Below are 72,089 nucleotides of genomic sequence, written 5' to 3' on the forward strand. Positions count from 1 at the left end.
TAGTTCGATCTGAACAATTATGATTGGAGATGGGGAGAGGCAGATAACATTTTCCTGTAATTTTCAGTGGTACAATAGTCACCGAAATAAGAATTATAGCACTTTGACATAATTTATGACTCCATCCTATTGAACCCTGTGATTAAGATCATCTGGAGAGGGTCTGCTCTCGGTCCCTCCGCCTTCACAGGTACGATTGGTGGGAAGGAGAGACAGGGCCTTTTCAGTGGTAGCCCCTTGGCTGTGGAACTTCTTCCCCAGCAATATTAGATCAGCCCCTTCTCTCCTGACCTTCAGAAAGAGGGTGAAATGTGGCTTTGGGTTCAAGCCTTTGACAAATAACACAGTGCAATAGATGGACTTGGATTTATGTGTAATAATTACCAGAATGGCCTGACTATGATTGCAGATAATGTGGTTTTGTAGTTGTAATTGCAATGATTTATATGTTTTAATCTCATTTAAATTTTCAATTGAAATGTTTATTTAATTGTATATTGGATATATATTGTTTTTAAGGCATTAAATTATTGCCTAAGCTGCCTTGAATCCCCCTCAGGGTCGAGAAAGGTGGAATATCAATATAGTAAATAAATAAATGTAGTTTGTTGTGCACCAGAGTTCTCTGGCTGAGATGGGAAAATATCTCACAAAATCACAAATTCCAGAATTCTGCAGCATTGAAATATGACAATAAATCTAGTGTTCAAACTGCTATAACCCTGCAGTGTGGTTACAGGCACAGTAATAATAACGTATTTGTAAATAGTAATTTATTGAGTTATTTTCTTTGCTGTGATAACCCTAATCAGAAATTACCTGTAATGCCTGTCATGACTAAAATAACTGGTTCCTTCTAAAAGTAACATTTCTGCTCTGCTTTCTCTCCATCTGCCTCCTACTCTCTGACCCCACAGAGTGGAATTACCTTATGATGTGGGAAGCTGAGGAAACTTTACCAACAGAGGAAACATCATATCAATGTAAACCTCAAACCTCCAATGGCACCCATGAGAATTTGTCTCAGATTTTCTTCTAGTTTGAAAATTTTAAAAACAATTCCTTTAAAAAATCACATTAAATCACAATAGATGGGACAAATATGGAATATATATGGTATTTGATCTAGTCCTTGCAGAAATGGACTTTTGGGCCATTCTCCAGATTTGTATTTATTTTCAAATCAGAACACCCAAGACTGTGACTTTTCATAATGATTAGTTAATGAAGATCTCCTTTTATTTTTCAACCAGGCACTACATCCCAAGAGAAAGAGAGAGATTTTTATTTCTATATCCAGAATAGCTTACAATTACTTTCCATCATTGTGAGCTTTCTATAAAAACGTAACAAGAGTCTACTGGGAATATTTTGGCAGAAATCAACCTTGACATCTAGATTTTACAAACAGGTACCATTCTTGACTCTGAGGTTTGCAATTCTCTTGTTTATATACTAGAATTACACATTTTATATTGTTCTTCCCAAAGTGGCCACATGATTCTGTTCAAGTTACTACGTATATATTCCAAACAGTCTCCAGGCCAATTACAGTTCAGTAACAAGCGCCCACCCAAAATCCCTGTCTCATATGAGCCAACTGGCTTTCTTTGGTAGTCTGGCCAAGTGTCAGACCACCAAGAAAGTTAATGGTTGTCCTGAACTTAGGTGGTCATTTTTCATCTGAGTCAGCAATCGGTCACCAAACCTAGAATTGTGTTGGAAGGACATGGCTTCAGCCAACAATCCACAGTCTTCATTGCTGGCTTCCAAATGCAATTCTTCAAAGATCAGAGTTATTAACTCCAATGTCTTGACCAGAAACCCAATTTAGTATCTCTCATCTGATTTGCTAATTTAGTTTGGTGCTGTTGCTTCATCCATGTGCATAAAATATTTAGCATCCTTTGTTCTCAGAGGTTCTTTGACCATGCATTGCTGCATGGAATTAAATTATATTTTGCTGACTCTGGATTGTGCAATGGCCAATATGCTCATTTGAATAAGGAATGCCACACTGACCTCCAAAGTCTGTAGTGCTTCCAAATGATATCTGTTTTCTTTGTTTTTAATGTGTAAGATTGTATCAGAATTTTGTTAACATTTTGACATCACCTTTTAGCCCTATTATATTAGACAAAATGAGGCAATCACCTCTGCTATCAAATGATGGAGTGGATGGTGGTCATAGATGCTGTCCTCACCAGTGCTGAATTAAGAACAGTATGTCTAGTTAGACAAGGCATGAGCAAACTTCGGCCCTCCAGTTGTTTGGACTTCAACCCCTACAATTCCTAACAGCCAATCAGCTGTTAGGAATTGTGGGAGTTGGAAGTACAAAACACCTGGAGGTCTGAAGTTTGACCGTGCCTGATCTAGACATAAATTTGGTACCATTCTTAACTCTGTAGTTTGTAGTTTGGTGAGGCATGAACACTCTTTGCTAAAGAAAATTAAGTTAAAACTACAACTCCTGTGATTTCATAGCATTGAGGCATGGCAGCTAAAACTGGTGTCAAGCTGCATTAATTATACTGTACAGTGTAAGCAAGCTGAAAGCAAGCATTTGGAATGTGGTGCTAGAGAAGAATTCTATGGATCTCACAGGCCACTAAATGCAGGAACAATGAATGGGTCTTAGGGCAAATCAAGGCTGAACTCTCAGTAGAAGTGAAAATTACTAAACTGAAGTTGTACTTTAAACATGCATGAAACAGCGTCACTCTTTAGAAAAGATAGCCATGACAATAGGAATAATAGGACAATATGTGGATTGATTTGATCAAGGAAATTATGGCACAGAGTTTGCAAGAGCTGCACAGGACAGTTGATGACCAGAGAATGTGCAAGTCTCTCATAAACGGTTTGGGTCCAGGCTATTTGTCCAATCGCATCTCCCTATATAGGACATCTCATGCACTGCAGTCAGCAAATGCTCTGCTCTCGGTTCCACCCCTGTCTCAAGCTTGGCTGGTGAGAATGAGAGAGGGAGCCTTCTCTGTGATCGCTCCCTGTCTCTGGAGTTTATTGCTACCTAGTCTCCTTTTCAATGTTTAATTCTTTCATGATAAGTTTACTGTTATTATTGTGCATTATTTTGTATTATTCCTGATGTTGTTTGTTACTTTGTAAGGCATTGAATGTTTGCCTGTTTTTGTGTTGTAAACTGCCCTGAGTCCCTTTTGGGAGAGAGGTGTAGTCTAGAAAAAAAGATTATTATTATTATTATTATTATTATTATTATTATTATTATTATTAAATTGATGAAGTTGACATGGCTGCAAAGAGAAAGAAATACAAGGTACTGAACCAGTTTGGGGGGTGGGGGGTAGATTTGAAATACTCTTTGAAAGTTCAGATTAAAAATCAGAGTGGCTTTACTACCCAACTGAAACTGAAACCTCTGTCCCCTTCCACACTCCCCCTATACCCCACAATCTGATCCCAAATTATCTGTTATCCCAGATTATCTGGTAATTGAGACTCATATAATTCAGATCCTGGGATGTAGGACTGTGTGGAAGGGACCTCTGTTTCATGTACCCCAGGTTGGGTGAGGAAACAGACAACATAGAATCATAGAATCAAAGAGTTGGAAGAGACCTCATGGGCCATCCAGTCCAACCCCCTGCCAAGAAGCAGGAATATTGCATTCAAATCACCCCTGACATATGGCCATTCAGCCTCTGTTTAAAAGCTTCCAAAGAAGGAGCCTCCACCACACTCCGGGGCAGAGAGTTCCACTGCTGAATGGCTCTCACAGTCAGGAAGTTCTTCCAAATGTTCAGATGGAATCTTCTTTCTTGTAGTTTGAAGCCATTGTTCCGTGTCCTAGTTTCCAGGGAAGCAGAAAACAAGCTTGCTCCCTCCTCCCTGTGACTTCCTCTCACATATTTATACATGGCTATCATGTCTTCTCTCAGCCGTCTCTTCTTCAGGCTAAACATGCCCAGCTCTTTAAGCCGCTCCTCATAGGGCTTGTTCTCCAGACCCTTGATCATTTTAGTCACCCTCCTCTGGACACATTCCAGCTTGTCAATATCTCTCTTCAATTGTGGTGCCCAGAATTGGACACAGTATTCCAGGTGTGGTCTAACCAAGGCAGAATAGAGGGTAGCATGATTTCCCTAGATCTAGACACTATGCTCCTATACTTAGTGCTTTGCATAAGTCACTGAAATGGGCTACGTGATAACTGTTAAATTTTTATATGTATATATATATATATATATATATATATATATATATAATGCTTCCCACATTTAAAACAAAGTCAGCAGTGTAAATGCTAAATATCCTATTAACTACCATGTTAGAAAATCACATCTGAAGCAACTCCATGTAGGAAAACAAATATGAAGTGAGAAGTGACCCTTTCAACACCGGAGTCTGCTCCAGTTCACCTTTATATGAGTTACACCTCAGACATCTCATTTGTTTGCACACTGTTTTACAGGAGAGAAAAGTGAGAAAGTCATTCTTTCCCCTGTCACAATTCTACCTTCCTTCCACAAAAGAGAACATTTTTTAATATCTTCCAATATTTAGTTCAGTTTAAATCGAGATCATTATTATATAGCTCAGCATCCAAACCTATTCATCTCTGACTCAACCCTTCAATTAAGTGGAACGATCCCAAACTCTGGGCACTAAAATGGCACTTTATGTTTATAAACAAAAAAAATCTGGGACTAGAAAAATGTTGAAGTTTGGAGATTTTCTGGGAAGAGTCCATATGCTGACATCATGCTTGGGAAGCTGTGATTGGCTGGTGAGGAGTAAAAATAGTGCTTATATCCCGGTAGGATGACCAAGAACAAACAGATGAACTGTTAAATCTCTGTCCCCTGAGTCCTTTGAGACCAGCCTGAACACTTCAGGACGACAAGGACTGCAAGCTGGTAAGTCCCTACCAACTGCATTTGGCTCTATGCAAAAAATAACATTTTCACTTTGCTTTTAGCCCTTGGATTTCTGATATTCCAATTTCGCTTTGGTGTAATATATGTTTCAATTCATAAATTTGAACTTTTCATGACTTCTATTACTTCAATCAGAGTGCTTTGCATGGTTGCTTTTATCTCCCTTTAACTAAAAATAATAAAATGGGACTTGTACAAACTTGAAGAAAGTAGATCTTGCTTCAACCATTCTTGACTGGGTTTTACATTATGGTATTATCTGTAGCGTTGGGCAATGGGCAATCCACAATTATTGTGTTTGTTTCCTAATTGTATATGATAAAAATAGCATTAATAAAACCAGTAACAACTTTTAGCATTCATTTAGTATTTTCTGTATGTTTTGAGCATTCCATGTGTGTTATCTTAGGGTGCATCTACACTGCAGAATCAATGCAATTTGGTATAATTTTAATTGCTATGGTTCAATGCTATGGAATCATGGGAATTGTAGTTTTATAAGGTCTTTGGCCTTCTTTACCAAAGTAGGCTGGAGCCTCACCAAGCTATAATTCCTAGGGTTCCATAACCTTGGGTCAAACTGCAATGTGGCTGCACACTTAGGGCCCTTCCACACATAATATCAAGACAGAAAATCCCACAATATCTGCTTTGAACTTGGTTATCTGAGTCCACACTGACATATATTCCAGTTCAAAGCAGAAAATGTGGGCTTTTATTCAGCTGTGTGGAAGGGGCCCTAGTAATCTTTGCAACAACCCCGTCAGGTAAGTGATTGTTATTGTCTGTAGTGTTGGAGACAGAGCTCAGGTTGGTAAACACTATCTCTTCAAAAGCAAGATTGGTCAATATGTGCCCTTTTGGGTTTTGTTAATCAGCACCTCTCATTAGCTCTAGTAAATATGGCCAACAGTGAGATATTCTAGATTTGGTCTAGGTATTACCCATACTTTTCCTAAAGGTTCCTTAAAATGTTCAGATGTTGGCCATGAATATATTTAATTGCCTTAGGCAAGGCTGTGGCCTAAATACTATTGCTAACCCTGACCCAATGAATCAAGTGGATTCATCAATGACAGTGGTTCTCAACCTGTGGGTCCCCAGGTGTTTTGGTCCACAAGTCCCAGAAATCCCAGCCAGTTTACCAGCTGTTAGGATTTCTGGGAGTTGAAGGCCAAAACATCTGGAGACCCACAGGTTGAGAACCACTGAACTATGTGTTGACTCGTCATTCAACAACTGTTTTAATACATCTACTCTAGTAGAGACAGGTTGCTGGTCATTAATTACATCAGGATGAATCTGCACTGTAGGATCAACACAGTTTGACACCACTTTAACTGCCATGGTTCAATGCTATGGAATCATGGGAGTCGTGAGTCTCAAAGTCTTTAGTCTTCCTTGTGAAAGAGTGCTGGTGCTTCAACAAACTACATATCCCATGATTCACAGCATTGAGCCTTGGCAGTTAAAGTGGTGTCAAACTGCATTCATTCTACAGTGTAGATGCATCCTTAGTCTGAAGGTCAGGACATACCTCATAATTATTAACACCTGTGGTTGAGGAATGGCTTGCCGGTTTGTTAAATGGGCTCATTCTACCTGCTGATGAGATCAAGTTGTCATCTCCTGTCAGCCTTCCTAATGTTTGGATGTGGGCTCACTTCAGCTACTGTTCTGAGGTTTGAGGCTTGCAGACCTAGGTCACTGACCACACTGAATTAACTTTGAATTATACCCTGTCCAGATAAAATCAGTACAGCTGCTTCGGGGCAGCCTCACTGTTATGCTTGCTGCCAAATTCAAGAAACCCCAAAACTCCCACACCAAATAGTTTGGTGTGATGTGGTGCTCAAAGAAGAAGTGCTTATTATGTTCCACATGGTCGTGAATGTTCAAGAACAAGGATTTGTTTATGAGTTTAAGGGAAAGTTTGGCAGCCATCCTGCAACTAAAATAAAATAAAAGTAAGCCTCATTGATTTCACTTTGATAACCACTACCATTTTTTTACATTTTGTTTAGGTTTCTTCTGACTCAGAGAAAAATGGAACTTCACTTTGGCATTATTAGATGTATAAAAGCAGACAATGTGCTGGTCTTGCTGAAACCTGACCAAGGGTACATCTACACTGCAAAATGAATGATCTTAGCCAAAAGGCCCAGGGCGATTGTGCTCCACTCTGTGCTGGTCATGAATGGTAGTAAAGTCTTGAATGCAGTAAAGTCTTGAATGCAGCTTGACACCACTTTAGCTGCCATGATTCCAATGTAAAGGAATCATGGGAGTTGTAGTTTTACAAGGTCTTTAGTCTCCTCGACCAAAAAGTGCTGGAGCATCACCAAACTACAATTCCCGTGGTTCTACACTATTGAGCCATTACAGTTAAGATATTAAACTCCCTTCATTCTACAGTGTAGATCAGGTATGGGCAAACTTCAGCCCTCCAGGTGTTTTGGACTCCAACTCCCACAATTCCTAACAGCCTACTGGCTGTTAGGAATTGTGGGAGTTGAAGTCCAAACCACCTGGAGGGCTGAAGTTTGTCTATGCGTGGTGTAGGTGCATCCCAAGAGAGGAGGGCCTGTAATGACAGAAATAGGCCTGTATCCTCCTTATATATCAATAGGATGACTGCAGCATCACATTACAAGTTTATACCCTCCAACTGTCCAGATTTGTCAGGGGCAGTCCTAGTTAATTCTCTACTATCTCACCTTTTCAGCTGTTTATTTTCCAGTTTTTTTCCTTCTCCCATTTCTCCTTTCCTCTTCAGCTCAGTTCTATTGATGCATCATAAGCGCACAAGAACTTGCACTCTATCAACTCAGCAGAGCAAAGCAAAAAGAAGGGGGTGGACCCAAGTTCTCCCCACTCCATCAAAAGTAAAAGTGATGCAGCATCTCCAAGCTTGTGCGCTCTTTTATTATAATAATTTTTGCAATTTTTACCACACGTCTCCTGGCATCTATCTGTGAAATGGTGAGGAATATGCATGCCTGGCTTTGGCAGCCAATATGCCTTAGCAGTGGCTGAAGGATGCCACATAACCTTGCCCAATAGATGCTATTGGTTGTCCACAGTGCCCTGGAGCATTACAACATCACTGTTATAGGGAATTTCAGTACCCATTCATCAGAGGAGTACCATCAACTTTCATGCCCTACTCTTCTAGGAAAAGAAAACAGCAATAAATAAGAAGAAAGCTCATTCTCAAGCATGGGAGCTAGGACAGCAATTGTGGAAGTGCTCATGCCAATGGATCCTAAAACCATCAGTGGCATTCTCAAATCAGCCCTGGTCCTGACCAGAGAGGTCTACCTCCCATCTGAAATGTATTTTTCCCCTCTCCCAACTTTACTGCTGTCAGCTGTCATTCAGGCATGATAGCCAATCCTAAAAGAATATTGTAAAAGCAATCACAATTTAAGCCATTCAAAGATATAACTCTGTTAGTCTTGAATATCAGTATGCAAAGAGATCTTGTCGTACCTTTAAGACGGAAAGAAAGAAACTGTGGCATAAACTTTCATAGACTTGAGTCTACTTCAAAGCAAGTAAGGATGCAGATTTAATACTGTTTACAGCTTAAGCTATAACTTCTTTTTCTCAGTTTCAAAGGTGCCACCAGACCCCCTTGCACACTATTTTAAGTCATCTTTCGATGTGCATTAAATCAAAATCATACCCAGTGTCCCAGAAGTTCCATACATCCAATAAAGTGCCAGCACAAGATCTGATTGTAGAATTTTTCTGTATATTCTCTAAGCAACTTTGGAGATAAATCTTAAAGCCCTAAATAAAAGACATACACAATAAAAAAAATCCACTGCTGACCACTGCCAACTACATCTCCTTGCCTCTCCAGCTCTTTGTCTGAACTCAGTATGACCAGTAGCTCTTTTAGGGTTTCCCCATGAATTGGACCCAACCAGTAGGATCTTTCCCTATTCAACTTTTAGTCTATCCCAGATGCTTCCCCTCTTCTCTCAAATGCTAATCCTATAAGAAAGGCTTCTTTTTAAGAAAAGCACCAGAGGATAGGAAGGCTAACTGGGTCACTCTATGGCTTTGCCCACTTTGAAAGCATCCCCTGTTCCTTTCAAACTAGTGATCATTCTTAAGCACATGGGTGTTGTATTGTAACTGGGGGAAGGAAAGAGAGATTTAGAGCACTTATTCTCATCCTACATACCCATGCTCCTTTATCCATATTCAATGTGGACAAAAAAAGGGCTAGTGATGAAGCCTAAATTGGGAACAATGGAAGGAATTGTCTTTCCTTCCATTTCTATTGGTTTCTTGACCTTCTGCTCAACTTCTGTACACTTCCAACATATAGTTCTGTGGCCAAATGAAACTGCTGATAACCCCCTACTTTTTGCTGGGAAAGGAACTTGGTTGGCTTTCTGAAAGACCAAAATGTTTGTCTGCTTATAGTTATGTGGTATTTGACCACAGAGACCTGGAGACTTTGAACAAGGAAATGAAACAAGCTGTGTTTATATATGCACAAGGTTGTGAAAAGGCCTGTCATTGTATGAATACCTGCCTTCCTGTCTGGATCATGTCCCAAGTGAATATTCTGTTTGTTTGTTTGTTTGTTTTTCTTTTCCAGAAATCAGAAAAATGAGGACAGCTCTTATTTTCCTCTGTCTTCTGGGGATAGCATGTGCTTTCTCAGTGAGTAAAAGCAGCAATTCTCTACATAGGGTGCACTGTGAGCATTTACGTATGTTAGTAGACAGCCTTGCTGTTTAGATGCATAGTACAGTCAATTTGGGGGATTTGTTATTGTTGTTTTTGTATATTGTAATAATTAACTATTGGATCACTATTAATTGAGGTTTACTTTGTTTTTATAGCTGCATGTCACCTCTTTAAAGTAGGACAGTAGACACTCTAGGGGTGGTTGTTACCCAGAACTAAAATAGCTCCATCTTATACCCAAAGGAAAAGCAGCTGTTTGTAAGTGTTCCCAACCTTTTATTCTGTTTTCTATCCAGCAGTTGAATTTTGCTGCCAGTTGACTCTGCCAGGTTGTGGGAAGTTGAGATGCTAAAAGAGGACACTATACATATTGGCAGCACATCTCTGTCTGGCATAGGTCACGTAGGGTGCATCTACATTGTAGAAGTGATGCAATTTGACACCAGTTTCACTGCCATGACTCCATGCTATGGAATCATAGGAGTTGTTTTGTAAGGTCTTTAGCCTTCTCTGCCAAAAGGTGCTCGTGCCTTACCAAACTAATACTCCCATGATTCAACAGCATTGAGTCATGGCAGTAAAAGAGGCATCAAATTGCATTAATTCTTCAATGTAAATGCACCCATGCTCAAGATGATACACAAGTGGTACTGTTAGGGGTGAGCAGGAGGGCTCCAGTTATTCCCTCCTGAGAGATATGAGGTTTCAGCTCCCCATACCACCCCCATCCAGAACCATAACTGTTCTGGATGGAGTGAAAATATAATAATAATGATAATTATTATTATTGATAGGTTATCCTATCTTCCTGAGATATGACATTCTTTTAAGTAGGATCCTACTGGAGATGCCTGGTGATATTTACTTAATATTCAAGCAAGAAGACCATGACAGCTATTTCTTGTGGGTGGGAAAACTCAAGATAGAAAAATGCCTTTGACTTTTTTAGCCTTCTCTTATGCCAGAATACAGGAACTCTCAGAGTCCTCCAGTCAACATGAACACTGATTAATTGTAATCAGTGTGAATTTTCCTGTTCTACCAACAACTCAGCGCCATCCAGATTAAGCCACTGAAATTAGTCAGCACATTGACGGCTTTGGGAAAAAACTATCTTTCCAGCCCTACGATCCTTTTGAATTGAGACATGTGTCATTATGCATCCAAAGTACGTGCAGTTCTCCCACCAAGATGTTCTCCTTCTCCTTTTTATCATATTTATGACACACATTTAGCATGGGTTTATATAATAATACACTTTATTTATATTGCGCTTTATCTCCCCTGAGGGAGCAGATAGATATAATGCTTTTACACAGTGAACAACAATGACATACAAGACAAAGGTAAACGCCTTCCCCTTTCATCTCTGGCGTCTGGAGGTGATGTTCAACTTCTGCCATGGGGAAGTGCCATTGTCTAGACATCTCCGATTGTGTTTGCCAGCATGTCTGCATGGGCTTCCTTTTTACCTTTCTGCTGATATCAATCTTGGTATAAAAGGTCTCCATTGTAATCCAACTTTATTTCTCTTTATTTGTCATGAAGTTCTTAGGTTTTGTTGGCAAAATATAAGCCTTGTTTTGACCTGGTCATGCTGTAGAGGACATTGGAGTCTGTTGGCAAAAAAAAAAAGTAGAACCATTGAGCAGCAAGATGCATAGTCACTCTTTATATGATTAGATAAACATTGTTTTGAAAAATGGTTGCTAGCTGTATAACTTATGGTTGTTTTCCACTAATAAAAGAAGTATTGAGGGTCTACAGAAACCATTATTATTTGCAAGTTGTTCAGACTGTGTTACAGGCCTATAGTGCTTCTTTCTCTTAGCCTGTGTCTGGAAGTGTTTTCTTGCTGTAAGAAAGCCGTGATTTTTCCACAATTTCATCAGGTGTGTTTTTGTGCATTCCTCATAACCTGTTCCATTTCCTTGTTCTCTCTGCTCTTTTTTATAGACACATCTATTCATCTACTCGCATTGTTTGCTTTTGAACTGTTAGGTTGGCAGAAGCCACTTCAGATATCACTTCTGTGTGAAGGTAACAATGCTCCATTCAGTCATGCTGGCCACATGACCTTGGAGAAGTCTACGGACAGTGCCAGCTCTTCAGCCTAGAAATGAAGATGAGCACCACCCCCCAGAGTCGGATTCAACTAGACTTAATGTCAGAGGAAACCTTTACCTTTACTATTGGTCAAATTGACTGCCCACCTTCCTTGAGCCCCTTCTCTTCCCTAGTTTGAAATGTACACTCATAGAATTGGAAGAGACCACAAGAACCATTCAGTCTAACCCCATGGCATGCAGGAAAACACAATCAAAGCACTCATGATAGTTGGCCATCCAGCCTCTGCTTAAAAACCTGTAGAGAAAGAAACTCCACCACACTCCCAGGCAGCATATTCCATTGCTGAACAGCTTTTACCATTTTTAAACTGCATTATATGGCACTGCAGATGGGGACACTGTTGACTGGAGAGGCTCCATGTGGACCCAAGAGTCCCAAATAAACAAGTCTTTCTATTATAAACTCTCTCATTTCTTTGCAGTAGTTTATTTTCTCTCTTCATACGACCTTGCTGCTCTATAAAGGCAATATTCTATTATGTCACTAGATGTCACTCTGATGCTTTTTACATGGTTTTGTTGCAGTTGTTGGGAGGTTAAATATAACATTAGGGACATTTTCGGATTATTCATTTATTGTGTCAGAAGCAATTTGAGGTTACATTTAAAATGCATAAAAAACACATTATGCTAAACATCCTTTGACCAGAAGATGGCCACTTGGAGCGGCCAGCTTCTTTGCTGTGAGAAGGTCATCCGTTGTGCATGTTGCATTGTAGTAAATGGTCTGTGATCTGTTCTTCTCTGCACTCGCATGTCGTGGACTCCACTTCATAGCCCTATTTCTCAAGGTTATCTCTGCATCTGGTGGTGCCAGAGCACAGCCTGTTTAGCGCCTTCAAGGTGGTCCACTCTTCTGTGTGCCCAGGAGGAAGTTTCTCATCTGGTCTCAGCCACTGATTGAGGTGCTGGGTTTTAGCCTGCCACTTTTGGACTCTTGCTTGCTGAGGTGTTCCTGCAAGTATCTCTGTAGATCTTAGAAATCCGTTTCTTGATTTAAGGTATTGGCATGCTGGCTGATATCTAAACAGAGGATGGGACAGAAATGTCACTACCCTGGTCCTTTCATTACTGGTTGCTACTTCCTGGTGGATGCCAGATAGTACAATGCCAGCTAAACAGTGGAATTTCTCCAATGGTGTAGGGCGTAGACATCCTGTGATAATGCGGCATGTCTCATTAAGAGCAACATCCGCTGTTTTCATGTGGTGAACATGCGTATTCAGCAGCAAAGTAGCAAAGCACAAGGGCAGATGTCTTCAGTGTATCTGGTTGTGATCCCCAAGTTGTGCCAGTAAAGTCAAGATAAAAAGTCAAGTAATATATCATAGTAATATTCAGAATTAAAAAAGAGTTTCGGAAATATGCATGTGCTCCTATTCAGGAATGATACATACTTCAGCTATCATTCCTTGAAGTCTGCAAACTAAAGTAAGCATTTGCAGAAAGAAGATTGCATGCACCTTAATTAGCTCTCTCTTTCCTTGTAGGTAAAAAACTTCCGAAGAAGATTTAAGGCAGATGATTCAGAAGAAAATGCAGTATGTTTGACTGATTTTTAAAGAAAACCTTTACATGTTGGTATTTTGTTAAATTCCGCAGCTAAAAATGTTTCCCCCTGTTTTTCCGACAGGTGTTGAAGAACAGATATAGGCATTTTCTTTACAGATATCCTTACTACTACTACCCACAAATGAAAAGACAGCAGGTAATTGCAAATTCTTTCTAAAAGCTTAATGAATTGGAAACATGATTCTTTTAAAACGTGGTTAGTTATTTCAGAAACAAAATGAAACGAGCATCAAGGACTTTTTAGCCCCAAGGAATGATTCTACAATAGTACTGAAGGAATTCCAAATGTTTTACCTATGAGTGCATCTGCACTATCAATATAGTGTAGTTTGATACCACTTTACCTTCAATGGCTCAATGATATGGATTCATGGGATCTATAGTTTGATGAGGCACTAGCATTCCTCGGCCGAGAAGGCTAAAGGGATTATAAATGTATAACTCCTATGAGCCAAAGCAGTTAAAGTGGTGTCAAACTACATTAATTTTACTATGTAGATGCACCCAACATCCTCTGCATATGTAAGTTATAGCAGCACAGCCTTTCTACATTATTTTATACATGTTGCACTTGCTTATAGATGAATTTTGATTACTATCTCTTGACTGTGAGAGACCAATATAGGAGGCTGCTAATTATATGTTTTCAAGGCTGGCTCATGTAAGGAACTAAAAATGGTTTTGCTTCTGGGAAGGATGCCGAGGCAGCATGGTGGTTTGGCATGTCTGTTGGTTAGATATTTTTGTACTGATCCATGACTTCGCACTGTTGGAAAATAACTTTATAAACTTGCTTCTCTCTTAACTACAAAAAACCACAACAATATGGATGCATAGACTGAGTTTACCGTAGTCTTCCTCTGTAGCTAAGGTGGCATCACTTGCTCAAATTCATCCAGTGGGTTTCCTTGGCTGAACAGAAATTTAAACCATGGTCCTTGAAAGTCTTGGTTCAGGACTCAAATCTCTACACTACACCAGCTTTTTTTTATATTGTCAGAAGTCTGGTTTTAAGCTGTGAACCTGGACATAACAAGTTTGTGGCAGGACAAACCCCTTATTTTCATTCCCCGATGATTTATGAGATTCCTCTGTGAAGTATATGATTATTTTCACGAGCCAAGTGCAGGTTGAGTATCCCTTATAAAAATGCATGGCAATAGAAATGTTCTAGATTTTGGATTCGTACTATTATTTGAATTTTGGCTTCTCCCTATTGGCATACATGTCCAAATGTATTTTGAAATTCTGAATAATCAATTCATTTAAACACTAGAATCTGTCTGATCTTGGAAACTAAGCAGGATCTAGTAGTTGGATGGGAGTCCACCAACGAATATCAAATGCTGTTGACTATATCTCAGAAGAAAGGACTGGCAAAACCACCTCTGAGTACTCTTTGTCTAAGAAAATCACATGAAATTCAGGATTAAATTGACAAGTGACTTGAGGGTGCATAGAAATATATACAACTTGGGGCACTTCCAGACAGCACCAAAACGCGGGATTAAAAAGGACAAAAAAACCCAGTACTTCAGATCAGGTCCCCACACAGACCTGCTAGTTCTGGGATTTCTTCCCCTGCTGTCTTCACTGACCTCCCTTCTGTGTCTCGGGATAAAATGGAGGGCAGTCAAGGGACATCCAGCAGAAGTTTTTTTAAAAAAAAAAATGATTGTGCTGATCCGTATATGTGCACATGCGCATATAATAAATACAAGTATATTTGCATGTGTGCATATGAGGTTCAACATATAATAGTGATTTTTAAAAAATCAATTGGATCTCTTCCTTCCCATATTATTTATTAAAGTGTTTAATAGTATAAAGTGTAAAACAAAGAGTTTCAGAGAGTTCTAATGGCTCTCCTTTGTGCTTCCTTTGAATTTGCTGACAGCCCAATCAGCTGATCAGTTGTTTCAGGCTTTTAAAAAGGGACATCAACTGGAGCAGTCTCCACAGGGGGGAGGGAAGGAAAACACATTTTTTCTGGAATTTGGGGTCACGCAGGGCCCTTCCAGACAGGCCCTATATCCCCGGATCTGATCCCAGGTTTTCTGTTTATCCCAGATTATCTGGTAGTGGAGACTTACATAATCCAGTTTAATGTAGAAAACCTGGGATTAGATTCTGGGATATAGGGCCTGACTGGAAGGGCCCACCGATATATGAAGATGTGCATCTTTTGGCCAGAAACGGGATAAAAGGGGATCTTTTTATTCAGTGGTTTCCTTCCTTTGTTAGGAATTCAGCATGTTTAATGCTGATGCTGTCTAGCCATCCCATTTTTAAAACTGGAACTCCTGTTTTTAAAGCACGGATGGGCCCTTACTTTTCCAAGGGAGATCGCAACAGTACTTTAGGGTATCCATCCCTTTTTATCTGTATATGGTAATGGTGGTGGCTGACTAGGAGCTGCCCCAATGACTTTTATTGTTGAGGTTTATTTCTAACACAGGCTATATAATTGTTCTCAGCCTTAGGTCTTCCAGATGTTTTGGATGTCCCAACCATTAACCATACTGACTTCTGCTTCTGGGAAATGAAATCTAAAACATCTGGAAAACCAAAGGCTGAGAATTACGACCCTAGACCACATTGGCTCCATATCATTTGTAAGCGGGTGGGAAAATGAAAACAAACCAACCAAAAAGCTGCAGCCATTGCTTATCTTTGGAACTAAATTATCTTGTTAGGTTTAGTTTCCTGACTTACATATTTCATTTCTCTGCATTAAGGAAATAGCTAATGACAGGGCTCTGAAGAACTGTATCAGCCACAATGACTTCATGGGAATAACATGCTTGTTTTTGATGGCTTTTCTCTATATAGGTATTTATTGTTATTTTGTGATATATGAGAAATGCTTGAGGATTTTCTCTCCTTTTAGTTTAACAGTGACTCATCTGAAGAAGGCTATGGTGGAGACAGTTCGGAAGAGGAGGAAGAAGAAGGAGAAGCGGTAAGAAACATGTTTGCCACTGGTCAAAATAAACCAAAGAGTATAAGAAAATAACCAGTATTGTTTTTACAGACTGTACTCTGCAAGTAGCCATGGTGAGGATTACTAACTGCCCACAAGTTTCCATCCTAGTCTGTGCAGTTTTTTTTACATCCCAAGTCATCTAAACAAGAAGTAACCCTTGAAGTCACAGACAAAGGTTTTAGAAGCCAGAGGTTTAAAAACAGATTTGTATAAATGTGCATTTATACAAATGCAACTTTTGTGGTTTGACAAAAACATTCAAAATATTTGCAGAACTAGCAAGAAATTACTTACTTGCAATTAATCCTTCTACACCAGTGTTTCTCAACCTTCCTAATGCTGCGACCTCTTAATACAGTTCCTCATGTTGTGGTGACCCCCCAACCATAAAATTATTTTCATTGCTACTTCATAACTATAATTTTGCTACTGTTATGAATCATAATGCAAATATCTGATATGCAGGATGTATTCTCATTTACTGGACCAAATTTGGCACAAATACCCGATACGCCCAAATTTGAATATTGGTGAGGTTGTCTCACTGAATGACAACTCCCATGATTCCATAGCATTGAGTCGTGGCAGTAAAGTTGGTGTCAAATTGCTTTAAATAGCATAGTTGCACCTTATGAGGAATGTTAAGAATACTCTCTGTATGCCCATAGCAGCTGTCAGTCACAGCTACTGTTGTAGACAGCTGGAGGCTTCTGTTTCAAAGTTTCAACCTGTTCAAAATCCAGATATCATTCAAGAAAATTCAAAAGGTGCCTTTTCTTTCTCAGATCCATTGAATGGTTTAACTCCTGTCTATGTCCGACTTTAACATCAGCAGAGCTTCAGCAACATTTAAATAAACAAGGCTATAATTGTTGTTTTATAGAGGTCGTTATGTCCTCTGATAGTTATCCAAGCAGCCAGTGACACCATGCAATTTTGCAAGCTCAATTTTGCAATAGAGAGGAAAATAACTTTGGTTTTTACTGGCATTGAATGACATCTTATTTTAAGCACTGTAACCACCTGATCTGAAGAAATGCTACACCAGCACATAAGTACTTCACTTAGAATCATAGAATCATAGAATCAAAGAGTTGGAAGAGACCTCATGGGCCATCCAATCCAACCCCCTGCCAAGAAGCAGGAATATTGCATTCAAATCACCCCTGACAGATGGCCATCCAGCCTCTGCTTAAAAGCTTCCAAAGAAGGAGCCTCCACCACACTCCGGGGCAGAGAGTTCCACTGCTGAACGGCTCTCACAGTCAGGAAGTTCTTCCTCATGTTCAGATGGAATCTCCTCTCTTGTAGTTTGAAGCCATTGTTCCGCGTCCTAGTCTCCAAGGAAGCAGAAAACAAGCTTGCTCCCTCCTCCCTGTGGCTTCCTCTCACATATTTATACATGGCTATCATATCTCCTCTCAGCCTTCTCTTCTTCAGGCTAAACATGCCCAGTTCCCTAAGCCGCTCCTCATAGGGCTTGTTCTCCAGACCCTTGATCATTTTAGTCGCCCTCCTCTAGACACATTCCAGCTTGTCAATATCTCTCTTGAATTGTGGTGCCCAGAATTGGACACAATATTCCAGATGTAGTCTAACCAAAGCAGAATAGAGGGGTAGCATTACTTCCTTAGATCTAGACACTATGCTCCTATTGATGCAGGCCAAAATCCCATTGGCTTTTTTTGCCGCCACATCACATTGTTGGCTCATGTTTAACTTGTTGTCCACGAGGACTCCAAGATCTTTTTCACACGTACTGCTCTCGAGCCAGGCATCCCCCATTCTGTATCTTTGCATTTCATTTTTTCTGCCAAAGTGGAGTATCTTGCATTTGTCACTGTTGAACTTCATTTTGTTAGTTTTGGCCCATCTCTCTAATCTGTCAAGATCGTTTTGAATTCTGCTCCTGTCCTCTGGACTATTGGCTATCCCTCCCAATTTGGTGTCGTCTGCAAACTTGATGATCCTGCCTTCTAGCCCTTCATCTAAGTCATTAATAAAGATGTTGAACAGGACCGGGCCCAGGACGGAACCCTGCGGCACTCCGCTCGTCACTTCTTTCCAAGATGAATTGGAAGCATTAGTGAGCACTCTCTGTGTTCGTCCACTTAACCAATTACAGATCCACCTCACCGTAGTTTTGCCTAGCCCACATTGGACTAGTTTCCTTGCCAGAAGGTCATGGGGGACCTTGTCGAAGGCCTTACTGAAATCCAGGTACGCTACATCCACGGCATTCCCCGCATCTACCCAGCTTGTAGCTCTATCGAAGAAAGAGATCAGATTAGTCTGGCATGACTTGTTTTTGATAAATCCATGTTGACTATTAGCGATGACTGCATTTGTTTCTAAGTGTTTGCAGACCGCTTCCTTAACAATCTTTTCCAGAATCTTGCCTGGTATTGACGTGAGGCTGACCGGATGGTAGTTGTTTGGGTCATCCTTTTTTCCCTTCTTGAAGATTGGGACCACATTGGCCCTCCTCCAATCTGCTGGAACTTCTCCCGTTCTCCAAGAACTCTCAAAGATGGTTGCCAATGGTTCCGAAATGACTTCCGCTAGTTCCTTCAATACTCTGGGGTGTAGTTGATCTGGCCCTGGGGACTTGAACTCATTAAGAGCGGCCAGGTATTCCTGGATGACTTCTTTCCCAATTTGGGGTTGGATGTCCTCCAATCCCTCATCCACTCCATCTTGCTGAGGTTGAAGACTCTCTTTTTGTGAGAAGACTGAGGCAAAGAAGGCATTAAGTAGTTCTTCCTTTTCCCTATCCCCTGTCAGCATTGCCCCATCTTCTCCTCGAAGAGGTCCTATCGCCTCCTTGTTTTTCCTTTTTCTACTGACATAAGAATAGAAGCCCTTTTTATTGTTTTTAATGTCCCTGGTCTGAGCAACAGCGATGCCAGAGTTGTGCTGCAGAACATGACATTATGCCAGGGTTGTGGACAGCTGGACTTCAGGTTCACTTTCTTGATCCATCCTTAAATTCCAGGTAGTGAGTTTGATGACTACTACAATGCCAGAGTATTCTGGACTGCAATCTCTTACTACAGCTAATTGAATTAAGGTCAAAAATGGAAAACTTGCCCATTAGAACCATCTTTCTAATGCATCCACTGACTGACAAACACAATTCCAAGATCTGTTCATGGCCTATAAACCCTAAATAGACTGTATCTCGCTATAGGAAGCTGTTCAAGCTTTTTGGAAATGGCACAAATACGTAAATAATGTAGGAAATATAGGACATACAGCTGAAAGGCAAAAGTGGGAATCTCATTCTATCAACATATAAGACACTAATTGCCCAAAGGCTTATGTTTATCCCATTGCCTTTATTCGCCGTAAACTAAAACAACTTCTGAGGTTCCTTGTGTTTCATTTCCTGCAGGGACCATCAAATGAAGAAAATGAAGCTGAGCAGGAGAAAGAGGAGGCCACCGAAGCTCCCAGTGAACCAGCAACAGGAGACAAGAAGGGTGTTAGTGACTCCAAACCTCCAAAACAGGTAAGATGTGTGCACTTTTAAAGCCACATCATGTCAAAGTCTTAAAACCTCGCATCTCCTTATGCTATAGTTGCAATCTACCTCATTCCTATCATTCCAGTGGTTTTTCTTTTGCTAAAATCCAGAGCTTGGAAGTATTTGTGTATACACCTTCAAGTCACCTGTCAATTTAAGACAATTCCATAAATTTCATATGGTTTTCTTGGGCAAGGAATGCTCTCTCTGTTTCTCAAAGTTACATGCAGACATGAAGTTTCATTCTCCCACACAGAATTGAAAAAGGAAATCAATGGCAAGAGTTGATGTGATCACATCCTATATACATTGTCTTTTAAAATACATTTCTCAGGCAGTCCCTGAGTTCCAAACATCTGACTTACAAATGACTCATAGTAAAGAATAGGGTAAGGCAACAGGAAGTGAGAGAAATCTACCCCTCAGAAGGTAAATTCACTACTGAAATGTTACCATGGGGGGAAAGGTGTTTCAACTGAAGCTTTATCACAAATCCTTTTTTCCACAACAAGACATTTTTTCTCAAAATCCAATCATCACAGGGATAGAAAGTGAAGTGAAATCTTCTGATTAGTGGCACAGACAGCAAAACAAAAACCACAGGGATTAAACCCTTCCCTATGTTATCCAAAGCCCCCCCCCTCCACCACCAGTAGCACAGTAGGTTAAACTGCTGAACTTGCTGACTGAAAGGTTGGTGGTTTGAATCCATGGAGCAGGGTGAGCTCCCTCAGTTAGGCCCAGCTTCTGCCAACCTAGCAGTTCAAAAACATGCAAGTGTGAGTAGATCAATAGGTACCGCTTCTATGGGAAGGTAAGAGCGCTCCATGCAGTCATGCTGGCCACATGACCTTGGAGGTGTCTACAGACAATGCCAGTTCTTCGGCTTAGAAATGGAAATGAGCACCATCCTCCAGCATCGGACATGACTAGACTTAATGTCAGGGGAAACCTTTACCTTTATTTGTGCTGTCCAAAGATAATGTGTATTTGGCTGGAATTGCACTTAAAAATATATCGACTTACATACAAATGCAATTTAAGAACAACTCTACAGAGCCTATCTTGTTTGTTACTTGGTGGACTGACTGTACATTGTTCCCCTTGCATAGTTTTGCCCATTCCTTCATCATAGCCTGAAGCCTCTGTTATTCATTAGTAATCTCCCATCCAAGGACTAACCAGGGCCGACCTTGCAAATGCAAATGAAAAACTTATCTGAATGAATCTTTCAAATAACTTGAGTAACCTGTCTTAAACATCTTAATCTTCATTTTTTTTTAAAAAAAATAGTATCCATTTATTCTGTGTTTTCCATTTTTTTATTTCCTTTCCCAAGTAAATGGGTGAAAGATCTGTTCTTTTTTCCCTCTGAAATTTTCCATGATTTTTTCATTCATGTTGCTAGACTAAGACAAAAAATGCCCAGCAAAAAGATTACCTTTTACCACTACTGTGCTGTATTTTTGTGTCCTGGCCAATATAATGTTATTGGGTACCTTCACATGGCTATGTGAAGTTAGAGTCCAACATAACATTTCCAAGATCTGTAAAATTCTCAGAATCAGTTCCTTGATTCTACATTTTGGGTTTATTGGGAAGTAACTCACACATACTTTCATTTTCCAGGTGCCAGTAAAAAAAGAGCCTCTTGGGAAACCAGGAAAAGAAGGAGGGGCTAAAAAGGTTGAAAAGGACAAAGCTCCAGAAAAGGGTGGGAAAAAGGAAGAAGAAGAAGACAGCGATGAAAACGAAGAGGAAGAAAACGAAGAGGAAGAAAATGAAGAACAGGAGAAAGTAGATGAGAACGGAAATGGTGTGAATGGTACAAGCACCAACAGTACTGCAGAAGAGAATGGAAATGGTGGCAAGGGAGAGGAGGAGGAAGAGGAAGAAGAGAATGAGGCCACCACCATCGTTCCAACCACCCTCTTCACCACTATTGCCCCCACCACAGAATATCAGGACCAATATGACACCACCACAGAAGAACAATGGCATGCTGAGACCACCCCAGAAGATCAGTGGCAATATGACACCACCACAGAAGACCCATGGGTTCATGATACCACCACAACCACTGGTTATGAAAATGGCTATGAAGCCCAGACAGACTACTATGGGAGTGAGAATGGATACCCACGGGGGGACACCTTCAGAGCATACGAAGATGAATATAGCTACTACAAAGGCCATGGGTATGATGTTTATGGCCAAGATTACTACTACAACCAATGAAGAAAATAAGCAATCTCTTGGCATCGTAATTGTACACATGTGTCTACTCAGGAAGAAGCTTTACAGTGTAACATGGTGCTTGTTGAGCAAGATAGAAAAGTAATGTCTGGCATTATTTCTAAATAAGAAAAACATTCTTTTTTGACTGACTTGTGCTTTTGACCAGTATTCATGTATCCTTTGTGGACTTCTGTAAAGTTTATAGATTTTGCGTTGGGTTTGTTTTTTTTTAAAAAAAGGTGCAAATCAAAACAATGTGTCCAATGTAATTATTGTCCAAAACTGAAGTTTGTTGTATTCAGAATATGCTTATATTAAAGCCAAGATGTGTTTTGAAACAAGACTGGGTTAGATTTGAATTACATTTTCTGTTCAATTTTATTTTATCTTTCATTGTGTTTGAGATATCAAAGTTGCTCACATTTTATTTATTTATTTACTTCATTTGTATACTGCTTTTCTTACCCCCCCCCCGGGGGGGGGGGGGCTCAAAGCAGTTTCCAACATTTATATGGCAAAATTCAATGCCTCACATACATAAAAGCTTAACATAAAACAATAATACCATACAGTTATCAATTAAATTATAAAAATGCAACAACATTTAAACATTAAAACATGGAGTTAAAAACATATTAATATAAACATTAAAATCACACAATTTAACAATCCTAGTCCGGGGCCGTTCCAAATATCAAAATGTATTACACATTATCCTGATAATTCCTTGTATTGCTTACTGTCCAAAGGCTTAGTCCCATAGCCAGGTTTTTTTTTTTTACTTTTCTCTGAAGGCCAGGAGGGAGGGTGCTAATCTAATTTCACTGAGAAGGGAGTTCCATAGCTGAGGAGCCACCACTGAGAAGACCATGTCTCTTGTCCCCACGAGTCATACCTGCGAGGAAGGTGCGACTGAGAGCAGGGCCTTCCTGGATGATCTCAATCTCCAAAATGGTTCATAGAGGGAGATACATGGGTCACCTGGATGGCATTCCAGGCTAAAACCTACTCTGCTTTAACAGTGATCAAATTAGTGGGATGGGATGGACACTGGTGACTTTATCATAACAAGAGGAAGATAACAATTGTTTATTGATTTAATTGATCACTGAGGAAGATCAGAACTATTTCACATAGTCACTTTGATTATGGTAGCTGTAGACCATGATCAGTCTTCTAGTGATGAGCTCATCACTATCTACAATATATACCCAAATATAGGCCAAGTTTTTCAGCCCGTTTTGGGGTTGAAAAAACCTCCATTGGCTTATATTTGAGTCAAGGGGCAATGGAGCCTGGAGGCGAGGCTCTAAAGCCGGCTGACATTTGCCTCAATGGAGTGGCTGGAGGACGACAAGGAGTAGTGGTAGCGGAGCCTGCAGGCTAGGCTAAAATGCCATCGCAGCTGCTACTTCTCCTCCTCCAAGGCCATGGGGGAAGAGGAAGGGGTGGACAAGCAGCAGTGACAGGGGCAGCAGCGGAGCCCCAAGGCAAGGAAGAAGGGGAGGAGAAGGAGGCGAAGAAGGCTGGGGAAAAGCCCAGAGAAAGAAGGCTGCTCCTGCTGCTTCTGCTGGCAAGCAGATGGGGGAGGGACTTCAAGAGCCCGCCCACCCACCATCCTCCTCCTCTTCCTCTCCTTCCTCCTCATCTGAAACAGTGGCAGCAGAGACAATAACAACACAATGGTCAGCCTGAAACCGTGCCGCTGCTGGTTTAGAAGTGAGGAAGAGGAGGATGGTGGATGGGCTCCTAAAGCCCCTCCCTCGCTAGCAGAAGCAGCCGCCTACTTCCTCTCGGCTGCCCCCCCCCCCCCCGTCACCTCCATATTGATGGAGAGGAGGGATCTCAGATGCAAGGTCGTCTAGAAAGAGTGATCTGGACAATGCCAGTCCCTGGATCAGGCAACTTCCCAGCACACTTGGCTCCAAGGATCAATTCCCACACTCTGGAAGCCATATTTGGGACTAAGAGCCTTCTTATCTTGTCCCGGATAACCACTTTCTCTGTGAGAATGGATAATGTGCAACCACTAGCAGTAATCGAGAGTTACATCAGTATTGTTCATCAACAGGACCTAAGAACACATTGACCAAGTGTGGTTTCCATTTTATAATTTGGGAGTTAAAATAACTGAAGCACTATGTTTTCCCAAAAAATATCTGAAGCATAACAGGTGAAATGCTCTCCCTAGAAAACCCCTTTCATATCAAGGCAAGAGTCTCCCAACCTCATACTTTTCATTCCATTCCATTCATTGATTAACTTTAATTTGCTAACTAAATGGAGGACCTCTTCACACATGTCACCAAAATCGCTACAAGTCATGGCAATTCCGGGAGTGCCCATCTGGGGGCTTGGAGAACACATTGCCCCATGCCCTGCATTGCTCGACTCACCCATGTTCCCATCCCATGGGAGGAAGTGTCTGCCTCCCGGTGTCCCCCCAACCCTGCCCATGGTTGATCCAAGGCAACATAGGAAGCCTCTCATGTTGCTGCATGTGCCAGTTTGCCTTCTCCTTTAGGACAGAGCCCTGACAGAAGTAGCAGCTTGTCATGTAATGGGAATGGGTGAGCTCTGTCATAAAAGGGAAAGCGAACCAGAGCATGCAGTCGAATTTCCCCCCGTCAGATGAAGTCATAAGGCTATCCTACTTTGGACATATCATGAGAAGTATTTACTCATTAGGAAAGCCAATAATGATAAGGTGGGAGATATAAAAAACATTATGACCTAATTGCAATTTTTAGAAGTCTTTTAATGACCACCATAACACAACAAGTAATAAGCATTACCACTCCCATGGACTGACAAAAAGTAAGACATATGTATTTAGTTTTGTGTTTGGTTGATCAATATATTATTTCTTTAGACTGGGTTTTTGAACCATGACACATTGGTCAGAAAACTGCAAGGAATTCTTGACATAATGCAATGCAGCCTGATTGTGTATAGTTTTTCCTTGACTCAGAATATCTGAAATGCATAGATATGAACTGGGAGAAGGATGAATTATACTCATTTTTAAAAACTTTTTATATGGTACATACCCATCATATTTCACTTCTTAGCTGCTGCCATAGCAATAATTCATGCCAACAAACAAATTAACATCCTGGCTATAATTTTAGTGAAGATACCAAAATGCAAAAGTAGAATCTCTTAGAAAAACGATTGTCTGACAACAAATCTAACAGCTTCCTTCAAAAGGGGAGCTACAGGCAATTTTCTCACTACAAGAACTATTTCATTAATCTCCTCTAAAGTGAGATTATAAACAATTCTCTTACTAAAAGAACAATTTTATTTCGTATTACATTTGCCCATATTCTGTAATTTTTTTAGTGTCCTGCAAATGCGTTGGTCTTCATGTAATTGCTATTGTACATCACAGAAATCAAAATATGAATAACAGAACAATCAGCCCTCCACATTCATTGGAGTTTGGGACCCAGGACCTTGGCAAAAGTAGAAAAACCCTCCATTAAAAACATATTTGTCTGTTGTTGTTTTTTTACTTGTGATAACCCATCTCTAGGAATCTCCAAATCCTCCAGTGTGACATTGACCGCAGAGTTTATACTGAAGGACCTTCCGTATTTACCTACTTACTTAGGCAACCACTTGTAACCCGAGGATGATGGTCCTCCAAGTTTTGTGTCTTGGTGGTGGGTCCATAGGTGGCTGTGGAGCTCTATTCTTGATTCGCATATTCTCCCGGAGTGATGACATCAGTTTCCAGGTGGAAGGCAGTCCTGGTCATGGTTGGCTTGATGCACCTTCCTCTTGGCACATTTCTCCCTTTCATCCTCCATTCATGCCTTTTCAAATTCTGCAGCACTGATGGTCACAGCTGACCTCCAGTTAAAGCACTCAAGGGCCAGGGCTTCCCAGTTCTTGGTGTCTATGCCACAGTTTTTAAGATTGGCTTTAAGCCCATCTTTGCATCTCTTTTCCTGTCCACCAATGTTATGTTTCCCATTCTTGAGTTTGGAGTATAGTAACTGCTTTGAGAGATGGTGATTGGGTATTTGGACAACATGGCCAGTCCAGCAGAGTTGATGGCGTAGGAGCATCACTTCAATCCTGGTGGTCTTTGCTTCTTCCAGCATGTTGACATTTGTCCACCTATCTTCCCAAGAGATTTGCAGGATTTTTCAGAGGCAACGCTAATGGAATCATTCCAAGAGTTGAGTGTGACATCTGTAGACAGTTCACATTTCAAGGTTGGGAGAACAAAAGCTTTATAAACAAGCACCTTGGTCTCCCTACTGATGTCCGGATCCTTAAACACTCTTTGCTTCATTCGGAAAAGTGCTGCACTTACAGAGCTCAGGCGGTGTTGTATTTCAGTATCAACATTGACTTTTGTGGAGACCTGTTGTATTTCAGTATCAACATTGTGGCTGTCAAGGTAGTGGAAATGGTCAACATTTTCTAATGTTGTAACATTAAGCTGTATTTCTGACATTGCAGAGGGATTGACTGGCGACCGCTGGAAGACCACTTTGGTTTGCTCAATGTTCAATGAGAGGCTCAGCTTCTTGTATGCTTCTGCAAAGGTGTTTAGAGTGGCTTATTAGAGAAAGGTTCTCCCTAGGAATCTCTAGGTTTTCCAGCACAACACCATGGCAAAGATTGTCCACATAGTCACACGACCTAGATATTCCATATTAATCAAAATAAAATAATCCAATTCCACAAAATTAAACCTGCAAATGTGGAAGGCCAACTATATAGTATTTTCTGTATGTAGCAAGCCATCTGATTTCTTTAGCTTCAGTCTACTTAACCCTCTGCTGTACCTTTTAATACGTTTTCAGACTAGTTCGACGCATCTGAGAAAGAATAGGGCTCCTTATAGATATTCAAGGAAAATAGACTAATTGGCTTCTCAAGTTTCCACACAGCAGTCACTTTTTGTACGCACGATAAAAGCAGCAATTACAACAAATTAGCAAAACTGCTTTCCAAGTAGTCAAAAGAAAGAACATAATAGCTCTCCTGACTCACTCAGAGTAGTCCTCTCCCTTTTAACTCACTCTCCTTCCCTTTAACGCCCACAATAAAAATAGGCTGGAAACTACAAAACCACACACGAGGGGGAACAACGCATTACAAAGAATATATCTCTCTACAAAAAGTATTGGCTGTATATCACATTCTCTTAAAACATTCTGTTAAAAGTAACTTACTCCAGGTCCTTAATGACACCAGCAAAGGGACACCTAGTTCCTCTTCTGGCCAGAAGAAGATGCTGCTAATTAGATAAAGAACTTGGGTACTTTCTTAGGATATATTTACACTATAGAATCAATGCAGTTTGGCATCACTTTAGCTATCATGGCAGGAGCCCCCGGTGGCGCAGTGGGTTAAACTCCTGTGCCGGCAGGACTGAAGACCGACAGGTCGCAGGTTCGAATCCGAGGAGAGGCAGATGAGCTCCCTCTATCAGCTCCAGCTCTTCATGCGGGGACATGAGAGAAGCCTCCCACAAGGATGATAAAAACATCAAATCATCCAGGCGTCCCCTGGGCAACGTCCTTGCAGACGGCCAATTCTCTCACACCAGAAGTTACTTGCTCCTGACACGACAAAAAAAAAGCTATCATGGCTTGATGCTATGAAATTCTGAAATATAGTTTGATGAGGCACCAACAGTTTTGGCAGAGAAGGGTAAAGACATTGTAAAACTGCAAATCCCATTATTTCATATCATTGAGCTATGACAGTTAAAGTAATGTCCAACTGCATTAATTCTACAGTGTAGATGCACCCTTAGATTCCATATCCTCAAAAAGTTTACCAATGCAAACCTGGATATATTTGGACAAGCATCCTCTCCACTCTGCCATGCTGAATGCCAATGTTGTACTTTCAACTCTGTTTGTGGCAGTAAGTAAACTGAGGGCAAAGGAGGAAAGCAGAAGATAGAAACTGCCTCCGTTTAAAAGCAGCTGGAAAAGTGGGATGAGAGAGGATGAATCAGGACTGTCCTTGCTAAATTGCAATAAATGAAAGTAGGATAACACTATGTAACACATTTTTTGTTCCTGGGTTATAAATGTCATTTCCTGATTGGTTCTATCACACAAACATGGAAAAAGTTTATTAAACTGAAAAAAACTTTGGGTTGTGAGTTTTCCGGGCTGTGTGGCCATGTTCCTGAAGCATTCTCTCCTAAAATTTCACCCACATCTATGACAAGCATTGTGAGAGTTTGTGAGGTCTCACAGCCTCTGAGGATGTCTGCCATAGATGTGGGTAAAACATCAGGAGAGAATGCTTCTGGAATATGGCCATACAACCCTGAAAACTCACAGCAGCCCAGTGATTCCAGCCATGAAAGCTTTCGACAATGCAAAACCTTTGTTTTAGCAGGACATCCTGCAGCACATTTTCCTATAATTTTTCAATGAATATCTCATATAGTCTCTTGGTCAGACCACACCTGGAATGTGTGTCTAATTCTGGGCACCACAATTGAAGGGAGATGTTGACAAGCTGGAATAAATAAATAAATATGTGAGGGGAAGTCATAGGGAGGAGGCTTGTTTTCTGCTGCCCTAGAGACTAGGACAGTGGTTCTCAACCTTTGGGTCTCCAGATGTTTTGGCCTTTAGCTCCCAGATATCCTAACAGCTGGTAAACGGGCTGGGATTTCCGGGGGCTGTGGACCAAAACACCTGGGGACCCACAGGTTGAGAACCACTGGACTAGGACATGGAACAATGGCTTCAAACTACAGGAAAGGAGATTCCACCTGAACATTAGGAAGAACTTCCTAACTGTGAATGCTGTTCAGCAGTGGAACTCTCTGCCCCGGAGTGTGATGGAGGCTCCTTCTTTGGAGGCTTTTAAACAGAGGCTGGATGGCCATCTGTCAGGGGTTTGAATGCAATTTTCCTGCTTCTTGGCAGACGGTTGAACTGGATGACCCACGAGTTCTCTTCCAACTCTATGGATTCTGTGATTCAACAAATTCAACATAGTTTGTAGCCACAAAAATGAAGTTTCTGGAGTATAGGAACTACTTTCAAATTGAGTATCACACAATTAAACAGGAAATTGTACTTTCAAACCAGGAAAATAAAATGTTTCAAATTTTGTTACATAGTGTAATCCTGTAGCCAGAAAGGCCATACTGACATACTGGAGGGATTCTGCCATCTGTAGTCAAAACAATCCCTCTTTTCCGGGGAGTAATGTTGGTCTAATTGTACCAGGAGACAAGGTCAGTTAGACAAGTTGTTGGAGGTGCGTGAGCAACATTGGACTGCCATATTTAGCTGTACCCTCTTGTGCTGTTCCGTCAAACATATAATTTTGTCCAAGTTATTAACTGCACAACTGGAAGTCCCTATTGTCAAATTACCATCAAACACCTGAAAGCTATACCACAGGTATTTATAACTTGCATGTTGTTTATTTGTCTAGATGGAACATTAGATAGCAGCACACTTCCACCACAAGAACATTTTAAGGCTAAAATGGACCCCCATGCAGTTATCTTGTGGGCAAGTGCTAAAAACAGATGGAGTTGATTGGTCCATAGTATTGTCATAAACTTTAAACTTCAGCCAGGTGTGCAAAACCCTGCAAGAAGTTCTTGGAGATACTTTGCCTTTGGGGAAACACAAGGTAACTTCCTCACTTTGCTTTATCCTTGAGCAGTTTACCTTTTTCCTTTGACTCAGCTAAACATAATCTCTTTGTTCCCCATCCTCTAACTTCGCACACTGTTCGGCTAATGCTGACAAATGGAAAAATAAACTGAGGATCAAATGCTGAATTTGCTTATTTTGGTAATAAGAGCTTGCCTTAGTTTGTAAAAACTTGTGAAATTTGAATATAAGGTTTTTAACCTTTGCTTTAGAGGATGCATATCTCTAACTAATCAATTATGTGCAAATGCTTTATAAGTATTATGTTATTATCTGAGTGTCAAATAATATATTTTTAGTATTATTGTCTATAAGTGTCCAGTTGTTCAGACTTGGAAAGGGTAAAGCTTTTTTGTTGAATTTTTGAAAGTGTTTATTTCCTTGGTTTTTTTTTTTCAAATCTGCCATTGCTAATCTGTTTCTTTTTATTGTCTTTGTTGGTTTATGTGTAACAACCACTGTTTGATTTTGCTGTATTTGCTGTTTTGGTATTTTGGCGTGGTTTTGTCTAAGCCAAGTCATTTTCAACCACAATAGAGAGGCGGCATATATAGTTTTTTTAAAAAGCAAAATAAATCTGATGGTTTATGGGCTATAATGTCTGGAGACTTTCTGAGTCAGCCCTACAGTTCCCATATACAACGGGACTTATACCTTGGAATATATGCATAAGATTGAAGCTTACGTGGCTTTGGAAGTTCCTTTCCAACTGTGCAAATTTCTAGACGAATAATCTGTGGAAATATTTTTGCACAATTAATTCAGATATTTCACATATTTTGACTTGCAAAATAAAACTGATTAAAGGCTTATGGGCATAATGTTCTCCATTTATTCCAGAAGCTTATGGGGAATTTAGCTTGTTATGTATAATATGTATCGGTCTGATATAAAGAGAAAGAGAGAATGTCCCTAGCTACAATTGCCAAGGGTAAAATAATTAGTTGTTTTTCCATCAGTATTTATTTATGCTATATTTATCTCCTCCAATATATTCAAAGTTCAGTTTATGCTTCTCCTCCTTGCTTTATGCTCATAATGACTTTTTCAGGTAGGTCACGCTGCAAGTGAGTTATTGATCAATGAGAACTTGAACTGGAATTTGTCAATTTTCAGTCCAACACATAACCACTACTATTTCAAGTGCTGTCGTTCTTCTTAGTTTTGGGACCATTATAGAAAATAGTCCATTTAAAATTAACTATGGCTGGATCTACACTGCCCCATAATGTGGTTTGAACAGTGTAGACCCATATAATGCAGTTCAAAGTAGTATTGTATTAGTCCAAGCTTTATTATATGGCAGCATAGACCCAACCTTGGAGTTTGATCCTGGCTAAGGTTAAATCCCATACACCTTCACCCCAAACACAATTTTCTTCAGTCCCAAAATCTCTTATCATTTTAAAGAAGGCCAGTGAAAATCATTCAAACTTAAAAATCTTTTATTTGGTGCATATTCCATTGCAACAGTGGTTGCCTCTTTTCTTCACTTGCTCAAATGTTCAGTTGAAGTTTTACATTCATCACAATACCAGCAATTTAGGGACTGGATGTAAATTTCATTGAGGAGTGTAATGCTTATTTGTGGAACAAAGCTCTCATTTTCCCCTCCTTGATATGAAGAAACACTGAACACAGTGTGGCTGATATTCAAGTAAGAATGCATAGGTCTGCATAGGTGTGCCTAGGTCATGATCTGATTCCCAGAGTGCATCTACAGTGCAGAAATAATGCAGTTTGACACTAAGTGCATTATTTTTTTAGTATACCTGCACCCCAAGAGTGACATTTGGGGATAAAAAAGTGGGAAGGAAGTATGCATACCTCTGTGAAAAAAGCATGGGGAATAATGATGCACTAAACTAGTGGTTCTCAAGCTGTGGGTCCCCAGGTGTTTAGCCTACAACTCCCAGAAATCCCAGCCAGTTTACCAGCTGTTAGGATTCCTGCTAATCAAACTGGCCAATTGCAACATTGACACTTTGCCTCAGGCAGACAAGAGTTCTTTCTCCCACCCTGAACATTCCCCAGATATATAAGCCCCACTTGCCTAGTTTCAAGCAGACTTCACAATCTCTAAGGATGCCTGCCATAGATGTGGGCAAAACGTCAGGAGAGAATGCTTCTGGAACATGGCCATACAGCCTGGAAAACTCACAGCAATCCAGTAATTCCGTCCATGAAAGCCTTCGACAACATATATTGGAATGTATCCCATTTCATACAAATCTATATTATGATGAAACATATGACCATCTTTAATCCTTTCAGCTGATTCTCAAAGGCAGAAGTGATTTGCGTGTGATTTTAAGCAGAAGAAATTATTATTGCTGTAGACTATGGTCATCATTGTTACAGCTTAAATAAAATTTCTCAGCCGTTTCTATTGCTCTGTCCATAGAAATCTCTGAAGATGAGAGCTGCACTCCTTTACGTGTCTCTCTGTTGGTTAGTCTGGGCTGAGACGGTGAGTATTAATTACTTCTTTAAAGCTATTAAACTTGTGCAATTTCCTGGGACGAAGCCCCATTGAACCCAGTGTTCCTTAAGTGAACAAAAAATGTGGGAGATTTGTCAGTTGCTACTACAGTGTTGTTGTTTTTTTAAAAGAAGAATATCAAGGTATTGTCAAAGGCTTTCGTTGCCGTAATCCCTGGGTTGTTGTAAGTTTTTCGGGCTCACAACCTCTGAGGATGCCTGCAATAGATGCAAGTGAAATATCAGGAGAGAATGCTTCTGGAACAGGGCCATACAGCCCGAAAAATTTACAAGAATCTCAAGATCTTTGCATTCTACATACTGGATATAAATGCAGATGTTGTACGTTCTTAAAAAATATAATGAAGGCACACCTGTGAAATTCAGTGAAACCCAGAATGAGGAGGAGCAAATTATATTTGTGTGTCATTAATGTTGATAATGAGCTTATCAGGAAAAAAATGTGACGATCCAGACTTAATAGTTGAAACCACAGCATCCAGACTCAGACATTTAATAGCTGAACGCTTAGTATTCTTCATCTGTAAATGACAAAGAACTAGCAGACACTGGCAGTTACTTTCCATATTCCTCTATTTTACACATGAGTGCTTGATTTAAAGTTCATCTGATTCCACTGATGGGTTTAATTAAAAGAATAAAGCTTGAACAAGTTACATCTTTGGATTATTTTTCAAAGCAATCGCCACATTAACCTTGAATTTGGTCTAGGAAGGAAATATGGGAGGAAGAAATCTGGCAGCACCTTTAATACTGACTGATGCATTTTACCATGAGCTTTAATGGACCTCAACCCATGATTTTATTATTTTGTTTGTGTCAGGAGCAACTTGAGAAAGTCACTTCTGGTGTGAGAGAATTGGCTGTCTGCAAGGACATTACCCAGGGGACGCTTGGATGTTTTTGATGTTTTGCCATCCTCGTGGGAGGCTTCTCTCATGTCTCTGCATGGGGAGCTGGAACTGACAGAGGGAGCTCAACCCACTCTCCCTGGATTTGAACCGCTGACCTATCAGTCAGCAGTCCTGCTGGAACAAGGATTTAACCCATTGTGCCACGGGGGGCTCCTTTGGTTCATGAACACAATGATGTTCATGGACAAAAGGAGAACACAAACAGCATCTACATTTGAATTCAGTTTCTCTAAAATCTTCAGATGTAAGCCAGACCCAAGGAAAAGTAAGAAGGCTTTTCTGGCAATGTGGTGCTTTCTGATGGGCTGGGATTTTATGTGTTAAATATGTTTTAGGTGGGACTGACACCATGGACATTCCAGTATAAACATGGAAAAATATCTTGCAACAGCTCCATTAGAGTTAACAACTTTTGCATCCTTGCCTATACGAATTGCTAGTTTGCAAAGTTCCTGTTCGTCTTTTTATCTTGACTCTTTCCCAGGCATGGACAAATTTCTGCTCTCTGAGTGTTTTGGATTTCAACTCCCACAATTCCTAACAGCTGGTATAGAATTGTGGGAGTTGAAGTCCAAAACACCTGAAGGGCTGAAGTTTGCCCATGCCTGCTCTAACCTGTGACCATTTTTCACTTCCCTCTCTCCCAGCCATTAGACAATATGTTTGAATATCCATAATCTTTCATAAATTTCACAATGAAGATTATGTTGTTTTTTCTTTGTTCTGGTGGATGCAATGGATGGGTGATCATGGGACTTGTTCACCTTCTACCTTGCCAAGTTCCTTACTCTGCGAAGAGAACCATTGCTATCTCTCACATTTCTCAGCATGTGGCACAACTCAACTTATCATAGAATCATAGAGTTGGAAAAGACCACAAGGGCCATCCAGTCCAACCCCCTGCTATGCAGGAACACACCACCAAAGCTGTTCTGAAAAGTGGCCATCCTGCCTCTGCTTAAACATCTCCAAGGAAGGAGCTTCCACCACACTTTGAGACAGAGGGTTCCACTGGTGAACAGCTCTTAAGTCTGGGAGTCCTTCCTAATGTTTATATGAAATCTAAAGCAATTTGAATTCACTGCTATATGTCCTAGTCTCCAGAGCAGCAGAAAGCATGCTTGCCCCTTCCTCAATGTGACAGTCTTTCAAATGTTTAAATATGGCTATCATATCCCCTCTCTGCTTTCTTTTCTCCAAGCTAATATACTCCGCTCCCTAAGCTGTTCCTCACATGGCTTGCTTTCCATACCTTTGATCATTTCACTTGTCCTCCTCTGGATATATTCTAGCTTCTGGACACAGCGTTATTCCAGGTTACGTCTGACCAAAGCAGAATAGAGTAGGACTATGACTCCCCTCGATCTCAAATACTCCTAGTGATCTAGCTTAGAATTGCATTGCCTTTGTAAACTGCTGCATCACAGTTTTGAATCATGTTCAGCTTGTGGTCTACTAAGCCCCTTAGATCCCTTTCAAACCAGACACCACCCAATCAATATCTGTGCATTTTATTTTTATTCCAAAGTGGAAAACTGTATCTCATCATTGAGAACGGCTAGGACTTCTAGGCCAACATGAGTCCCACACTCCATCCAAAGAATGGTTGCCATTCCTTTAGCAGAACGTCGGAAGTAAAGAAATTAATAAATAATTTATTTTGACATTCTGTTTTCCTCCAGGAGCTTCAACCCCATCATAGGAAGGCTAAGCATAAGTGTGCGGGAGAACACCAGGTAAATGAATCGTTCTGGGACCAAACTCAATGAGAAGGCTTCGTTAACATTTAACATCACAGCATCACCGGCTAACTAATGCTCTGTACTTCATTTTAGCCCTAAAACCATCCCACATTTTCAAGAAATCTGGGACAAGCATCTTCCAATTGACACCAAGTGCTCAGGAGAAGATCTCATACTTATAGTCTTCTGTATCTTCTTCCATGTTGTTTGCCAGGTATAGAGCAATGAAGAGATTAATCCATGTGCATTCTCTTGTATTCAAGCCAGCACATTTGAAGTACATCATGGTCATAGCTTTAAGATACTTATCTGAGATTCTGTAGCATGTCCATTGAGAGGAAGTCCTGTATTAAGGCATCCTCCAGGAGGTTGAAGAAGGTCTCTTGCTCTTCAGAGCCAGAAGACAAAAAGACTGCGGTGAAACTGTTGCAGGGATCTCTTTCTCAGGCTTTTGATTCCCTTTGACGTCCAGCACTTCCACCTTGTGTCCCCTGGCTTCACCCCTATAGTGACCACAGGCAGGACAAAATATAGTTTCTATAGTTATATATGATAAAAAATATTCCTTCACATTCTCACCTATACGTTAATAAAATATTTTAGTTTTCCCACCCAATGTTTTTGGGGCTGTCCCTACCAATTTGAGACAGTTGAAAAAGCATGTAGCAGTGACTGGATTCAGAATTCATTGTCCCTCAAAGAAAATGGGTTGGGAATTCATCTAGAAACTTGGATATTTTCAACTAAATTAACTGTCTCCAACACTATGGAAGTTGAATGGAAAATTGTTTAAAATGACTATTTCAAAAATACTCCCACATAGGGAAGGAAAAATAAAAATAAAAGGAGATTTGTCTCACCTAAAAGAACCACAGAAATGTTGTAGATTTTTTAAATACAACCATCCCTTCACATTCACTTGGGTTAATGGCACAGGACCACTTTGATGGTGGAAAAAATGTGAATTAAAAAAAAAACACTTTAAAATAACATAAAATTTCTTCCTGGGAAGATTTTGTCTCGATGATAAACTTGCAATTACATCATTATGACGAATTTATAAATGTCTAGAGGTGTGCACTCTATAGGACTCTATTAAGCTGTATTTCTGGCATTACAGAGCAATTGGCTGATGCCTGCTGGAAGAACACTTTGGTTTTCCCAATGTTCAATGAGAAGCTAAGCTTCTCGTATGCTTTTGCACACAGCTTAATGGTATAACATTAGAAAACGTTGACCACTTCTGCTACCTTGGCAGATACCTCTCCACTAAAGGCAGCATTGACTTTGAAATACAACACCCCTTGAGCTCTGTGAGTGTAGCATTTTTCCGAATGAAGCAGAGTGTTTGAACATTGGGACATTCGTAGGGAGACCAAGGTGTTTATTTATAAAAACTATATTTTTATTTATTTATTTACAGTATTTATATATTGCTTTTCTCAACCCTGAGGGGTACTTCAAAGCAGTTTACACAGAGATAATGGCAAATTTCGATGCTTTACATACTTAAACCAAGTCACAAATCAATGCCATATAACTAAGCATAAAATCTATAGGACAGTTTACTATAAGATAAGAAAAAGACATTTAAAACTGAAATATAAGAATTAAAACATCTATTAAAAACATTTAATGCTATTGTCCTGCTATACGCCTGTGAAATATGAACTGTCTACAGACGTCACACTCAACTCCTGGAACAATTCAATCAGTGTTGCCTCTGAAACATCCTACAAATCTCTTGGGAAGACAGGCAGACAAATGTCAGCATGCTGGAAGAAGCAAAGACCACCAGCACTGAAGTGATGCTCCTACGCTATCAACTCCACTAGACTGGTCATGCTGTTCAAATGCCCAATCATCGTCTCCCAAAGCAGTTACTATACGGAATGTTGGTGGACAGGAAAAGAGTTTTAAAGATGGGCTTAAAGCCAACCTTAAAATCTGTGGCATAGAGACCAAGAACTGGGAAGCCCTGGCCCCTAAGCACTCTAACTGGAGGTCAGTGGTGACCAGCAATACTGCGGAATTCAGACACAAATGAAGGGTGAAAGGGAGAAACAAGAGGACGGCATGTCAAGCCAACCCTCATCAGAACCACCTTCCACCTGGAAATTGATGTCCTCACTGCAGAAGAACACGCGGATCAAGAATAAGTCTCCACAACCATCTACGTATCCACCGCCAAGACACTACACTTGGAAGGCCATCATACTTGGACAATGAGGGATTGCCTAAGTATAGGACTCTATAGTTACCTTCTGGTGGAAGCTGACCATAAAGTTGTGCTGAGCAACATAGAAATTCCTAGAGAACATTCAGTCATCCAAATAAATCATCCAAATAAACCACTATATATTTTATGAATTTAACATGTGGCTTTTTATATACTACAGCATTTTATTAACAGCTGCATGTCATGTCACTTTTTGAAGTAGACTGTGGCATGACATTCTGCAATTCTTGTGCCTTAATATTTGCACTAAAATGTGTGATTTTAGTTATTAGAACAAAAAGTTATTTTTGTTCTTTACAATGTGTTCTGTCTAATTGATCTTTATGAAACAATTTGAAATTGAGTCCCTTTGGGAGATAGGGCAGTATATAAATAAAGTTTATTATTATTATTATTATTATTACAGTGCTAATTAAATCCATGAAAAATTAAATCTACTAAAGGGAATTCTGCAGATGTAGAGGGTTGCCTATATATCCTTTTATAGTATCATCTTGAAGTCTTAGTAAACTATTAGGTTTTAAGATACTGCAACAGCTTCTTTTTAATTTTCCTGAAACAGACTGACATGAAGGAAGGTCACGTCTGCCATCTGGTGGTTGCAACCATTTCCAAATGTGTGATTCTGTTGTGCATTTATGTACCTTTGAATTGCTGCCCAATTTATTGTGAGTGCAAGGGATACTCAGAGGTTATGTTGTCACTTCTTTCCTCTGAAATACAATCTAAAGCATCTGGTATTCATTTGTGGTCTCCCATCCAAGTAATAACCAGGGCTGACCAGCTTAGCTTTCTAGATCGGACAAGATATTGTGCCTTTAAGATGTATTACTGTATAACAAAACTTATTTTTTTACTTTGGAAAGCTGTGGTTAGGAATTATGTGGGCTTGGGGGAGAAATTTATTCTTTGTGCACCTCACTCCTAGGACCTGATGAAGCAACTATCTGAGATGAGATCTACTTGCTTTTCGGAAAGCCTGTAAAACCTTTCTCTTCCGAAAAGCTTTCGATGGGTGAATAACTCGGGACTGTGCTTGTTTTTATTGTATTTTAAAGTTAATTGTATTGTTTTAATCTACTGCTGTAAACCGCTCCAAGCCAAATTGGGAGTAGCATTATACAAGTCAAATAAATAAATAAATAAATAAATAAATAACACAATATCACAATTTTACAGATTTTTTGCTCGTTTTTCAGGATTTGGGGCTTGTAGGGGGCTTCTGAGGTCCTTTCTACACTGCTATTTAAATCCAGATTATCTGCTTTGAACTGGATTATATGGTAGTGTAGACTCATATAATCCAGTTCAAAGCAGAGAATGAGGATCATATGGAAGTGTAAAAGAGACCTGAGTAAAGACTGAGCCAATATAAGCAATGAATTCAGAAGAAAATTCAGTGGCAATATGTAGGCTGTGATCACTACATACCCTCCAAACTATCCCAGGAACTACCTCCATTAACCCTATGCTGTCCCACTTCCTCAGCCATGTTTCAAATGTCCTGATTTCTCTTTTGTCTTCTTATCTCCCTTCCTGATTCAATTGAAAGTGCAAAAAACTCAGCATACAATTAACTCCACAGGAGGCGGAATTATGACCTTTGCAGGCAACGCACTTGAGTTTACAATTACTTTCATAAACTCACTCTATACATTCCAGGTTTTCTATGCTTTAAATAGAAGTGTTGTGTTTTCTTCCTCACTGATAACTTTTGTCCTCTTCTTGGTCTTGCTGGCCATATTCTGATATTGCTATGCTACACAGGTGTTTTAAAATGCTGAGGTGTACGTCATTATGTCAAAACTTGCATTCACGTAAAATAATTGAAGTAATCCTTCACAAAGCCAGGGTGATGATAAGACAAATGTCTTAGCTTTGATTATCTATTTCCCCCTAATTGAAGAATTAGTTTTAACTGAAATACATGATGGAGTAGCCAAGTCCCTAAGAAGACCTCTAATGCCTCTTGTAATTTTTTCCTCCCCAGATAATGGTCAAAGGCCGCCATGCCAACCATGGGTTTTACATATTTAACTATGTATATTCATCTTCAGTCCCAAACAATCAAACACAGATTGAGGTAAAACAAAGTTTTGGTCACATTCCATATTGATTGTGGTTTTTCTTCTTTGCTTTGTATACTATTGGCACAGAGCACATCAGGATCAGAACCAGGAAAACAAACATGGGAACTAAATGTGTTAGACTTCTCCAAATAGCATAAATAAACACTGGTTTGTGGATTCTGGTTGTTTCAGTCTAAAAGGGAAATCTTTCCAAACTTCCTCCAGGATTACATCATGTCATTCATGAAATTACTTACTTTTGGCATTTTGACATTTTGGATATCATCCCCAAAGCACTTTACATCTTTCAGAATACATGGTGGGGACTTGGCATCACAAATGAGAAAAACAAATGATATAAGATTCCATTGTAATTTCAATTGCATTTATTATTACATTTAATAGATACTTTAATTCATTTTAATGTATATTAGTTGTATATTTTTAATTGTATAATTGCCAAGTCCCAGTGTCTGAGTTTTAGCCTGCCACTTTTGGACTCTCGCTTGCTGAGGTGTTCCTGCGAGTATCTCAGGAGTGGAAGTAAAAGAGTGTCTGTGTACTGCATATTGAAGTACGATGTTTTATCCAGATTGTTCTAAAATTTTTACTGAGAAGTAAGTCCCATTCAACAAAATACCCCCTTCAAAATTAGCTTAAAACATATTACTTTGTTGTTCTTTTTCTTGTTTTCAGTTCGTTCCTTCTCATGTGTTTTTGTTTTTGTTTTAATTTTGCTGTAACAATGACAGATAGCCAGCATGATGTACTGGTCCAAATGTTAGAAAACTGGGGGACCAGGGTTTCAATCCCAATTGAGCCACATTGAGTGTCTTTGGGCAGGTCACATACTCTCAGCCTCAGAAGACAGCAATGGCAAATTCTCTTTGCACAAATCTAGGGTCACCATAGTCAGAAACAACTCGAAAGCACACAACAGCATAACAATAAAATAAATAGGAATGTGAGGAGCAAATAATTTGCCTATTCCTCTCCAAGAATAAAAGCTGACATTAAAGAGTAATTCAGGAAACTATGTATTGGTAATTCTGTTGCCATGCTCAGGAATAGGTACTGAAAGGGAAAAAAGAAGCAAACAGAGGGGTTTTAACTAAAAACACCCTAATCCTGAAAAAAAAAACTTGTAATGCATTAGCAGTCCACAAAGAACAGAATGATTCTATAATTGTGCTATAGATCAGAGTAATTGCTTTATGACAGGTCTTTGGATTTGGGGGAAAGGAAGAAAAGCATCGAAATGCAACAGGCTGCCAATGGTAAGCAAACAAAGGATGGCAATATTTGACTGAATGGCTACTGTGGAAGCAATTAAAACTGGAACTTCGCTCATTCCGCTTCATAAGTGTGGCCATTATAATATACATTTGGCTTGCTAAAGTGAAATGCATTTACCAAATAACAACATTCTCTTTCCAAACTAATCATTTTCTTTTGCAAATGCAATTTAGAAAGAAGATAACAAAGAGAACATTTCCAGTGTTCCTGATGGGTTTGAATATAAACCCAGAAAGCCTATTGATAAGTTCACTGACAATACACAAGAGACAAGACAAGGACAGAAGGTAGAAAAAGGAAAGGAAGGAAAGCCAGAGGATAGAAGAACTTCTGAAAATCATCAGACTTTGAATGAACATCGTGAAAACCCTAGAAATGTGGATCTCCCCCATTATCACATCAAGGTCAGTGCAGACAAAGGAAGAAGTGAAATTGCCACGGACGATACCACTACTGACATAGATGGAAGTGGGGATGCAGGCTTGCCAGGACAAGTATATCCCCGTCGTGGCCTCATTGTTGACAAGAGGCCTCACAAACAAGGAAAAGACCAACAAATCACAAGGGGTGCTGTCAAGGATAAATCTAGGAAGAAAGATAAGGATGGTAAGTTTGGAATATCTAGTAGCAGCAAATCTTCCAAATATGACTACATCAAAATTGGGGTGAAAGAAAATGATTCTTCTCTTTCCAGTGTAATCCAAGAAACCAACTCTGACCGTTTTAATCCTAAGAAAATGAAAGACTTACAAGGCAAAGATTATTCAAAGGTTCCTTTGAAAGGCAATACTATTCCCAACAATAAGGAATCAGGTAGAAAAGAATGGAGTGGTCACATAGATTTGCTAGGCAGAGAGAGTAGTGTAAGTACCACATTAAATAGTCATCTAAATGGTCATGGCAATCATTCTAGGAATATTCCAGGGAATGCAAGACACGAAAGTGAAAGCAATTACACCAGCATTTCGGGCACTGGTAAAATTAAAACAGCTAATAAAATGGAGACTCACAATGCAACAGAAAATGGGAAAGGTGAATATGAAGCTACTGTGATAGTTAGGAAACAGATGGTGGAGAAAGAGCAATCTGGAGTTCCCAAATCACACAAAGAAGTGGAAGTGAGAGGTGATATATTTAGTAGCCATGTGGAAATAACTGATAAAGTCAAATTACACAAAAAGGATGAAGCAAGAGGTGAACTTCTTAAAGGGGAATCTAAGACCCATAAAGAAGCAGTTGGCATTTCCAAAACACCTCAAAAAGGTGACAGTAATGTTGGTGTCACAAAGAAATCTATCAGTGAACTGGAGGATCCTGTTTTCACTAAACCAGATAAAACCAATTACAGTGGAGTCATCTTGGATGGATTTGGAATTGCCCAATCGCACTCCAAAGGTGACATGGCTTTGCATGGAAGGATTTCTGGCAACCAAATACCAGGTTCTAATGTAATACAAGAGGGCAGAAAAGTGGTTAGTAGATCTGGTACCACCCACCGAAAGTCAAGTGCAGCTAAAGATGATTTTGGTCTGGCCAAACCTCATAGAAAGGGTCATGAAAGCTCACTGGGCAATCGAGAGACCCATGAAAAGGGCAAAACTGGATCTGATCTTAAAGTAGTACAAGTCCACGAGAACATCATAAAAGTGAATAAAAGTCACAATAAAGGTCCTGAAGATGCTGCAGATCTAAAACAGAGGAATAGTATATACTCTTCTTCTGACAGAAAGGCAGAACACCAGGGTCCAAAGTCTATCCGGGTCAAAAGTACCCCATCTTCCCCTCATAGATCTCACAACAACGTTCAAAATCCTTTGACTAGACCAAAGTATGACAGACCTAAAAACCGAGAACATTCCTCAATCTCTGTGAAAAAGGCTAAAACAGTTATAAAGCCAAACAAAGAGACAGCTAAGGCTGGTTCTGTAACATATGGAAGTAAGATAGCTAAGCAATACCATGGGCATTCAAGCACCTTGCGAAGAAAGAGCAGTCGACATGATAAAATGCCCTCATCTCATAAGAGAAGCCATAAAAGTGATAGCAGTGAGTCCTCTGAGAGTGAGGAAAACAGTTGGCAGGACAGTCGTCGGTCGTACGAAGACTACCAAAATGACAAAGTTGACAGTTATGAGTCAGCTGAGAGCCCTGAAGAAGGCCTATCCCTTGAGAGTAATGAAAGTGATGACCGGAGCCAAATGGAAGATCGGAAGTCCAGTTCTCGAGAGGATTCTCATGAACCCAAAAGCAGTGCTTAAATTCATGGAGGAGGGCAGGTTGAAAAAGAATGTCTTGTTACAGAAATAATTAAGTAACATTGTTGGTATAATGTCAGACTTACAGTGCAATCTTATGTATGTTTACTTAGATATGTTTTCAAGTTCAGTGATGCTTACAGGTTATTATTTCTGGGATCACAGCCTTAGTACTGAGCTATAGGTGATCACAGATATTTTCAGCTTTGCATCCTTTGAGTGAGGACAAGGAAGAAGTGTAAGATGTTCCAAAGGATTCCTTCTTTATTGTGTATCTAGCTATAGGTGCAAACAGATCTCCCCTGCTCTCTGGTGGTCCACTAAATAGCCACAGAAAAGAGGCCTCCATGGGAGACAAGTACAGTTGGTCTGCTGTATTCATAGAATCATAGAATCATAGAATCAAAGAGTTGGAAGAGACCTCATGGGCCATCCAGTCCAACCCCCTGCCAAGAAGCAGGAATATTGCATTCAAATCACCCCTGACAGATGGCCATCCAGCCTCTGTTTAAAAGCTTCCAAAGAAGGAGCCTCCACCACACTCCGGGGCAGAGAGTTCCACTGCTGAACGGCTCTCACAGTCAGGAAGTTCTTCCTCATGTTCAGATGGAATCTCCTCTCTTGTAGTTTGAAGCCATTGTTCCGCGTCCTAGTCTCCAAGGAAGCAGAAAACAAGCTTGCTCCCTCCTCCCTGTGGCTTCCTCTCACATATTTATACATGGCTATCATATCTCCTCTCAGCCTTCTCTTCTTCAGGCTAAACATGCCCAGTTCCCTAAGCCGCTCCTCATAGGGCTTGTTCTCCAGACCCTTGATCATTTTAGTCGCCCTCCTCTGGACACATTCCAGCTTGTCAATATCTCTCTTGAATTGTGGCGCCCAGAATTGGACACAATATTCCAGGTGTGGTCTAACCAAAGCAGAATAGAGGGGTAGCATTACTTCCTTAGATCTAGACACTATGCTCCTCTTGATGCAGGCCAAAATCCCATTGGCTTTTTTTGCCGCCACGTCACATTGTTGGCTCATGTTTAACTTGTTGTCCACGAGGACTCCAAGATCTTTTTCACACGTACTGCTCTCGATCATCCACAGCTTGAAAATATTTTTAAAAACGATCTTTGATTATGCCATTGTATATAATGGGACTTGAGCATCCATGGATTTTGGAATCCACAGGGGTCCTAGAATCAAACCCCATTAGATACCAATGTCCCAAAGTGTATCTTAATCAAGGGAAGTAGTACATTTCTCCACAAGGAAAAACATGGTTTTGTGCCTATCTGTGTCACTAGCAGGAGAATAGCCATAATTTCTTGCTTTATAGGGTTGGCATAAGTCAAAGTCAACTTGATGGGAGTAAAGAACAACAAAATTTCATCCCATCACTGATTGAGATGTACAGATACAAAGAATTATTCTGCAAAAAATATTAAAGAACCCAGGGATGTTATGGTCTCTTATCCAATTGCTAAACTTAACTAGAGTTAGAGTAGAGTTAACTAGATACCATTAACATTATGGTATCTAGATTAACTGATGATTGATTGGATCACAAATCAGTTTAAGGTACTTTTATTTCACAGTAACTTCCTAAGACGAATACTGAGGTTGTAATGCTAGGTTATTTAGTTAAAGAGCTGAAAAGAAGTTTTATTGTGTCAGTTTTCTTTGAGTACTCATGTTTTGAAACAATAAGGACAATATCTATAAAATATAGTATGTACTGTAATAACTGATGCTGTACTGATGTTGTATACAAATAAAGTTCAGCTTTATAATCCAGCTTTTAGACAACTTGATTTAGAAAGGCAACATCCACACAGGAGTTGTCCTGAAACTTTTGGTCCTTCAGGTTTTGGGATCCCATCTCCCAGTATACTCAGCCAGCCTTACTAATGGTCAGGGATTCTGGGAGCTGAAGTCCAAAACACTTGGCAGGTCAAAGGTTGATGAAAAACTGTTTCAAAGCAGTTTGTGTAAATCCAAGTTCTTTAACAAATGGGTTCTTCAACAAAGTATTGGGGTGTACAACACACCATCTCAAGATCCAAGCCAGCCAGCAAGCCAAGACTGGCCCTGTTCCAAGATACAGCATTGTATCCTGTCTCCTGCCATTTTCCATTTCCATCACACTGGCAATGAATTTCTGCATAGTTAAAGCAATGATATTCCCCATAGTAACCTGTGGATGTGAGAGCTGGACCATAAGGAAGGCTGAGTGAAGGAAAATAGATGCTTTGAACTGTGGTGTTGGAGGAAAATTCGGAGAGTGCCTTGGACCATGAGAAGATCCAACCAGTCCATTCTCCAGGAAATAAAGCCTGACTGCTCATTGGTAACCAAAGCCCCACATGGCAGCTTTCCACCTGAAACTTCAGCCAGGTTTTAGTCCTGTCTCTTTCTTCTAGTATAGGAGTCTTGAGTGATGACCCTAATATTTTGCCCATTTGCTACCTTTCCTGTATAAGAAAGGAGGAAAGAGATTAAATAATCCCAGCTGATGCTTATTGAACTCTGCTAAGTGTTGATTCCAAAAAAGAAACAAGTAGCTTTATTTCTCCTCCATCTTTGTTTGAAGGGAAGGAGATAGTGCTCTCAGTCTCAGGAGATGGCTGATAGGTCCCACATAAGTGTAGCAGTAAATCGCCTCCTGTGTTAGTCTGGGAGCTATCCAAAGTACTGAATCCCAATCCCATCCATAGATGCAACATCTTGGAAATTGTTCTATGGACTTAAATCCAGAGTGGATTCACAGTACCAAAATTGGATCCACAAACTGATGGAATGAAATGCATCTAATAAGAGTAGGATCACTCTGATTGGAGTAGCTTGAGAATATATCCTGCTTTTTGAGGCAAAAAGGAAATGGTGTGTGAAAGTAATGACCTTGACGCAGTACATTGTCTTTCTCCTGTTTTTCCCCAGCTCTCATGACTGCTTCTTCACCTGATATTGTCAGGGCAATATATGGATTCCTACTTTAAAAGCGGATTTGGCACAATTATAAAGGATTTCAGCTCTTTGCTGATGAGAAAGCAATCTAAAATCAAGGTTTTGCAAAGGAAACACAGTCTAAGTAGATGTCATAGCAGGGTGTTCCTAAAGTGTAATTGTAGATGTGAATTGGAAACATATCGAAAGACAAGGCTGAAAGAAGACAAGAAATGTGTTAAGGCCAATTCCTGGTGAAAGATGGGATCTTCAGCATGCATGGGCGATTAACCCAATTGATCCCATGATCAAAGTATACAAAGCAGCTACAGTACAAACAATAGTTTAAAAAGTTACAAAAAGAACTATAAAAAGCTGTTTTTAAAATAAGATCTCAGATGCTCTCAATCAGAATGGCCACTGGGAAATGTAGGATTGCTTACACTGATTGAGAGTGACTAGAGATTCAGTCTTTCCCAGTCCAGGTTCAAGATACTAAGGATGTTTACTTTTATTTTACCTTTTCCTCAAGATGAGGATACAAGGAGGGCTAAATCATATTGAAATATCTAGGAAAACAGATTACAGTAAGTTATAAATATGAAGGTATACCTTAATTAAAACAACTCTAGAAATTTTAAAGTACTACCTGAATCAATACACTCAGCATGTCTATTTAAATCAATGATTCTTAACCCCGGTGGGTAGGTCACCAACCCTTTTGAGAATCGGGTGAAAGATATGACATCCTTCCAGAAAAATGTACTTAAATACAATTTCCAAAATAACATAAAAAGCAACCCCAGCATAAAAGAAGTCCTTCTTTGGTGCAGCCAGCTGAATTTTAAGGTGGATATCAAGGGCATTTAGAATAGTGGCAATACACGTGAATAGAACACAGTTACAAAGATGTATGCAGGCATGTAGCCGGGGGGGGGGGGGGGGATTGAGGGGCTTCACCCCCCCCCCCCCCGAAATTCTCATGGTGGTTCACGAAAAGGCCTTACTGGTGCATTATTTAAACTGTTATGTTTATTCATATCATGATCTGATCACCATACTCAATATATCCCATATTCATGGGGGTATTGGGGTAATGATACAAAAGGTTTGCTAGGCTAGACCCTCTTTCACTCAGACTCAGCCCCCCCCAAAAAAAACAAATTACCCCCCCCCCCCCCCCCCGAAACGAAATCCTGGCTACGGGCCTGGATGTATGTATAACTTATGACTAATATAGTACTAGAGAGCCCCCCACCTCACCCCTTGCACTCATTTCACCAACTTCTTGATGTTCATTCATGAACCTTCTGGTCATCCATGGACCACTGACTGAGCATCCTCAATTTAGATGGAGCTTATGTATAAAACATGAGCACTAGATTTGTAAGTTTTGGCATTTCTGGGGTTTGCTGAGAAAGGCAGCTATACATTACTGCTGGAATGAAAATGTTAATGACTTGATTTCAGGGGAAAACATTGAAGCATTAATGAACATAGGTAATAGTATCATGTGGCAAATATACATAAGCTGTGAAAACTGAAACTTCCACTAGAGGGGAGATGTGTCCTGCATTTTGCAATCTTTTTACAAATGACTCATATTTAAGAAGGAGGACGAGACAACAGGATGTGAGAGAAAACTATCCCTAGGAAAGGAAATTCAATCTTGAAATAGTTATCATGAGGGAAAGGGGTCTCCACTGAAGCTTTATCACCAATTCTTTTTTCCACAACAAGCCACATTTTTCAAAATCCAACTATCACAGGGACAGAAAGTGAGATGAAATCTTCTGAACAGTGGCACAGACAGCAAAACAAACATCATAGGGGTGTTAACACCTCCCTATGCTATACAAAGCTTGCATCTATCTATATATCTATCTCTCTATCACAGTGGTTCTCAACCTGTGGGTCCCCAGATGTTTTGGCCTTCAACTCCCAGAAATCCTAACACCTGATAAACTGGCTGGGATTTCTGGGTGTTGTAGGCCAAAACACCTGGAGTCCCACAGGTTGAGAACCACCGACTGGAGTTACATGTAAAAATGTATCTGTATTTTCATGCCTTGAAGTGCCTTACTATACAATTATTGATACAAGAACTACAAACTTGGAGTGCATGCACACAGATAGAGAGAAAATAAATTGCATGCAATGTGTTTCATATGCAATGAATTTTGGGCAGTCTTCCTGACTTTGCTCAATTCAGGAACAGCCTAATAATATTCCCCAAGTATCTACCCTTTAATACAGTTAGCTAAATGGATTCTATAACTGAAATCCTATATTATGGTTTAATAGCCTAAATCCATTCTTCCGTAGTTCTGTGGTGGTTGATCTATTCTACACCATCCTTTTGCTGCATGCTGATTTTGTGCACCTCGACTGTACATCTGCTAATGTGCCTGCTCATTGTCCCATTGTTCACTAAGGTCTGCATAGGGCCTGCTTCAGCAATCCTAGTGAATAAAATGATATATGGAAGGCAGTGATGAATAGTTACACAGCATTTAAGAGGAACAATCACATGGTTAAAAGCCTGTTTGTTAGTTCTATCTGGAGTAGACCCATTAAATCAATTGTTCAATAGGGAACCAGAATGTAGTTAAATCTGACTGAATTTCAGGATGGATGATAGGATATAAGGCCATGTGAAATTGTTACATACAGGGGCGGCTCGTCCATTACGCGAAGTAAGCGGTCGCAGAACACTTTTTTTTGCCAGGGGCGCAGAGGCGCCTCTGTAAATGCCCCTTGACCGCCACTTGAGGAGCGCCCCCTTAGCTCACAACAGCCCTAGCAGTCCGGGGGGAGCCTCGGCTTTCTTGCCTCACTGCTGGGTGATCCTCTTCCCAAAGGGGCTGGGCCCTTGAGCCTCACCTAGCCCCTCTCGTTCCTGCTCCACCCGGCCACAGGGTGCGCTAGCAGAGCCGGCACTCAGTCGTTATCCACGTTTGATCCCTTCCCCATGACCGGCTCCCTTTCCCGACCCCCCGGCGCTCCACCCGCCTCCTCTCCTCTCCCCAATCCATGAGTGGGCCAAGGGGTGGAGCCGCCGTGCCTGGCCCACTCCGGGTCCGGAGGCGTGTCTGAAGCCCCCAGCGTGCGCACCAAAAGTCACCTCTTCTCCTGACTTTCTCTTCAGCCTTGGGACCAAGAGAGAGAGAGAGAGCCCCTCCGGCTGGAGGTATCTCCCACCTCCGCTCCCTCCTTTGTTTTTGCGCCTACCTTCAGGAAAGGTGGGCATCTCCACCTCTCTCTCTCTCTCTTGGTCCCAATGGCTGAGGAGAAAGTCAGGAGAAGAGGTGACTTTTGGTGCACACGCCGGGGTCTTCAGGCACGCCTCCGGACCCAAAGTGGGCCAGGCAAGGGAGCAAGTGCGGCAAGTGTAGTTACTGGGATGTATAGTTCATCTACAATCAAAGAGCATTCTGAACTCCACCAATGATGGAATTGAACCAAATATATCACACAGAACTCCCACGATGAACAGAAAATATATATCAATGTTTGGTTGGGGGGGGGGGCGCCAAAATACTGTTTGCTTACCGTTGAAAATTACCTAGGGCCGCCTCTGGTTACATATTAGGAACTCTGCTTGAACAACTGAATATGCCATTGCCTCCTTCTTAGAGAGTATGACATATCTAAGCTTACCCACTGAGGATACTAAGGATTCAAACCTGGTCTTCCAGCATTCAGCACACAAACAGCTATGCCATGACCATTTTCCAATCCATCCTTCCCACATTGTCTTGGCTTGAGGAACCCCTCAAAGCCAAGCATCCAAGAAACAAGACAATCAGAGTCAACCATCTCTTTCTCTCATCATCCTCCTGCCATTTTCTTCTTTCCCTTGCTGTCACCATTCTTCTTCTCCTGCATCTGCCAAACAATCATGATGGAGCTACAGAATTCAATGAAGAAACAGTTCTAAGCTTCTTTCACCTGGTACTGCCTTAATGCTTAAGGGCAGAAACTGTCAAACTGTTTGTATAACTGAGCAGTTTGCTATGACAGAATAACTTCTGATCTCACTATTTTGCAAATAAAAAAATCCTTCAAAGAAATATGTGGATTAAGTATTTATCTTTGGCATGTGCCTCACAACGCTCATCTTGTAGCATTAAACAGTCTGGATTTAAGCAATTTGTGTATGTATGTGTCTCAAATGGTGGTACATGTTATTTCCAGAATTTGTTGCAAATGGCTAGGGATTGGACTGGATGGCCCCTGTGGCCTCTTCCAAATCTATGATTCTATTACTCACTGTACACAGTTGTGACCAAATTGACTAAATAGTAAGGTGCAATTTTAGCAGAAAAATTGCATTGAATCTCTGTGTTAAGAACTACATAATCAGTCATACATAGATACAGATACTTTTCATTCATACATTTTATGGATGTCGGCCCATATTTTTATCATTTTGATATATATGTAATTGTTTTTAATTTTTGTGTAGCACTTTAGAATGCTTTGTTAGCTGCACCGAGTCCCTTCAGGAAGATGGTAATGGGGTACAAATTATTATTACTATTATTATTATTATTATTATTATTATTATTATTATTTGAAACACAACAAGCTGGGTCCACATCAAACAAGATCACTCTGCTGGCTGTTGTATTGGATCACACGTTGGAAACTTCCCAAGTGTCTAGGACTGTGTGATTTATCAGCAAATAATGCGTGCAGATCCCAGTAGGGTGGCCTTTTACAGCTGACAGATGGTAATCTTGTCAGCGCCGATCGTGTTTAAGTGCAGACCAAGGTCTTTAGGCTATGATGTTGATGATGATGATGATGATGATGATGATGATGATTATTATTATTATTATTATTATTAGACTTTCTGTTCATGTCCACCTGTCTGTCTTTCATTTGGACAAAGACCTGAAATAACCTTTTCAAGCTTGTTTTAGAGACCAGACTGGCAGTGACTGGTTTTGCCACCTGGATGCTTTTTAAAACTAAAGAGAAAATAATCTATTCTGTACTACTTGTCACTAATATAAAAACTGACCTATTGTTTGTGTCTTAGACCTGATCAGCATTTTCACAGAGCTGTATAACTATAAGTATACTATCCATGCTGAATAATGGTATCCAGTCTGTGTTTCTTTGAAGGAGATTTTATTAGCATGAGAACAATCTGATGGAGCTGGCAAATTCTTGTTTCTCTTTTCTGAGATGGGGATGTAGCATTTGTCTGTGTACTGACAGCAGGGCACACAGTTCAAGAAAGAGACTAATTAAATAGTGAGGACAACAACATTGGTTGACAAGTATGTCTAAACAAACATTGCCAGCCTGTACTTGGACGACTTCCCATCAAAACAAGTCTGCAATCCTCACGTACGTGGCTTTTTCCCTCCCTAATTTAATTTTTTTTTCATACGAGAAAGCAGGGGAACATCATTGTCCTAATATATGAAAGTCCTTCCTGTTCTATGACTATATCCACAGTTTTCTAGGGTGGGAACCTGTGATCTTACAAATGGTGTTATGCCATTGGGAAAATAGCCAACAAATAGGAGTAATACAAGTTGCAATCCAACAACTGCTGGAAAGCCCCACATTTCTCATCTCTGCTCTAGATACCTTTCACATTCATTTCTGACCCCAAAGACCAACCATTTGCCATGTAGGAATATACATTCAAAGCTCTCCCGACAGATGAAAATCAAGCCATGCCCCAGATTTTCAGTTTGGCTGTGAAGTGGTGAGGCCTGAAAAGCTGACATTTTTCATGAAAGAGACTGGATGTAAACTTGTGTATACAGTGCTTGTGTACAAAAAAAGAATTGAAAAGTCTTGGTATCTCCTGTGTTGTTAGTTGTTTTGTTTTGTTTACTAGTTGGAGACACCCTGTGTTTATTGAGCATCTGCAAAAGACCCCGAGCACATGCAACTGTTCAAGCAAACAACCCAGTCAGATGTTGGAATGAATCCAGGCTAACTGTCTACGGGTAGAAAAACTTCTGCAATCCTCCATTTATGGACCAGAGCCTGAAATAGTTCACCATCCTTCTGTATTACAACTACCATATTTTGCCAGCCATTGACTGTGTGGATTGAGGGATTCTGGGAGTGGTGGTAAATACAAAAATAATAGTTCAGACTTTTCTGTGAAACAGCTACAGACTCCAAATGCCTAAAAAATATAACTGGACTATTGTCAACATTTGAAAATGTACTACAGTGTCTTCAGGCATTACTAGATAAGTAATGTCAATCATGAAAATCACAAAATGCAAATACAAGTAGAATCTGGTCAAATTAGAACCTAAAAACATGGTGAAAGTGCCTCCCATAGTTCCTAGAGCAGGCATGTCCAAAGTCCAGCACGGGGGCCAACTGCAGCCCCTGTTCAAATTTCCACTGGCCCGCTCTCTCCAGGCCTCCCTCCCTTGTTTCTTTCTTTCCTCCCTCCCTCTCTCCCTTGACTTCCTTCCTCCCTCCCTTTCTTGACTTTCTTTCCTCTCTTTGTTCCTCCCTTCCTCCCTTCTAAGGAATCAAGGTGGGCTCCTTGGAAGGAAAGAAAGAAAAATTGCAGCCTCTTGTTTCCCTTCACTCCAATTTAATGTTGCCTTTTTCTTGGATGGCTCTGGCCTTGGGCATCCCATCCCAGTGGTCCCTTGTCCATCTCTCTCTCTCTCTCTCTCTCTCTTCCCACACAACTTTTTCTTTATTTCTTTGCAAAGGAAGGTTCCCCAATTGCCCTGCTTCCCCCAGGCACTCACTGCTGCTGGTGCTACTGCTGCATGGCCAGAAAGGCGAGCCCCAGAGGTCCAGCTCCTGGTATCCTTCCCTCCCCTGCCCTGTCTTCATCCCACATAACATCCCAACATTTTCCAAAAAAAGCTGAGTTTGAGGCAGAATATGCTACTGTCTGAAACAACTTGAAGGCACACAACAACAATCCTAATAAAATGGACTCTCTCATCAGCCAAAAGCAAGCCTACATTTCCCATTGAAAGACTGGCACATTTATGTTGGTGAAAATGGTTTATATATTGTATTGTTCTTTCATGTTTTTTTTTTTGCACTACAAATAAGACATGCACTGTGCATAGGAATTCATTCAAATTATAGTCTCCCCCTGCCCCCAACAGGATGAGGGACTGTGAACTGGCTTAAAAAGTTTGGACACCCCCGTTCTAGAGGGTGTTGTGGAGCATTTGGGTTCAACAATCAGGACTTTATTAGAATGGATGGAAATGAGAGAGTGCCCCCCCCCCACCCATCTCCTGGTGTTGAATGGAGATGACTCCTGTGTGTTTAACTATTACTCAGAAGAGGAAATGTCAACAAACATTATTAAAGATACAGGAACCATCCCTAGTTTTAACTCTGTCAATTTCTCAGTGTAGTTCCACCATAAACCATTACACTTTCTGGTCATTAGCCATGATGCCAAGCTATCGAGAATTTTTATATATTCTGCCTCATACAAGAAAAAGTGTCCTTTTCTTTGTTTTTTAGGCATCTGTGTTAACTGTTCAGAAACCTGTTTCATTTTTCATTACCACAGTGACTAATTTATAGTTTATGCTCTCTGAAACAAAAACCATAGATTTCAGTGGATCATTGGATTAGCCTAGCCATGACCCCACTCTTTGTAAACTATGGTATTCACCCTGGTTGGCTGTACGGCATCCTGTCTCTTCTGGCCTGACTTTCTTGGAAACCCTGGGACTGGGAGAGTCACATACGGTCACACACCTACTCACATTGTGACCAATTACTATAACTAAAAACTGCTATAACTAAATGCCTTAAAATGTTGCTACCTACCAGTTTATAGTCATTTTTAGAGGGAAAAGAATAAATAGGATCTCATTATGTTCCCAAAATAAATTACCATTATAATTATTTCTCATTAAATAAAACCAACTTGTTTAACTTGTATGCTTAACTTGTCAGACATAAAGCAGGATTAGACTCAGAGGAAAAAAGTGTGAAAATTGGACATCAACAATTTAAGTGATGCAGATGACACCATGCTATTAGCAGAAAATAGCAAAGACCTGGAGCAATTATGGAAGAAAGACAAGGAGGAAAGTGAAAAGGCAGGCTTACAGTTGAACATTACAAAAACAAAAACATTTACCACAGATGATTTGCATAACTTCAAAACAGACCACGAGGACATTGAAATAAAGATTTTCCTTATCTTGGCTAAGTCATTAATCAAAATGGAATCTGCAGTCAAGAAATCAGAATAAAAGTAGGACTTGGAAGGGCAGCTATAAAGAACTAGATTCTTAAATAAAGATTTATCATTGAATACTAAAGATAGTATGGTTCATGCTGTCATATTTCTAATTTCTATACATTGATATGAAAGGTGGACAGTAAGGAAAGCATTAAGAGTGGATCGACTCAATCAAGGAAGCCATGGCCCTGAATCTGCAAAACCTGAGCAAGGCTGTGGATGACAGGGTGACTTGGAGGACTCTCATTCTTAGACAACATGAGGCATTTCTAGAGTACAATTGGCTTAGTCAGTTAGAAGAAACCTGTAGATCAGTGGTTCCCAACCTGTGAGCCACAAGATATAAAACAAGGTCCTGGCTCTAGATGATTAAATATGGTTTTCTGTGGGTGAGCAGATGGCAATTACTGGATGGCATATGTTCTGTACCAGAAACTAAGCTGATGTGGTCTATCCAATGCAGTTTTCTGAATCAGCACCCCAAATACCCAAACCGAATCTAAAGTTGACCAAAAACTGAATTGTAACCCTTTTGGTACTAATATTGAAGAGTGCTCCCTATTCAAAGTGGTCCCTGGTCAAATGGTCTCTGGTCAAAGTGGTTCCTAGTCACACAAAAAAAGGTTGGGAATCACTGCAGTAGATCCAGCAATGACAAAGAAGAAAGGAGGCAACTGCTTGTTAACCTCAGTAGGTTAATCTGCAAGGCCTGTGAAAGGTGTAGGTGTCACAGGTTACCTTGAAAAAGCTAACCAGGAGGATGAGTTAAAAAGAAGAGGAAAAACAAGCAAAAAGTAGAGAAAGGGCTAATTTGGCTTTGCAAGGGAACTCGCCAAATTGGCAATCCTCAGGCTGAGCAACTCTTCCTAGGACAACTAGGCTAAAAGTCGCTGCAAACATAGTAGTTTGACAAGCATAGTAGCCATAGTGCTTGATGTTCCTATGCCAGACTATATGCAGACAAGTCACACTGTCTTGTCAGAGGAAGGCATCCTTCATCGGAACAAATCCTGCCAGAAAAATTCAATGGAAGGGTTGCCATAAGTCACAAATGATTTGAAGGCACACAGTGTTCACAACAATCTGCTTTCAAAATTTGAAATCCTGTAAAGCCATATGTATCAATAGTAAAAAGTACATGTGGCTACTGGGTGACCTCAAATAGCCAAGCAATTTTGATAAAAATGTGTGGACTACTAGATCACTGTTTGTTTGTTTTTGTTGTTTGTTTGTTTTGAATCCCTGTAGAAATTCTAGCAGAAGTTCCCCCATCACTTCTTCCAGTTTAATATTTTACTTGCAAGGAGAGCTAGGCTGAAGAGGGTTTCTGTGAACTGGGTGCGGGCCTACGTAATATTCTGGTGGCATGGGTTGTTCAGTTCCAAACCCTCAGGCCCACGTTCCTCCTCCTGACATGTTGTTGTTCCCTGTGGGCGTTTTGAGCCAGAAGTCTGTAGGTTTGTTTTCATACCAGCAGCTCAACTTGCTATATGCCGTTTTGCCTTGTGTACGTTCAGTGTTTAGGCAGGGCCCACGGCGAGCCAGACTGTATGAAAACACAAGTTTACAGACTTGTTTGAAAACCCAACTGTAGGCAGTAATTTTCTCAAAGAGAAGGCTCTCTTTAAAGTGACTCAAAGAGACACTATGAAAAAAAACACTCCCAAAGAACCTGTAATGAAGAACTTTGGCAGAGAGCAAGGGGATGCTGCTGTGGACACTGACTCTGTGGCAAGCAAAGACCGGATCACATATCTCTCAGGGTTTGTTTTGGGTCAGAGCTCCAGACCACATCCTCCTCGTGGGGTTTCTCTTCCTATTTCCATTGTATGTATTGTACTTCTTTCCCTTGGTTGCCAAATGAGAGAAGGTTCCATGATGAGCCAGGAGATTCCAATTCTTTTTTTTTTAAGTCACTCAATCAAAGGATGGGATAGAGTATCCAAATCCTAGGAGGCGAGGATTGAAGATATTTTTCTACCTGACACAAAGAACAGATTAGTGCCTCAGCATGCCAGGTGCAAGCAGGTAGCTGGACTGGCGATTTCATGTTTAATTCAAAGCTTAGTGACAGGATAGTATCTGCCATCAAACTTGAGAGCAGCAAGGTAGTACAGACCAGGCTACATGGCACACTTAGCGCTGTCTTCCAAGAGAGGGAAATGCCCCAAGAGGAGTCTAGGGAGGTGCCAGTTCTGTCGCCTGGCATTTGCCTTTTGATGAGGTGGCCAAGCTATATCAGAATGAGGTAAATATGGCAACAGGTTATAATGAGGAAGAACACCAAAGCTAGGAGAGGCTGCAGAAGTTTGCTTTTGCTTAAGCCTACTGGAAAAGACAAAATTCTATCCTTCCTTTCCCCCACCCCTGCTATGTTAATAGAGTACAAACCAACTAGTTTTGCAATTTGAACCCAATTTGCACTACTAGAGGGTCACTGCTAGAGATACAAAGCCTCGGGAGTTGGAAAAACTCAGGACAGAAAAACCTAGTTTTCCAATTTCCTTTATTAAAAGAGTTTTGATTGGAAAAATATTTTGGACTAATTTCTTTTAGAATGATAAATACATGCTCAAAACAAAGTGTTCATATATCCCCGCCCCCAATTTAATAATAAAACCATTTAATAAATGGTTTTGGTTTCCTCTTCTCAGTTCTTTTTATAGGAATGAGTGTTGTAGATCAGCCAGAGTTTAGAGTTTAGAGAGGATTGTGGGTTTTCCTGTGGCACCAAGTGATGGGAATTCAGGTCTGGGAAATTATGTTTCTCTCTGTGAGAAAACTGGCTCAGAAAATGCAGGCCTTCAAGGCCAGTCCAAGGAGTTAGAAGCAGCAACAACAGATAAGGAATTGAGTGAAGAACAGAGTGATAAGGAAGGATCCCAGGAGAAACCATCTGTAGCTATGGAGATCAGCAAAAGTCTTTGTTTACCAATCTTTGTTATAAAAATAGAATTCTATGTTTGTAATCAATAAACATTATTTTTAAAAAACAGACTTATTTGTTTACAAATAAGAGCTGAAAATAGATTACATCAGTCTGAGAGATTACATGGGAAAGTTGTGAAGAAAATTCATGGAAGATATAATGCTTTTGTGGGTGACTATTAAACAGCAAGTGACTATTAAACAGCAAGTAAAAGTAAAGACAGTTCAGGCAACGTTGCGTTAGAGTGAGAAACTAAACCTGAGTTCTCTTGTTCATGGTTCAAGTCAAGCCTTGGTTTTGGATTTTAATCCTAGAAGTTTTCTATGTTCCTGGTCATATACTCCTGTTCAAGTTTTACTAGTTATACCTTTTTGCTTGTGGACTTACGCTGTTCCTGTAATTTCTGGCTGTTTCTGGACCTTGTCACCTCTGGAACATTATGAGACATTTGGATTACCGTTTGGTTATCACCTGTTGCTAAACCTTTTTGTATTATATATCTTCCTTTTTATTCCTGCTTTTTTACATTTTTATGTGTTTTACAATAAACTGCTTGCTTATATTCCTGGACTCTTGTGTGGTGGTCACAGGTGTTTCCAGGCCTGGGGTGCAACAATGAGTGTGTTATATCAGCTTCATATTGTTGAGGACTAATAGAAATAAAGGCCACAATCCAGCATGAGTTGTATCACTGGTTGCTATGCCCTGATCCTATCCCTCTACACATAGTCTATCCTGTAAAGCCACTCAGCCCCCTGCACAACACAGCCATTTCCAGGTTGCCTAGCTGAACACACTATGACAGACAGAGTCCAGGGCCTATTCTGCTCCTTGCTGCAGTGTACCCAGCTAAAGGAAGAAAGCTCACAAAGCACTCAAAGGTGCAAACACATAAAATACAAGTGCATAAACAATAACACAAAAGCAATAGCAAACAACATAATATCATAAACCCATTGCTTACTCCTTCACAGTAATCTTGGCTTTCAAAATTGTGCTACAGTTAGCTTTTTAACTTTTGTTTTGGTTTTCCATGATTGAAAGCAATGAAATTGGGAGGAAGGAGAGGACCCCAGAAAAGAGGGGATGCAGATCAATGCTTTCTGTCTCCTCAGGAGTAGCAGGATTGGAAGGGAAAGTCTAAATCCCCAAAGTGGTGTCTATCTTCCCAGATCAATGCCTTCAATCTGTTTTGGAATAATAGGATTGGAAGGGAAAGCTATATCCCCAAAGTGGTGTCTCTCTCCCAGATCAATGCCTCCTGTCTCCTCAGGAGTTGCAGGATCAAAGGGGAAAGTCTAAATCCCCAAAGTGGCGTCTATCTTCTTGGAACATTGCCTCAGGTCTATTTGGGAGTAGCAGGATTGGAAGGGAAAGTCATTCCCAAAGTGGTATCTCTCTTCCCAGATCAGTGCCTCCTGTCTCCTTTGGAATAGCAAGATTGGAAGGGAAAGTCAACATCCCCAAAGTTTTTTCCCCACTCACTTGTGTGATAAATCTGAAAATGGATTATTTCGGGAGAAAAGGCAAAAAAGAACAATGTGTGATAGTATCTGAGAAATTATTCAATTTGCTTTCGAATGCAACAGGATATAATGCCAAGGAGATATGACACACTCCAATGGAATAATGTCCATAGATATGTCCATAAATCCATGCCTGTTTGTACAGGTTGAGCCAGTTATTAGCAACTAGCTTAGTTCCTTTTATTTTGACCCACTCCAAAGTAAGAGGCTTTACTGACTGAATATTGCAGACATAGATCAAATGACTCTAGTTTAGAATAACCTTAGTTCTTCTTTTTCCAAGATGATTGAGCAAATGTCTGCTCTAAATTTAGGGCGAGGAAAGCAACAGGTTTTCCATTGAAGTCATGGCCCTAGTGGTTCAAAGTCCTATTCTGGGTCTGAGAAAAAGATGTCCACAAAGAAAGATCCATGTGCTTATTTCTGACATAATTTTGTGCTCATTTGACAATTTCCATTCTTTAAAAAGGGCTTCAAAAACCCAGCTTATTATGGGTTGTTTATTTTTAAGAGGTTAATTAGTTTTCAGTATATCCAACTGAACCTTTTTTTGCTTCTAAAAAAACCCAGAATGGCTAAACAGACCATTAATAAGTCTTATTTAAAAGCGTCTTTGGGATATGCAGTTGTGTCACATGATAGGAAATGTAAGTTGGTGGACACATGAAATTATTGCTTTATCATGTCCTTACTCCACTCATTTCTTTAAAACAAACAGTATCATGCCCTCTTGGTACACAGAAGTGAGACAACCTGTAAAGCTAACATGGAAGATTTTTCAGGAAGTGGTACCAGGAATTCTGTAGGTGTTGACTTCCTCCAAAATAGTTTAGCAAGTGAGTGCAGGTTCATTCTTTCCAACTCAGAGTGACTGGCAAAAACAGCTTACCATGTAGCCCTCAAAATAATCAAACTCACTCAATGTCACAATCTGGAATTGTGTGTTGACCTGTGACTTCCTGATGACAAAGCGACATGGTACTATATGTAACTGCTACATCAATGCATATATTATAGACACACCTATGCTTCCCACCCCCCCCCCCCCCACACACACACACTTGTGACTTGTGATGCTGAGGGAGAACATCTACACTGGAAATGTGACCTTCCTCAGTTCAATGTGGTTAAAAATCTCTGAGCAATTACAACACGCCTCCACGAGGAAGTGGCAAATGAAGAGCTGTGGGTTAGAATATACATCCCTTCCTCCTTTCCATGTTTACAACTTTTGAGTGCACAAACAACACTAATATTTAATTAACTAAAACATCAGCCACATTAATCTGCAGGAAGTTATGGAGGTCAGCACAACACTGGCACAGAACAGGACAACGGTTCCCAACCTTTGGTCCTCCAGAAGTTTTAGACTCCAGTTCCCAGAATTTCTGACTGTTGGCCAAGCTAGTTGAAGTTTCTGATAGTTGCAGTCCAACATCTGGAGGACCAAAGGTTGGGAACACTAGAAGATCACACAGATAGGATCTGCAAGGCTCTTTGAATCAAAATGAAGATTGCTTGGCCAGTGCAACATCTAAATGCGATAGGGGAGTAATGGACACATTTTAGTCCATTTTTGCCCCTGGTGGTGCAATAGGTTAAACCCTTGTGCCAGCAATACTGAAGACTGACAGGTCATAGGTTCAGATCCAGGAAGAGCAGGTTGAGCTCCCATCTGGCAGCTCCAACTTCCCATGTGGGGACATGAGAGAAGCCTCCCACAAGATGATGAAACATAAAAAACATTAAAAACATCTGGCCATCCCCTGGGCAACGTCCTTGCAGACGGCCAATTCTCTCACACCAGAAGCGACTTGCAGTTTCTCAAATGCTAAATGCTAAAATACAGTCCCCAAGACCACCCCTAAAATTAAAGTTGGCCCTCAAGACTTTCTCCTGTCAAATCCCTGTGTAAGGAAAGAGCAACTCTGAGGATACTAGAAGGCAATTACCTGAAGATGATGGGTCTATTTTAAGTAATGGTGCCAAAGCCATTAATTACTACAATGGCAATCAGTGATCTATTGCAAAATGTGGAGCACCACTCTCAGAAAAAGAAAAGGAGAGAGAGCTGAAGGAATAGTTTTGATATTTTCTTAGAGGTTTCAAGAGAAACACTTTTGAAGTAAACACACTCAATAGGATTATCAAAATCATGCATATTTGTCTTTGGCAATCCATGGTCAACTCTGAGCAGTAGATTCAGCAACACTGCAACCCTACATTGTTCATACATTATATAGCCACAACAACATTTTTTTTGTCGTGTCAGGAGCAACCGCTCCTGTTGTGAGAGAATTGGCCATCTGCAAGGACGTTGCCCAGGGGACGCCTGGATGATTTTTGATGTTTTATCATCCTTGTGGGAGGCTTCTCTCATGTCCCCACATGAGGAGCTGGAGCTAATAGAGGGAGCTCATCCGCCTCTCCCCGGATTCGAACCTGCGACCTGTCGGTCTTCAGTCCTGCCGGCACGGTGCTTTAACCCACTGCGCCACCGGGGGCTCCGATGTTATGCAGTGGCTTTTTGTGTGCAGAAAACAGCCCAGAACACTTTTTTATGTGCAGAAGACTTGTTTTCTGTGCAAAAATTCTGTTCTATGTGTGTGTTGGGGTGTGTGTGTACATTTTTGGCACATAATAATTTCTGAACAGCAAATAGGTTTTTTAAAACTTCACATTATATATGTGAATGGTATTATACACTATAATGGTATTTTCACAGTGAGAAGAAAAATGAAAAAAAAAATCATTCCTGCCTAAAAGGGCCAGTTTTTGCAAGGATTTACACTTGTTTTATCAAAGGTTACTAAAAATCACCACTAAATAGAACTTAAAAATTCAGAAACACTCTGCTGGTTGTAGGCTTATGAATTTGATCCAAAAGATCACTCTTCCATTAACTTCCACCTGAGAGCCAAATTGGTGCATATGTCCCACCTTCTCCCCTGAGCCCTTGTTGCATCATTTCCTCTTGGTTGCCAATGTTAAGGCTTGCTTTTGTTTTTTTCATGTCAGGAGACACTTGAGAGATTACAAGTCACTTCTGCTTTGAGAGAACTGGGCGACTGCAAGGACATTGCCCAGGGGATGCTCTGATGTTTTTGATGTTTTAACATCTTTGTGGAAGGCTTCTCTCATGTTTCTGCATGGGGAGCTAGAGTTGACAGAGGGAGCTCATCCACTCTCTCCCTGGATTCAAACCTCCAACCTGTCGATCTTCAGTCCTGCTGGCACAAGGGTTTTAACCCATTGCTCCACCATGGCCTCCTACAAGATGTTAAGGTGAAGTACATTTAATAGATAGGTCCAAGTCAATAAACATCTCTCATTTGTCTTGACATTCACCTCCTTCTGTTCCCACACATATCATGTAAAAGTGAATTGACGCTATTTTGTGTCCCTAGGCAATCATTAACTCCTACCCCCACTCAATGGCAAAAGTGTTGATGGAAAAAACCAAGGACTCATTATGAGTAATGCAACATGAAACAATGAATAACCTAGAAGGGATCATAGCTATAATTAGCAACGGCAACAAAATCATCTTTTGCTATTGCAGGAGGTGGAAGGGTTGACCCTGTTGTTGGGTTACAATTCCCATCAGGCTTTGTTACATACTGAATTGGTAAATTTAACATATGAAGAATCAGTCATTCCCAAACTCTGTACTGTTGCATTTAGAGTCCAAAACCCCAAATGATCCCTTTGATCTTCTGGAGAGGCCCTTCTCGTGCTCCCACCTCCATTGCAAGTGTGACTTGTGGGGATGAGGGAGAGGGCCTTCTCTGTGGTGGCCCCTCGACTCTGGAATTCACTCCCTAGAGAAATTAGGCAAGCCCCCACCTTGGCAGTCTTTAGGAAGAGCTTGAAAACTTGGCTGTTCCAGTGTGCCTTCAAGGGATGATTAATTGAACTATAACCTCTGACCTGACCAAACCCCGCAAAGTCCTCGGAAGCACTTTATTTTCTACCTACTAGTGCAATTAAACCCTACTTTCGTCCCTCTGATCCCCTGCCCAGATACAATTCATTGCCTTCTCATCCAGTGTTTTAAACTTTTAATCCTTGCTATCGGCCCTGCCCACTGTGATTTATTTTCTTGTGTTTAAATTATTGTGATTTTATATTGTTGATGTTTATTTATATTGTTTCTTGTATTTTATTTTTATTTTCATATTTTACTGTCGTTGTATGCTTTTTATTTGCATTGTTGTATTGTTGGGCTTGGCCTCATTGAAGCCGCCCCGAGTCCCCCTGGGGAGATGGTGGTTTATTATTGTTATTATTATTATTATTAAATGCAACAGTACAGTGCATTAGATACACTGGTCAATTATCAGTCTGAATTAGACTAGACCTGATGAATTAATTGCTGAATGGTAAATCTATACTTACATAAATCCAGTTGAGTAAATGGATCTACCATAGTTAGAACTAGCAACTGGAATTAGGACATGAAACCACTTAATGTAAGTTATTCACAAATTATTGTCGAAGGCTTTCATGGCTGGAATCACTAGGTTCTTGTGGGGTTTTTTGGGCTATAGAGCCATGTTCTAGAGGCATTTCTCCTGACGTTTCGCCTGCATCTATGGCAAGCATCCTCAGAGGTTGTGAGGTCTGTTGGAAGTGATTCACAATTCACAAATTATTTGAAACACAGAGGGAAGAAAATGGAATTGAGGCTAAAAAGGGTTAAGGATAATCTCAGGTAGGAAAACACACTTTTGCCCAGAAAGGACACACCTCTCTCTTGCCCAATGCTGGGAAAAGACAAGATTTAACATTACTGGAATGAATAAAACCACCATGAAATTGGATTCAAAGCCCAGACAGAAACAAGTCTCTCATGCTGTTATATGGTCACTGCTTGTTTTTCTTGTTCCCGCTATTATCAAATCCTTCCCCCGCCCACCGTTTGTCCTCCCTTGGAACCACTTCTTCCCTTCATTGTCCTTGTGTTCCAGACATATGCTGATTCAATGTGCAAATTTTAGAACCAGAACAATTTACACATTATTTCCAAATGTCCCATTACGTGTTTTGAGGTGGGGCATGGGGATATTTCACCACAAAGTGACAGGGAAAGAGTATGTGATGCTAGTATTTTCAGCTCCACATCTGATTCTTCTCTTTCATTCAGTTTTATTTGCTTAGAGATCCAACCTATTATGCTAAAAGATTTCAATTGAGTTTGTGAAGAGACCCCTTTATCTGTCTTACATAATGCCATTGCCCTCTACCAAGGCTGAAAGAGTATAAGTTGCCAAAGGTTACCCAGTGGGTTTCTGTGGCTGAGCTAGGATTGGAATACTGGTCTCCCAGAGTCTAGTATCACTCAGATGACTAAACAACAACCTGCAAATCCCAAGATGCAGCCATTGTGTTTTGGAAAGAAGCAGCATTTCGGTTATCTGCTATGACAGCTGCTCTTCATTTAATCAATGATGAAAGACAGTAGTGTAGAAGTGGAAATTTCAGGTGGTATACATTCCCTCTTCTGCACAGTCACTGACAATACATGAACTCTGTCTTGTACTCACAGGGCAACTATAACCACTAGATTAATTAATTGTTATTTTTTAACTGATTGTTTTAACTACTGTGGTTATTGTCGTTATGTAATTTATCTGTTGAATTGTTGGTATCGAATTGTGCCGGTTATAAGACGCCCTGAGTCCCCCCTCGGAGGTTGAGAAGGGCGGGGTAGAAGTGCCCGGAATAAATAAATAAATAAATAAATACTAATTGATTTTTTTAGAGATCAGTTTTATCCAATGAAGTCACCCCCCCCCCCCCCCCTTTGGAGACTATCTTGATCCTGTTATTTTATTTTAACAGAGAGCTGGGGGAAATTGAAAGTGACTATTTCATTAATTAGGCATGATGCACTATGTCTGTCTGCTTTCTTCTCTCCCTTTGAGGCCAGGGCAGTGGCAGTTGGATACACGGAGGGATTTCCCTTAACTACAGTGTATAGACATGGTGGAGCTATGTATGCCTCTTCTCATTCTCCTAGCTGACTGCTGTGGCAGTTGGGTTGGAGGGGGGTTCACCATTCTCTGTGTCTAGGCCTGAGGGCTGAGAAAAGCGGTATATAAATAAAGTAAATAAATAAATAATAAATAGGCATAATTCATCTCTGCCTATCTCTTCTTCTTTCCCTTTAGAGGCCACAACACTGGCAGTTGAGAGGGAGAGAGGGAGGGCCTTTTATCTTCTTCTGGGTCTAGGCATATCATACTGTGTCTGTGTAATTGAAATCAGCTATCTGCCACAAGGGGGTGATTTAGTCTGTTGCCCAGCATGCCATACTACTTTGACAGCCAGGAAAAAATGTATCCGGGTTTGAAGGCAGTAACAGAAGTTTTATTCATCTGGCCAGTTGAATCTCATAACATAATGTAATTGTTCCAGTAATGTACAATACAGTGAAAAGCATTTTATCCCCTTCAGCAGCCATTCAGAAGACCTGTTCCCTCCTCTGATTGGTTCAGGAATGGTTGAGTTAGGATCCATGCTGTCATTGGTTGGGGACTACCTCTGATGTCAAAGGTGGATGGAGTTTCCCTTACAGTGAGAAAAATGGAGAACTGCTATTCGTTCATTTGCAGATAGAGCAATTTAGAAGATCCCTCCCAAGAGAAAAGGGCAAAACTTGGAAAATGGTCTGAAAAAAATTCAGGGTGGGTTTATGGACTTTATAATAGGGGGTCAACCCCAGAGACAGAAGGCAGAGCTCATGTAAATACCTTATTATATTTCTAAAGAGGCCTTGCTTCCCTGAGGGGATTCCTTCTCAACTAGATATTGAACTGGCTTCCTGGATGTTCAACTCCCCCCACCCCCAATAATTTCCCAAGCACATTGTATATAGTTCACATTTCTTTGGGCGTCCAGTTCTTGTGCATATATATGGGAGTCTTCTTCTCTGGTTGTTCATTAATAAAGAAAAGATATGTGTAAGGGTTCTCCTTCAATGGCAGATTGAAAAAAATAGTTATTTCAATATAGTTGTGCATAGTTTTCTTAACCAGGAAGAGGGAAAACAGGGAGATTAGTCTGAGGAATCAGATAATGGGACCCCTGGGATCTATATCTTAATTGCATCTTAAGAAACACATGTTTCTCTTTGCTCTGTCTGGCCTGAGGGGTCTACTGCCAAACCAGTTTTAGGCTTGATAAATTATTAAATTAATCCTCCCAGGAATGATTGGGACTGGGTCAGCAGTTTAGCTCTGAAAATATGTTCTATATTTATAGTTATTATTATTATTGGGGGGGGGGGGGGGAGTCCATTTTCTTCTCTCCTTCCAAAGCCAGTATAGTGGCAATTGGAGGGCCTTTCTTCAACTGCTGTGCCTAGACATGATGGAGCTGTGTCTGCCTCTCTCTGAAGCTAGGTCGGTGACAACTGGGATAGAGGAAGGGTTTTTCACGTGCTTTTGAGTCTAGACATGGTAAATCTCTGCCTGCCTCTTTTTTCCCTTTTTCTGACAGTGGCCACTTTTCTTTTCCCTCCATTCCAACAGTTTGTGATGCTAGACATGATAGAGCATGAGATGTATTGTCATGTGCCTTTAAACATATTGGATTTGTGGCAATCCTATCATAGGGCTTTCTTAACAAAGTTTGCTCAAAGAAAGGTTGATTGTCTTCCGATAAGACTGAAAAAGTGTAGTTTTCTCAAGGACACACAATGATTTCAATGACTGAGTGAAGATTTCAACACGGACTTCTAAGAGTTTAATCCAACACTGAAACCACTAAACACTGGCTCTAGCTGGCTTTTCTATATAGAATTAAAATACTGTATATCATTGACACATTTTAACTAGGTCCACTGTTGTTTTCCCCCCAATCTGTTTGCCATATTTCATAGATTCAGAGAAATGCTCCCTCACCACAGCTTCAGTCTCATGTGCTAGGAATATTTAGGTTTTTCCCCCCAAACAATTGACAGGAACAGTGATTTGCTCATTAGAGTTGCTAGCTCTCTGGGCCCATATCTAATTTCCAAGGGTTGTCTCCATGCAGAAGACACGAGTGCAATTCTTCAAATCTGGGGGATTCAAATCCAAGCAAGACAAAAAAGCTTACTGCAAGTCTCCAGCTCAACTAGGAGAGCGGCAGCTTGCTATATCTTTTGCAAGATTAAATTGATTTCTTGCTGCAACCTGCAACAAATATCCAGATGTTCTTCCTCCTTCCCTCCCAGTCTTTGTGGTTCTAAAGCTCACCCTTTGCTCATCACCTATCTACTGGCTGGAATCAGATTTAATGTTCCTTATCCTATCTTCCCAAGTAAGTGAAAAGGATTAATCACCCCATTTCACCTTGATCTAAGGACAGCTCTCTCTCAAAAAAAATTCTGACTTAATTACAAAAAAAAATGCAAGTTGTCTATGCATATTATGTATGTGTGCAAGCATACACCTGTGTCCATGTTTAAATTAAATTATGAACTCTGAAAAACTGTGGTTGATACTTCATTCTGAATACTATCGGTCCTCCACATTTGCAAGTGTAACTTTTGCAGATTTAGATAATATGATCTCTAGAAATCTCTATGTCCTCCAGGGTAATCTTCCAGTGAAGGCTGATCATACAGTAATGCTGGAGGACCTAGAGATTGCCAGAGAGGTGTTCTCCCAGATTTAAAAATGTGGTTTTGTGGGGGTTCTGTGCCCCTAACCCACTTTACTTAAAGACATCACCAGGACTGTTGCAAAATCTCATGTTTTGGCCTCGAAACCTCTGAATCCGAGACAATCCTAAATTGGCAACAGCAATTACAGTACTGGAACATAGAAACTGTGCTGTTGCAGTTCAGTTGAATTACACCATTTGATAAAAATGCACCTGGTTTAACAGATGAACAATGAAATCTTCTTTAAGGTTATTTAAGTGTAACAAATAGCTAGTTTATTCATTGCGGTGGTGTGTGCATTTCAGAGCATTAATAAATCAGCCATCAACAGAGAGGAGGAAAGAGGATGAACTATTTTAATCAACCCCACCTGATGGGAATTGGCCCCAGTGGGTGAACGTCATGCTTTTGTGCAATACCAGCTGACAATTAGTCATTGTGGTCTAGTGTCTTTTATTGAGCCTATCACAGACAGAAAAACCACCAGCTGAGCAGAAGGTTTTGCCAGGAAAGCAAATTTGTATGAAAGCCTGTGATATGAGCCAGAACAGAAGAAAAGGGCAATCAAGAGGATGAGACCCAAATCTGTTCCCTGACAAGTGGTTTTCCTCTTTGAAAAAAGAAAAGATCAAAAGTGCTAGTGGAAGGGGATTGGAAAAGTTATTTTTCCCAAAAATTTTACTGGGAGGGGTTTCTGGGAGCACTAACCTTTTCAAGTTATGAAGTAAAATACCTTTGTTTAGGCATGTTAAAGTGTGTCTGTGTGTGTGTGTATCAGACTGACATCAATGCAAACCGTCTAGTCAGGGTGTAGATTGATCAGGATGGATTAAGAGCAAAGGCACATAAACGAGAGGCCCAGTCTGGGTCCCACTCTCTACACACTAACTGTTGGTTTGTAAAATATATACGTATATGTATACATGGAGATGATGTTGCTGCTGCTGTTGTTGTGTGCTTCCTAGTCATTTCTGACCTAGAGTGACCCAAAGACAAACCTAGCATGGGATTTCCTTGGTAAGATATGTCCAGAGGAGGTTGTCTTTGCCTTCCTCTGAGGCCAAGAGAGTATGACCTCACCAAAGTCCAAGATAATCCATTACTAAGCAGTGATTTGAATCTCAGAGCTGTAGTCCAACAGTCATACCACTAAGAACAACAAAAGGTGAACTTGTCACTGGGTTTTCTTGGCAAGATTTGTCCTGAGATGGTTTGCCTTTGTCTTACTCTGTGGCAGATAGAGTGTGATTTCTCTAAAACCACCCAGTGGAGTCCCATTGCCAAGCAATGATTTGAAACCTGGTTTCCAGAGGATATACTCAAACCATTATGCCACACTGCAGTATAGTCAGTCTCCCAGTTACAAACACCTGACATAGAAATGACTCATAGTTAAAAACAGTTGGTGAGACAACAAGAAGTGAGAGTAATCTACCTGAGGAAGGGAATTGCACTCCTGAAAGAGTTATCATGGGGAAAAGGTGTCTCAACTGAAGCTTTATCATCAATCCTTGTTTCCACAACAAGCCACATTTTTAAAAATCCAATTATCACACGGACAGAAAGTGAGGTGAAATCTTCTGAAGAGGGGCAACAACAACAAAACAAAAATCACATGGGTGTTCACCTTTTCCTATGCTAGCCAAAGCTTGTGTGTGTGTGTGGCTGGAGTTACACATGTGGAGGATGTAAGGCAAGGTGACCAGTGTTCTTTTTTACACAACTTTAACATATCAGGTGCTCTGATCTCTTTTGCATCTGGCCATGTTAGAAGGATGGTTGACCTTTTTCCCTTTGTAAATGTTCCCATCATATTTAATAATTATAGATACACATACCTTCTAACATTTCACAGGTGAAATCTGGGATATATGTGGCAAGCAGCATCATTCTGTGGTCAGGATGGCAAAAAATATTAATGAGATAGAACGTATGAAGTAGGAGAAGCTGCGGCAGTTTTCTTTTGTCTGAGACTACTGGACTTTGAACTCAATTTGCAACATCTGAAATAAACTGAAGACAAAAAAAGGGGGGACAGAAGGAGAAGAGTGAGAAATTGGGACATTTTTAAAGTTTATGGAAAAGTAATAGAACAAGAGAGGGTTAATTGGACGATCGCTGCCAAATCAGGACAATTGGAGGGTATGGATACATTGAACTGTGTATTTAATGCAAGCTTGAGCATTGAATGCCACATACGGTTTATGAGACAAAAAGTCTCCTCTGGTATAAACACATTGAGCAGTGTGCTGAAGACCTCAGCTTAGACTTGCCAAACTCCCTTTTAAAATTGTGTAACTTCAGGTATTTCTGCCAGGTAACATAAAACATTAAAACTGTTATGTATGTTGTAACTGTGTTCTAACTATTACCATCTGCAAACCACAATGTTTTCTGAGTAAAAAACATCTCACATGATGGACATCATTACTGATGTACTTTAGTGATTTTTGTCCCCAAACAGTTTTTATTTTTTATTGGTCTTGTGGGATATGGAAAACTACCTATCGGTGTTGTTTGTTTCCCCACAAACTCCTATGCCCCATTTCAATAAAAAAGTGTGATTTATTGGCTTGATTACCAGCAGAGGGTTTTGTACCCATTAACCTGTTACATTAAATTCCCCTCCTGCTGCAGACAAGCTAATGTTGATTTATCTGTCTACTCAATCCAAAAGGCGTGTGTAGAAACACCGACAGCATCACATGTACAGAGCAAGGGCTGGTTTTTTCTTTTTATGTTTGAAGTGGTCCCTGGCCAGACGGTAGTCAACAACAGGGGAGCAAGAGCACAGAGAGTGCATTGCAGTGGTCTCTTCAAACCTTATGCTGTTGGTCTCCAATGTAGTGCCACAAGGGTTTAATTGACACTGGGCTCATAAGGGCTAAAGTTATGTGGCTTTTGATTTATCAGGAGTGTGGTATCATCCGTCCCCTGCCCCTGTTCCCTCTGAGTTTCACATCAATTTCCACAGCATTTGGAGAAGAATTGGCATGTATTGGTTTGAGTTACAACAATGTATTGGCAGGGACAGTCCAATTCTGTTATAATCAGAAGTACTTTGGGCCAGAGTTGGCAGGACCAATTAGCTTTACAAAAGACATGATCCTAGGGTGTATATACACTGTAGAATTAATGTAGTTTGACGACACTTTAACCAGATGTGGCTCAACACTATGGAATCATAGGAGTTGTCCTTTTACAAGATTCTTAGCCTGCTTTGCCAAAGAGCGCTGCTGCCTCACCAAACTACAAATCCAAGGATCCCATAGCATTAAGCCATGGCATTTAAAATAAGGTCAAATTGCATTAATTCAATAGATACACCCTGAGACACCATGTACAAATAAAGTCATGATTGAAGGGGGAATGTGTGTATACACACACACACATACCTTTCAGGGCAGCTCGTTCACCCTGAGATCCCTTCCTCTTGACTGAAGAAAAAGGATTAAGTCTTGAGATCAGGAAAACCAAAGCATTGCCACATCAGAATGAATGAGATTTCATTTTCCATAACGTTTACACTATTGAGTGGCAGGGGATCAACCATATTTTGTGACTACATTATGGGAAAAAATTGGGAAAAACAAAGGAGCAGGGGTGGGGAAGCCAAGCCACACATTTAGGAAGAAAAGCAGTTCTGATAGGACTGGTCATACTCAAACTTTGAGAATTATCTATACAGATTTGGATAACTGGTGTTTGCCAGTCAGACCTTAGCCCAGCAGTGAGGTACAAGACAGGAGTAAATCTCCATGTGTATAATCATGCATTAATTATGCCATAGAACCCTTGTGTTGGGTGACAATCATATGTAATTGATTGCATTGTTGGGGCTCAGCAGAAAGATGAGGCTTCTGCCTCAGAGGATGAGGGAAATGATTGATTTTTTACCACATCTGTGTGTGATCAGGCTGAAATCCAGGGCCCTTCCACACAGCCCTTTATTCCAGAATATCAAGGCAGAAAATCCCACATTACCTGAGTGTGGACTCAGATATCCCTGTTCAAAGCAGATATTGTGGAATTTTCTGCATTGATATTCTGAAATATAGGGCTGTGTGGAAGGGCCCTCAGACAGAAATGAAGGCTGTAGATCAGGGAGCATGTCCAACAGCTTCAGAAGAAGGAGAAGATAAAGGATGTTTGGGATTCCATTCCTCTTGATTAGGCTTCTCAGCTTTCTCGACCTTCAGAGGATGAGGAGTTGCCCCCTGATATGAGATTAGGTCTCTGCTGGGAGAGAGGAAAAGAAAGGTAAGAAAGACTTCACGAGAAACAGTCCATGAAACCCAGGTGCCAAAGGGATAACCTCATAGCTTCTTGGCCAGGTTTGAAAATTGAGTGGTATTTTCCTGGCCTCCTCAGAGCAGACAATGTTGCATGAATGTCAAGTTCATGTTTAGCTCTCAGGTTTGCCTTTGTTCCTGGAATCGTTGTGTCTTGGGAAAGCTCCTGTTTTCATGTTTACAGATGTATACCTATGTTCCTGACTTCAAAGATTACATGTACCTTGCTATCTTGGACTATTGATCTTGTATTTTTGGACTATTGATATTTCATAGCACCTTTTCTACTGCTTTTTGGGAAATGCCCATTTCCCCTTATATATATTCTTTTTGAAAATAAACTGCTGTCATTAGCTTAAACTGGACTCTATGTGTTGCTGGGTGAAAAGGTGTTCCTTCCTGGACTAGAGTGCAACATGCACAACCAAATGTGCAACTGAATGTTTATACATGCCCACATACTCACCTGTATATATACATGCACTCTTGAACTGAACACCAATGTTCTGCATCAGACAAAAATGTACACTTGCTTCCATGAAAAACTGTTTGTCCATAAGGATTCTGCCCAATGTCCCCTACTTTTCTTATGCCTATTCTATTCAGGAATCAACATGGAGTTGCCATGTTTGTTAATAAATTTATTTAGTCTTATACTGAATGCTAAAGGGGAAGCTTGCCCATGGGCCGCAGGGAAGAGTATTTGGGGCCATATCTGCCACATGGGCAGTATGTTATGCAGACCTGCCTTAGCTCAGTGTTGGGGT

General features: G+C 40.5%; 1 protein-coding gene across 1 annotated transcript; it reads left to right on the forward strand.

The window, feature by feature from the left end:
* Positions 1-4,806: 4,806 nt before the first annotated feature.
* IBSP (integrin binding sialoprotein) lies at positions 4,807-22,307 on the forward strand. The gene is made up of 7 exons (XM_060776216.2): positions 4,807-4,901; positions 9,541-9,605; positions 13,252-13,302; positions 13,395-13,469; positions 16,224-16,295; positions 19,714-19,830; positions 21,475-22,307. The coding sequence occupies exons 2-7, from the start codon at positions 9,552-9,554 to the stop codon at positions 22,081-22,083; spliced, it is 978 nt and encodes a 325-aa protein (XP_060632199.2). The 5' UTR covers positions 4,807-4,901; positions 9,541-9,551; the 3' UTR covers positions 22,084-22,307.
* Positions 22,308-72,089: the final 49,782 nt, after the last annotated feature.

This window comes from Anolis sagrei, chromosome 5, assembly GCF_037176765.1.
Source record: "Anolis sagrei isolate rAnoSag1 chromosome 5, rAnoSag1.mat, whole genome shotgun sequence".
Lineage (NCBI taxonomy): Eukaryota > Metazoa > Chordata > Lepidosauria > Squamata > Dactyloidae > Anolis > Anolis sagrei.

Coding starts and splice junctions, on each gene's coding strand:
- IBSP (XM_060776216.2), top strand. CDS start 9,552: ATGAGGACAGCTCTTATTTTCCTCTGTCTTCTGGGGATAGCATGTGCT. Junction 9,606..13,251: donor GGATAGCATGTGCTTTCTCA/GTGAGTAAAAGC, acceptor CTTTCCTTGTAG/GTAAAAAACTTCCGAAGAAG. Junction 13,470..16,223: donor CACAAATGAAAAGACAGCAG/GTAATTGCAAAT, acceptor CTCTCCTTTTAG/TTTAACAGTGACTCATCTGA.